Below are 72,089 nucleotides of genomic sequence, written 5' to 3'. Positions count from 1 at the left end.
CAGACAAAAATAGAAAACTCATCACCTTTAAGGAAGGTGACCTTGTCCTTTATCCAACTGTACAGACATATCTCATATCGGCGGTGATACTCTCATTGAAACAACCCGTTGTACACCGTAATTATTAACATTAATTATGATATTAAGCGCAGTTACAATCACAGCAATTCATTTATAAAAATGCGAGTAAATTTTTTCCGTTTATTACGCGAGCATTTAAAACAATAATAAAGCGTAATAAATAAAAGTTGTGATCGTACTGCAAACTCTTCGCGAAATAATATTATAAACTACTTAAATATCATACAACACTTCTCTCAAGACACTGAAGGGTTCCCATAAACCCACTTAGCTAAAATCTCACTTTTACGTTTTCTACTTATCCGGACATGGTCCGGTCTTTTAATTTCTGCGGATAAACCGCATTCTACAAGCCTCTCATCTTTGGATAAGTTATTCTACACTTAAATACCTTTCTAACAAGCTATCACACGAGTCATGAAGTTCTCGTTTGCTTTGGATATCTTCGTTTGAAGTTGGACAAGAAAATCTGCAAGCCAACCTCAAACCGGCTACAAACAGCTTTCACTCAATCAATTATTCTGGAAAATCCACTCAACCAATTGCTCTCAAATTTTTATACAATAAACTAGACACCTCTGGCTTCAATTTAACATATCATACACCTAATTTGACCAAGAAATGAAGCGGTATAAAATTCTCAAAAACTGCCAGAAACAGCCCCTGCACAGGTGCGTTTTGGACAGTCCGAATTCAATGGCTCCTATAAAGCTGCATGCAACCCAGAAAATTCCCAAATTTTAACACCATGTAGAGGAAACCTCCAGATTTAAAGTGGCGTATGGCACGTCCCTAACGGACTTCTGTGGAGAGAGATATGCTCTCCTAAATTCGCCTAAATTCTGCCAATTTCTAGAAAATTCGTCAGAGTTTCATTTGTTTTTCCAATAAATCCCAAATTTGCGAATGTGTTCTCTAACCTCAATTTGTACCTAATAATCATGGGTGGCACACAAGGACCAACAATGCCTTGGTTCTCTTACAACCCTTCACAGTTTATATCCAATTTGCTCAAAATACATAGTCTATGCTTACTTTCTCAAGTTAATCAATTTCAATCAGAATATTCATTTGCATGCTTCTTGAAACCTAAAACATAAATCAATCCTAGAATAGGCCTATTGCCCTTTCATCATATATATATTCTTCCATATTACATCAAGTCTTCATATACAATTTACAACTCCTTCAAATGACATATTACAATTTTCCTTCAATTATACATAATAAATTGCTCCAAAATAAACATGATAATCAAAGACTAAACTTAGACAAATACATCATGAACAAAATGATATCAATAATCCTAATCATATGCATTGTTCATGATCTAAGTCTAACCTAGGCCCAATGGCCAACAAAATGCAAAATAGGAAAAGTCCTCCTGCTCAACCTACGGGCTTCTTGCGCGCTGCCCCGACACCACTGCTACCTCCTGAAATAAAGTCCCCAAAGCGGGGTGAGATATACGAATATATCTCAGTAACTGAGAGTTTCTGGAGAATACTCCGCCCAATGGCTCACTTCGATGCATATAAATAACATAACATCTCAAAACGGGATAAAGCAAGGGATTTAGTGAAATAGGGAAGCATAGGGAACAAAATACGACGAAGCTGAAATGGTCAATGCCAAAACCACGCAACGTCCAGCCTATTGGCTCGGCATATAAGCCTACGGGTTTCAAACCAAGGTGTGTTCCCAGAACATCAACCAAGGAACCCTCCATCCATATCCACCTGAGACTTCCTAGTGTGCTCCTCTCCGGATGACACACCACGACCCCAGGTCAACTGGAACTCCCTCATGGAGATCTATCTAGTGGAAGTTCGTAACGCCCGGAGGCAAACAGTCTACTGGCGAGAGACACGGTACATCCTATATACCACTATACATACAATATGCATGAACATGTTATACTACATTATTCACATACATTTCCTACCACTACCCTCAACTGGCATGGTGGAGCACACACGGGGATCAAACCCCAGTACCAAGGGATTACCTTATAATCCTCTCCCACAGCTCCAACGTAATATATTTTTCGAGCTAGGTACACAAACAGAAATGTCTACACATAGGATATTCCCAATTAATTTTTCATTCACCAATTACATGCCAATTAACAAGCATAAATACGTGGTTCAAAGTAAGCCACAATCCCTTTTGGTCCGGGACTAAGGCAACTCACCGAGCTCACGGTTCAGGGTTCAAATTCGCGGGAGGCAACCTACTTTGATCATACACGGATCATCAATATACGGTAAATCCACCAAAGTTCAAAACATCAAAATTCTCCCCTACACAGTGGTAGGTTCGGCCTTTATAGTGTTAAATCACAAATTATTTTTCTTTATTTTCTTTTCACTTTTCTTTATCATCTTAAGGCTACCACAATGTTATTTTAGGTGCCAGATTACATCCTACATCATCACAACCTATTTTTTCCATTTATTTCCTTCTAGGTTCAATTTTCAATTCCACACAATCCCACCATTTTTTCTTTGATTTCCAAAGCACTCAATCATCACATAACCCTTCTAATTACCATTTAACAACCCAACATATCAATCATACAATTTCACAACATAAAAACCCGATTTTTCCTCTCATGGCCGAATTGTACCTAGCCACACACCAAGGGTTATTCAATTCGATTCAAAAACCCTACACCTCATACAATCCTATTGTTAACTCATACAACCATACAACAACTCAATTACACAATCCTAAAACCAACCAACATCACAAAGTCATGGCATTTCAACACAAAAATCCACTAAGTTATCATACAATTCCTCAATATTTTTTATTGCATTTATCACTCTAAAACATCATTCTAAATCACTTTCATCTAATACACAATTTCCATTTGAGCTCTCTAACTCCATAAATCAAGCATGCAAACCCTAGGTTTCATGAAATTAAATTCAACAAATCAACCAATGAAATGTGTTGAAACTTACTCATAATCAAGTCACAAGACTTCTCCAATTGATCCCCAAGTAATGGCTTGAGCAAACAACTCCAAAATCACAAAAATCCTCCCAAATTTCGTTCCTGATTTTTCCCTATTCCTCCCAATCTAGTGAGTTTCAAGGCTAATGGATGGTATGGTTGAGTCCGGATCGTCGTTTACTTGAAGTTTGATGACAAACTTCGTTGAAATCAGTGGCTAGATCATCAAGAATCAAACCAAGTTTTTCTCCCCCCCTTTTCTTGATGAACTCCACGATTTTTAGAGAGAGAAGAGAGGTTTTAGATGATGATAAATAGTGTTGGTCCATGTGGCTAAGTCCACTTAAGTGAGGTGGGCCCTACCGCCACCTCACGCGATTTTAAACTAATTCAAATCTCCCGCCTATTCCACTAAACGCTTATAATTTCATAACCTATTTAGAAACTCTATTTTTTAAAATTAACCATTGTCCTTTAATTATCCTTGATCAGATGAATCCGGAGTTTTTCGGTCGTTCGGAGAAATTGCAGTTTTAAGCTGTTACGCGCGTCGTAGGCGCATTTCCCCAAACTTACTAATTTTCATCAATTTTCATCAGAATTCATATTTTTTAGTCCTATATACCATTTATAACTTGTATTCAAAACTTAGAGTTCAAAATTCAATCGACACGCTTTACGGTACAACTGTACCGCAGTATTTTTATCTGGTAAAAACATTATTCACTGAATTTTCCGAAACTTGCCTAACCACTCAATTTTTCGTTCTGAATCCTTTTCCAGAGTTATTTTTATCATTGGAGATCTCCTACTCAATTTTACCTTTCTAGGGTTACGTGTTTGGCTAATTACCGTTTTACCCTTCCTTCGCATTTTAATTTAATTTTCAGAATTTTCACTAATCTTACCCTTTAATCGGTATTTACTATATTAATACATGTTTTAGAAATGTGAGGTGTTATACTCATAAACTCACTCCAGTACTATGGGCCTTTTGAGATATTGAAACGTATTAGTCAAGTTGCTTACCGTTTGAAGCTTCCCTCAACCACCAAGATCCATACTATTTTTCATATCTTCGTACTTTGTCCCTCACCAATAGCCAAACAGAACACGAGACCCCTGCACTCTCTATGCACGGTCGCGGACACTAGAATAATATGGCGGCAAGGCTATATGGTGAATCAGGTTCTCATTCAATGAGAACGACTTAGCCTCGAAGATTCAACATGAGAAGATGAGGATGCTATGCAATCTTATCTACGGGCCTCTCACATTATTCAGGGATGGCAAACAGAAGTTATTAATGTAGAAGGGAAAGAGAGCCCAACAACAACTATAGAAACTCAAAAGGTGGGATGGCAAATTCAAATGATCAAAATGTTTTACTAGCTAATAACCACATGACTATTTCAACACTTTCCAAGCACCCACTCTAATTAGTGGAGTTAATACAAATAGGAAGTAGGTCAGTAATACCATTCATGCCATCCTACTACCCAACGATTCTAGGGAGCCAACTCAACAAGCCACTAACGGACAAATCAATGCAAGCCATTAGATTCAAAATGTGTTTTCTCCAACTAATCCAATGCCACACAAGCACCAATATGTGTCCCCTCGCGCCATTGGTTCATAAGGAAGCCACATTAATAACTGTCTATATGAGATAATGTTTTCTCTCCTTGATCATACGGCGTTGGAGTCTTCATTCTCTATTTTGCAAGAGATTGATCCAACAACCACACTTGGCTCAATTCTCGAGGACAAGAATCTTCTGGAAAAGATGGGCAATGTGATTAGCCAAACAATCGGGGGCTTAACTTACATGATGAACAGGCTGCACTTAGCCAAAGAGAAAGACCAAACCACTTGTAAAATGGGCTAATTTTACGATGTAGTAACTGAAGAGAAGAAGCCCATAATTCAAGGATCATATTGCAGATTTATTTATATAATTACTTTGCTGATTGATTTCAATTTGTTAATTTCCATATTTGTTTTTGAATTATTGTTTCCAATTTTGAGCTTCATCGTAGCTCATATAATCCTTACATTGTCAAGGAAAAAGACATATTATTTTGTAGATTCATCTTCTTCATTTCTTCTCTTCTTGCTAATCTTTCTCTCTCTCTCTCCCCTCCCTCATTGCTACATCATGTTTCATATATTCAAAATTCTAGTCATGCGGCTAATGGGTGATTTGTTAACTCTTAGCAGATTAACATATTTTTGTTAGATATTACAAACAATTAATCAATCTTTACTTAATAGCTTAAATTTTAAAGAGAATTGATTATTAACATAACTTTTAAGTTTACATAATCAAATGATTATGAGTTTCATCTTTGTTGTTTCATTCCTCCGATAAAAAACTAAATTTTAGCATAAAGCATGTGTGCTTATGTATCGTCTATATTTTGTGTTCAAATAACTTATACTTAATCAATAACAACTACATAGACGGAAAATTTTGTAAGGGGAGCAAAATTGCATTGCATATTCGCCTTTGTAAGATATAATTACCTATATGACTAAAAACATATATGATAGTTTGTTAGAGTTATGCTCTAAGCAATGGAATAGAATCCTAGAAATGAACGAACAAATTAAATTCTTTTCTACATAATTTACATATAACCATATACCATTTTTTATACATCTTTATTCATACCCTTTAAAAATTCCTTTAGCGGTGAATACAACTAATTTGATTAACCACTGATTAAAACAGTTACAGAATCACCTTAAACCTCCATAACCAGCCTACTTTATGGCAGTGTGACATTCTCACCCTCTTGGAAATGTACCTTGTTCACAAGGTCTGAAGAAGTGAAAACTTTGTAAGAACAAGAGAATGATTATTGGGAAGATGATTATCTGCGTATTCCTATAACAACCCAAAATAATCTACAAAATGTTGAATTCACATGGTTACAAATTGGATGAGTTTCCTAAGTAAATACATCATTATCAGAAAGCTTTACTCTAAGAAAATGAATAAAAACCAAGAATGGAACCCATGAAACGAACAAACAACTGAATTTTTTTCTCCATAACCCTCTTACAAACATATATCACCTTTAATACATGTTAATTTAGACCCTTTAACAATTCATCTACAACTAAATACAACTAACATGACCGACCACTAACTCAGTGGCGAACCTAAAAAAATTTATTTATGTGTGCAACTTTAGTCTGAATATTAAGTGGAGGGGGTTTTGGGCAGTGCCCCCCAAGAAAAAAATTAAAACAAAGTTTTAGTTTTAAATGCATTAAAAAATAAAAGAATATAAACAAAAAGGGATTTATATCCCTCATGTTATATGAACCAATTTTTTTGTGATGTTAAGAAAAAGACAAGACCAATTCATTGAATAATGTATCATTTCACTTTCTTTAATATTATATAACTTGTCTTTTTCTTAACATGACAACAAATTTCATTCATATAATATGAGAGATATAATCCTCAAATAACAAAAGAAAATAAAACTTTGACTTAACATAAAAAAATAGTAATCAACTTAATGATATAAAACCACTAAAACATAAGCAGTAAATAAGACGTGTTTCTTTCTTAGTACCTGTGCTTGTATTCCTGGCAATGCAGCCACTAAAATTACTCCCTAAGTGACATTTCTAATTAATTAAAAAATACATCTCTTTATGACCAAATTTATGTGTGCACTTGCACACATTGGAAACCAAATAGGTCCATCAATGCACTAACTAAAGTAGTTACATAGTCACATCTAATCTCCATAACCTGAAGACTTCTTAAGCATAATGGAATACATATTTTGATGATGACAAAGAGTTTACAAAAAGTCTCAAATTGAAGATGGAGTTTGAAGATACAAGTGGTTAGATATTTTTAGAAATTATGTTACACACTATATTATATCATATAGTATCTTCCTAAGCTCCAATGCATATCATTACATATTATGCATTTCTCATATTAAAATTTGTTTTAATAAAAACCAAAATAAAAACAAAATAAAAGTAATATATAAATAACGAAACAAAACTAAATGCACAGCGTTCTTTTCATTTGATCTCCGTGTTAGGTTGATATATATATATATATATATATATATATATATATATAAAAGTTAGTTAGATTTAATATAATATAATAGGAAAAATAAAAAGTGAAGCCATCAGGTCACTTGGATAGTTGGATGTACAAGTTGCTTTGTATAATAAATATAATAAACAAAAAGCAATAAAGTAGCTTTACCAATTGAAAAGCATCGAAAAGTTACGTGGGCCTTTGGAAGACTACATATGTTATATATAATACTAATAGAATAAAAAGGTGAACGACTTTGAAAAGAATAGCAATCGGAACAAAAAAGAAGAAGAAAGTCTCTCTCTCTCTCGTACGAAAACCACCGTCTCTCAAATCTTGAAGATCGCTCACTGTAGCTGTGCAAATTGCAATCGGTTGAAATGCTTGCTGTATCTTAGCAAATGTGTTCCTTCGGTTCAAACGCTTACTGTATCTTCGCAAATGTGTTACTTCGGTTCTTTCTTGCTACAAACTGAATCAAACTTTGGGATTTTTGGTACATTTCTTCTCAGTGAAATTTTTAGGTTCTTTATGTTGAGATATATAGTCCCACATTGATTGGATGGGCAACTAATATGGCCTTTATAAGGTCTTGGACACTCCCACCCTTTGAGCTAGCTTTTGGGGTGGTGTATCCCAAGGTTCTTAACATGGTATCAGAGCCAACTAATATGGCCTTTATAAGGCTTTGGGCACTTCCACCCCTAGAGCTAGCTTTTGGAGTGGTGACCTCAAGGTTCTTAACATGGTATCAGAGCCTCACCGTCCCCCGCTTTAAAAAGTGGAATTAAAATAAATAAATAAAAGCACAAAAAGGTAAACCAAAAATGGGCCTGTGCAATTTCCACGCTTCTAGCTTAAAGAGCTCTTGCGTGAGGGGGCGTGTTGAGATATATAGTCCCACATTGATTGTGTGGACAACTAATCTGACCTTTATAAGGTCTTGGACACTTTCACCCTTTGAGCTAGCTTTTGGGGTGGTGCATCCAAGGTTCTTAACACTTTAAGGTAGTATTTGGTTGAAGGTTTATTTCGGGATTGATGGGAAAGTGTAAGTGGATATTAGAAAATACCACGTTTGGTTCAGGTTTTTTCAAAAAAATACCAGGCAAATAGGATAGATGAGAAAATGACTTTTGTGTTGATTTTTGGATGAAATTCACTGTTACAGAATACCACTTGAGATGTGGTATTTTGAGATAACTGGGGAAGTGAAAAAACATGTGCAAATTTTCTCCCGAACATAGATTTTGCATATTTAAATAAATTTCCCTGGTAATATTTGGGTCAACCAAACAACTTTTTTTACATTTTCCCACCAAACTCATTTTCCAACCATTTTCGTATCAATTACATTTCTCTAGTAAATTTTTTTTTCTCCTGAACCAAACACTACCTAACTGAAAAATTTGGGGCTTTTTACTGTATACTCAAGAAACTCAAATCCTTTATGAATCTTTGATTTAAAGCATTTAATCTGAAATTTTCAAATCTGTTATTTTATATGCTTTAGGGGTTTTGAGTTGTTTAATCTGAATATTAAATATCTTGAGTTGTTCATTGGTATAAAAATTTACTGTTAAAATTTGGAATCTGATTTTTTGTATTTTCATTGTGATATTTTCTGTTAAATCAGATTTTTTGGTGTCCATTGATTAGAAAATTAATTGTGTAATATACAAGCTCCTTAGTGCATTAATTTTAGAGATTTTGATACATATGTTATTGGATTAATTTTCTGCATATGGCTTAAACGTGTGGAGCTCAGTTTGATATTACCGTGATATATTTGGTGTGATAGGACACTGTATTTCTGGATTATTTCCCTTGTTACAGTTCTGAAAAATTCTGTATTGGTTGCTAAAGTGGAGTAGTTACGTGCTGTAAATCTGTCCTAGGTGTGTGGGTGCAACCGTGTGGGTTGGCGACATTGTGCTTGGCTTGAAAGTGTGTCTCAAGGCCTGGAGCCTCAAGAATTCACTAGGGAGAGTGGAGGTCTTGTGTGAGAGGAGTTGGTGAACTCTGTAGATTCGACTTGAGAGTATTCTCAGAGCTTGGAGCAGTGTAGGCACTAGGAAGATTTTTAATATTTTGTTTGATTGCTTGTGTGACGCATGTTTGTAAAACAGGTACACTTGTGATAAATAAAATATCTGCAGCTACTTCAGTCTGGACGTAGCATCCTACTTAGGCTTAGTGGGTGTGAACCAGGATATATCGTGTGTCTCTTGTCTCTCTGATTTAATTTCTGAATATTTTGTTTAGAGACCGGCAGTTACACTGATTCTAGTTTTAGAGTGCTGTAGCACCTTACTGGTTCTATTATAATTGTTGCATCACTTAAACTGTTTTCTGGTTTTTGGAAATTAATCATTTTCTGTTTTGTTTAAGAAAATTACATTGCTGCGTTTATACTCTATAAATTGCTAAGGTACGCATTCTGTTACTACATTGTTCTTAGCATTGTGAAAAATTATTTTGGGCATATAGGGACTGAAGAAAATTTGTGTAATTGTTTACTGAATTCAAAAAGATTTTTGAAAAAGTTGAGAACACCTATTCACCTCCCTCTAGGTGTTCCGTAAGCGTCATGTGTAAGAAGCCACTTGCCCAACATAACCAACCTGTTTCGTGCCAATGTAACATGCTCACAACTAATGATTTGTATGAGCTTAGGGGAGGGGCAAATTTCCCACCCTAACCTCCCTTGTTCCATCACTAATATATATAGATATATATATATATATATATATGGAAAAAATATTTCTACAGCTATTTTAGATAAGGTTATCTACAACTACTCCAAAAATTACGTCGTTTTACTTAATGAAGAGTGTTTTAGTAATTTTAGGTGAATTAATAAAAAGTGTTTTAGTAAAATGTATATGATAAAAAAGTAAACAAAAATATGGAAATACCCTTCATTAATTCACCTAAAACTACATAAACACCCTCCATTAATCAAAACAACATAGTTTTTGGGGTAGCTGTAGATAACCTTATCTAAAGTGGCTGCAGAAATGATTACCGCTATATATATATATATATATATATATATATTATCATTTATAAGTTTTCTTTTAACATTTTAAACTTTGGTCAATTCATAGATTTGACATGCTTTGAGGATAATTTTGTGTTTATTCCAACTACTCAACCATATGTATATTTGTGAACCTTTTTACATGATATTCATGCATGTTGTATGTCTTTGTTGCATTAAAACTTGATAGATATACATGACTAGTTGCTTTATAAACATGATTGAAGTAATTATTTGTATTTATTATCACAATTTTCTATAAAATTCGTAGCACTTTTAGATTGTATAATATTTTGGTTTTATTTATATTTTCTACACTTATTTGTATGTTTTTCTTTTCAGAAAAAAAAAACTTTATAGTTTTACTCCTTGTTCAGAGAGAAGAATAGTTATCTTCCTTATTCGGCCTTTTGATCCATATAATGCAAAATAGTAAATAATATATCCAATTATTCTTTTGGTAAATATTTTACCATTTTAATGTGAAAAGACACTTATAGATCGACAAATAGAGATGCACACGGGAAAATACCGTGTCTTATACAAAAGGCACTGATAATGTGCATTAAGACGCACTTCAACAAAAATTCTCAGAGTAATGAGACTACCCCTTAAACTAGAAACTCTCGAAAATAGAACTTCAACAAAAATACTCAAAACCCCTTAACACAATCCACTGTATACAAAAAAACAAATAGAATCCTCTAGGACACCCAAAACTACAGCTTTATATGTTTTATATATTCAACTTTGTATATCTGTGATTGCAACTGTGGTGGTCAAGAATAAAGAGAAAGAAAAAAAATAGATAAACCCCACCAAGATATTTCAGAAAAAAATTCTAGGTATGGATTATTTTTGCTGATTTTTGTCATGGAGTCAGTGTAAGAACAAGAGAAAAAGAATGAAAGTAAGCATAAAGCACAATATGGATATCCTTAAAATGATAATCTCTATTTTGGTTGGAAGATATGGTTTTGATTGAAGAACCTATTTAATGTTGGGAAAACTCGGTTCCCTCAAGCTCGGCTCAGGGGCCTTTGTGCGGAAGTCAATCAACAAGATCCTGATCTCGGATCTCGGCAATACCTCAGCCTGAACTTCACCAGGTCAGGCAGCGCAGCGGAAAAATCAAAACGAAAACAGGAGAGAGAGAAGAATAACACAACCAGATTTAACGTGGGAAAACCTTCTTGAATGAAGAAGTAAAAACCCACGGGACCTAGTCCAGATCAGAAATCCACTATGAAAATAATGGTTACAAAGAATCAAATACACCAATGTGGTGGTTAACTCAACCTCTCCAACAATGGTGATAATCAAACTACCCTAGAGATGTTTCACTCAAACTCTCTCTAGAGATCTCTCAAATGCAAAGCATAAAGCTTTTGCTCAAACAATCAAATAATTCTGTCAAATTTGTTCTCTCAAATCTGACCTCTCAAAAATCTGCCCTCTCAGATCTCACCTTGCCTCCACCCACAACAATGAGTATATATAGAGGAGGTGGAAATTAGGGTTAGGGATTTTAGAAAACCCCTCAAATGGGCTTGGGCTTAGCATTGAAGGAGGAAGCCCAACAAATCTCCCTATCCGACTTCAATGCGTCGGCTTCAGCATCAACCCGACTCCTTCACAGCAGTCTTCAAATTTTCTTGTTGGAACCGGCTTCGTCATCATGTCGGACCAATTTTGGTCAGTGTGCACCTTGACGAGTTCGAGCTCTCCACCTTCCACCACATCCCGGATCCAGTGATACCTCACGTCAATATGCTTAGTGCGGGAGTGATAGGTCGAATTCTTCGCAAGATGGATTGCGCTTTGATTGTCACAACCCAACTCATACTTGTCTTGATCATGGCCGAGTTCCATGAGAAACTTCCTCATCCACAACATCTCTTTGCTTGCCTCAGTAGTGGCAATGTACTCAGCCTCAGTTGTAGATAGTGCAACACATTTCTGAAGTCTTGATTGCCAAGAGACAGCTCCTCCGGCAAATTTCATCAAATATCCTGTAGTCGACTTCCTCGAGTCGGCGTCTCCCCCTAAATCAGAATCTGAGTAGCCTTGCAACTCGGCTTTGCCTTCTCCAAATCGGGGACATAAGTCGGTCGTACCTCGAAGGTACTTGAAGATCCACTTCACTGCTTCCCAGTGCTCTTTGCCGGGGTTTGACAAATACCAGCTTACCATTCCAACAGCATACGCCAAGTCGGGTCTAGTGCAAACCATTGCATACATCAAGCTTCCGACGGCGGATTGGTACGGGACCTTCATCATCTCATCTTTGTCTTTATCAGATCTCGGACATTGCTTATGGTTCAGCTTTATGTGTCCGGCAAGGGGGGTGCTCACTGTTTTGGCTTTGTTCATGCTGAATCTCTTCAGAATATTCTCAATATATTTCTCTTGACTCAGCCACAGTAGCTTCTTCTGTCTATCTCGGATAATCTTTATTCTGAGAATCTGCTTTGCAGGGCCGAGGTCCTTCATTGCGAAGGACGAGCTTAATGCCTTTTTCAGGGCGGCTATCCTCGATTTATCTTTCCCTACAATAAGCATGTCGTCAACATATAACAACAAAATCAGAAAATCTCTGGCCTCATACCTCTTCACAAATACGCAGTGGTCGGCTTCAGTCTTCTCAAACTTATGATCAATCATGGATGATTCAAATTTCTTGTACCACTGCCGAGGTGCTTGCTTCAAGCCATAGAGGCTCTTCTTCAATCGACATACCAAGTCTTCTTGGTCTGGAGCTTGGAATCCTTCAGGTTGCTCCATATATATTTCTTCTTCTAAATCACCGTGAAGAAATGCCGTCTTCACGTCCATTTGTTCTACCTCAAGGTCCATTGAAGCCGCCATGGCTAACACGGTTCGGACCGAGGTCATTTTCACAACAGGAGAAAAAATCTCCTCAAAGTCAACTCATTTCTTCTGATTGCAGCCTTTCACTACAATCCGGGCTTTATATCTCGGCTTTTGCCCGTTCTCTTCATTCTTAATCTTGTAAACCCATTTATTTTTCAAAACTCTTCTTCCTTTTGGCAACTCAGTCAGCTTATAAGTCTGATTCTCGTGCAGAGACTTCATCTCGTCTTGCATTGCCTTTTTCCATTCTTCTTTCTCTGAGCTCGTTACAGCCTCATCATAACACTGAGGCTCACCGTCTTCAGCAACAACGGTGTACTCATCAGATGGGTACCTTGTAGAGGGTCTTCTTTCTCGAGTTGGATATCTCGGCTGTTCTTCAGCTTGAGAACCCGGTTCATCAATTTCATCCCGGATCTCATCATCAACTCGGACCTCAATGTCTTGGTCATCTTCAGCTTGTTGCTGGTCATCAATTTCTTGATTTTCTCCCCCTGCTTCAGCTCGAACAGGAGGGATGGGTTCTTCACGTCTGACAGTAACCCGGACTTTGGGCTTCGAGATGTCATGAATGTTCTCATGCTCATGAAAGATCACATCTCGGCTTCTCACGATCTTCTTATTGATTGGATCCCAAAGTCGGAACCCGAACTCACATCTCGGCGAACCAAGATAAATGCATTCTTTAGTCTTTGCATCAAGTTTGGCCCTTTCATCTTTAGGGATATGCACGAAAGCTCGGCATCCAAACACCTTCAGTTGATTGTAGGCCGCTTTCCGACCTGTCCAGACTTCTTCTGGAATTTCTCCTTCAAGTGGCAGTGATGGTGAGAGGTTGATTAAATCAACAGCTGTTTTGACGGCTTCTCCCCAGAATGATTTCGGCAATCCGGCATTGGATAACATGCTTCGGACCTTCTCTTCAATAGTTTTGTTCATCCGCTCAGCCAATCCATTCAGCTGAGGTGTCTTGGGGGGCGTCTTCTCTAGTCGAATCCCGGCCGCTCTGCAGTATGCATCAAATGGGCCGCAATACTCACCACCATTATCAGATCGGACCACCTTCAATTTCTTGCCAGTCTCCCTTTCAACCATAGCATGGAATTCTTTAAATGATTGGAGTACCTGGTCTTTAGTCTTCAACAAATATACCCACACTTTGCGGGAATGGTCATCAATAAATGAAACAAAGTACTGAGCTCCTCCAAGAGATTTCTCCGACATAGAGCAAACATCAGTATGGACGAGGTCAAGAATATACCTGCGTCGTCTTGGTTGATCCGGTCTCACAAAAGAAACCCGGTGCTGCTTTCCAGCTAGGCAGTGCGTGCAACTCTCCAACGCTTGGCCTTTCAACCCAGTCAGTAATCCTTTCTTGTTCAGGATCTGGAGCCCTTTCTCGCTTATGTGGCCGAGGCGCTTGTGCCATAGCTCCAAGCTAGGTTCATCTCGAATAGAATTGGCTTCTCCGCCATTGATCTTTCCTTGCATCACGTACAAGGAGCCTTCCTTCTTACCTCGGGCCACGACCAAGTTTCCCTTGGCCAGCTTCCATCTCACACTACCGAAGTAGTTCACTAACCCGACATCATCAAGTTTGCCTACCGAGATTAGGTTCAAATGCATGTCAGGAACATGCCTCACATCCTTCAACACAAGTCGGCATCCGACATCTGTGGTCAGAGTTACATCACCGACACCAACAATCTTGCTGGTCACCTGATTTCCCATCTTCACGACTCCAAAGTCACCACCTCGATAAGAGGAGAAAAAACCTTTGAGTGGAGTAACGTGGAAGGAGGCACCAGATTCAACAATCCAGGTGCAGTCATCATATGCAACATTCAAATAATTATCTTCACCAAGGAGGAATATCTCAGCATCAGGGTTTGCAGCCACCGCAGTGGTGCTCTTGTCTTCCCTCTTCTTGGGAATAATCTGATCCGGCTTCACAGAGCCGTTCTTCTCATCATTTTGTAGGGTCCAGCAGTCTGGCTTCTTATGGCCTGTCTTTCCACAGTAAAAGCACTTCAACTCATATTTCGGCTTTGACCGACCTCTGGACTTGTCTCGTCTGTCACGACCTCTACCTCGGCTTTTGCTTCTACCGCGGGAGTCGGATTTCCCTTTGTTCTCAGCAACGTTGGCCTCAGACGTACTCGAAGTACCTCGTTCTCTTCTCCTGGATTCTTCGCCAAGGAGGTTGTCTGTCACGACATCCATCTTCAATTTTCCATCTGGGGTCGAGTTATTCAGGGTCACCACCAGAGTATCCCAGCTTTCTGGCAGCGAGCTCAACAGCAGCAATGCCTGCAGTTCTTCATCAATTTTCATATCAGCCTTTGACAGCTGATTCACAATACCTTTGTATGTATTCAGGTGTTCAATCATGCTCATACCGTCCTTGTATTCAAGCTTAACAAGTCGGCGAACCAGGTGTGCTTTGTTCCTGGGAGTCTTCTTCTGAATCATGGACTCTAATTTCGTCCACAACTCATACGCGTTCGTGAATTCGGACACGTGCTCAAAGAGGCTTTTATCAATATATTTCCTGATCGTGGCTACCGCCTTCCGACTCAGGATCTCCCACTCCTTATCTGTCTTGCCTGCTGGTCTCTCATCTAGGATAATGGGCTCAAGCAAATCTTTGCAGTAGAGATGATCTTCCATCATCGGTCTCCAATATGTGAAATTATCTGCGGTCAACTTGAACATATATCCATCATGAGTTATGCCACTGGTCTCCATCTCGTCTCCCTCAGAACCCGTCGAACTCGGGCTCTGATACCACTGTTGGGAAAACTCGGTTCCCTCAAGCTCGGCTCAGGGGCCTTTGTGCGGAAGTCAATCAACAAGATCCTGATCTCGGATCTCGGCAATACCTCAGCCTGAACTTCATCACCAGGTCAGGCAGCGCAGCGGAAAAATCAAAACGAAAACAGGAGAGAGAAGAAGAACACAACCAGATTTAACGTGGGAAAACCTTCTTGAATGAAGAAGTAAAAACCCACGGGACCTAGTCCAGATCAGAAATCCACTATGGAAATAATGGTTACAAAGAATCAAATACACCAATGTTGTGGTTAACTCAACCTCTCCAACAATGGTGATAATCAAACTACCCTAAAGATGTTTCACTCAAACTCTCTCTAGAGATCTCTCAAATGCAAAGCATAAAGCTTTTGCTCAAACAATCAAATAATTCTGTCAAATTTGTTCTCTCAAATCTGACCTCTCAAAAATCTGCCCTCTCAGATCTCACCTTGCCTCCACCCACAACAATGAGTATATATAGAGGAGGTGGAAATTAGGGTTAGGGATTTTAGAAAACCCCTCAAACGGGCTTGGGCTTAGCATTGAAGGAGGAAGCCCAACATTTAAAGGGAGCAGCTGAATGAATGGAAGAGAGAGAAAGTCCATAGAACACACAAATATTAGAAAGGAGGGAAAGAAAAGAAGGAAGTAGAAGCAAGAAAACAAAATGACATTGCATAAAATGCACATACAGTGGTAGTGTTTTTATGCGCCTTCGTGTGTCAATATATGAAGCGCGCTTGGATTCCACGTGCATCTTAACGTGCACCACTATCCTTCTAGCATTATATTGGTAAATTGTTTATCAAAAGAATTAAATTGATATATTGTTTAATATTTTGCTTTATAGGGATGAAAATGTCCCTTTATTCCTTCATAGACACTCATGATTTTAGCATATGAAACTTATATATATGAAAATATAACCAATAACTGTTATAGACACATAACACACTTGTAGAGTTGCATATTTTGATTAATAAATTAAGTGATTACTAAATTAGTCTATAAATAAAAAGTTCTAGTGACAATGCAATGAGCTGTAAATATCATACAATCCTCGCCCTATAAAGAAATGAGATATCAAAGTCTACTTTTGGACTTTTTCATAGTTTTTTTAGATATTTTTTCTCATTTTTCTATAATCTAGCACTTGGGTTGTAACCATTAGCTTAATTTGTAGTTTGAAATCGGTGGTTAATAATTTCATCAACAACTCAAAATACAATTGTATTTGAAGCCATCAAATTCATGTTGATTTCAATACTTACTATACTTCATTGTCCATATTTGTATGTTTACCATTTCACTTGATATAGTTTATGAATTATAAAAGTTTATGCACTATAATTGAGTTATTCTAACAATTATTTATGAAGTCAAATGTCATTGGAAATATTGAGGTTGTTTATGCATGACTATGTGCTTAAGGATCGACAAAAACTATCATAAATATGGAGAGATAGATCTAAATCTCCATTAAAAAAAAATTCTAGAATTTGTAAGGCCATGAATTATTACATGTAATTAATTTTGAAACTTAAAATTTAAACCCAAAACTGATTTTTCTCTTAAAATATCTAGTTACATTTCGAATCGTTGAGAAGGTGGAGGTTAGCATCTCTTTCCATTAAGTTATGAAGTATGATCTATGTAACAGGGGTCCAAATGGAGCAAAAATATTGAGAATTATATCTCTAAAGGAGGATCTAAGTGTGCTAAAGCTCATGAGGTAATTGTGCAAAGGAGGAACAAATGTATTTGGGCAGAGATATAATATCCAATTCAGTGGAGGAGACGAAGGTCCTGTACTCATGGTGATGAGCTAATTTATAGGAAGGAGAACGTTCTCTTGCGGTTAACGGTCTGCTGCCAAACTGTTATGCCCATATAGTTCCACGGGGGAGAATATTTTTAGTGCTATGGATACACCGAGTTTTTGGTACATCTTTTATTCACAATGTGATATATATTTTATTTTTGTCAAATTATTAATAAATAATTTATTTTAAATTCAGGTGAAAGAACAATGTAATAAAAGTAAGATACATATCACGTTATGAATTAAAAATGCACCAAAAATTTAATACATTCATTGCACTAAAGAAATTTTCCTCCTGTGGTGCATGAGTCAGCATACCCTCACGAGAGTGTGAGGCATGTATGCACTGGGGTTAGGTGTAATCGTGTAAAAGAGAATTTTTTTGGTAGTGAAAATATAGAGACTCGTACAGGATGAGAGTGACCCCATGATGAATCTAGTAGATCGGTCCAAAACATTTTCAATAACTAATTTAGTTAATATAGAGTTCGAGATTAATTATATTTTAATTGAATTACACTTCTAAATAGATTATTTTAACAACATTTGAATTTTTTGACTTTCCAAAGAAGCCTCATTCTCAAACTATAATTTGTGAATAAGATTCTGGTTAATTATATTTTTCAACCAATTGAGTTACATTTCATTTTTAATTTTTTTATTATATATATGTTGTTTTATATCTTACTTATTTGACTTTTAGGTTTCACTAAAATATTCAAATGCAACAACTGCATTTAGATGCACAAAAGACTTAAATATTTATATAACTTATCTGTATATGAAAAATAAGGAGTCAAATAATAAAGGAGATTTTTGTAATGCGACCTTTAAAAATAAAATAAAAATTGACTAGAATATTTCACAGAGAACTTCATTTATTTAACATGACAATTTATTAACCTCGAGTGCAATTTATGTGACAAAAGAACAAAATTTCTTTCAAATTTAGAACGATGGATGTGCAAAGTAGGAAATTGATATTTTCTATAAACTCTCTTCAAATTTTACCTCTCTAATATTATTGAATTCCATTGGATGAAAATGCACATTTTTATTGAAAGAAGTGGACCACACCCTTAAATGATCCCAGGGTTCTTTAAACGTTGTTGACCTAATATTGTATTCTTTATATAATGAAATAACTCTAATTTGGACCTCACCAATCTCAAGTATATGGGCCTAGTTACCTTAAACCAAGTACTCTCTGGCCAACCAAATCACAATGTGCATGAGCCAAACCAACCCTAGATTTCACAACATCAAACTCCACCCACATGTTCTGTTGTTGGTAATGACCAATGATGAAGGCTTCAACACCCAGTAGATCCGAGTTCCCAAATGTGAAGCAATAAACCGAATCATTCCCTCGGATCTGACCCGGTACCCGATATAAAAGCTGTTCACCCGAAACTCTCATCTCGGCCCCTTCAAAAACTAAACTAACACTTGGTAACTCGGGTAATTTTGATTGGTTCATGGGTACCCGGTAACAAAGATCTATTGCTATTTGAAACACAAAATTCGGATCATCCAATACCCGTAGGGTATTATTTGTTTGACTCAAAAACTCACCTCTCAATGCACTATAAACCGGGCCAAGTAAGAACGTGAATTGGGTACCTAAATCGAACATGGTCTGACCCGACCCGGTATGATCCGGAACAAATATGGTACCCGATATATTAAGTAACTTATTTGAAACCTTGATTCCCTTGAGCCGAACCGTGTATGCTGCCCGGTCGAAGTAGGGTAAGGGTGTAGAGATTTGAACCAATGGTGTGTAGTTCAATGACCCGACCCATGAGAAATTGGACCCTCCGAGAATTAGAATGCCCGAGAAATCTGAACCCGATATACAGTACGAGAATTTGGGTATCTTTAGCTGGGAAATTAAAGACAGTGACCCGAGATTCATACCCATTAACCCGGTTGTGTTGGTGTCTTCATCGGAGTTGCTGCTATAGCTCGAGTTCATGCACCCGAATACAATTCCCGGGTTATCGGATCCCCCGAACCCGAATGTGTCAGAAGCGAGCTCCCCTTCAGAGGAAGAAGAATCAGCGTACGAGAGAGTGGCATGGCATAGGTTGTTGGAGTCACAGGAAGCGGGAATGGGGAAATCCCGGGTCCGGATCGTGCAGGTGGGTGAGGAGCAAGAGATGGGTGAGAAGGTGGAAGATCGGGTCGGGTTAAAAAACGGGTCGGGTAAGACCCGGCTGATAGGGGCGGTGGTGGAATTGGTGGTGGTGGTGGTGTTGTTGCAGTGAAGCCATGAAAGCTCGCTTCCTGTGTCAATGACCATGGACACGTTCTGTGGAGGTTTGCCAACTGTGATGGAGACAGTGAGGCTTACATTGTGGTGAAACCGAAGCTTATTGGGTGGTCTTGGGAGATACCCAGATGGAATAACTTGTGATTTGAGTGGTAAAGCTAGCATCTTGGCCTCAGAGTAGTAATGATTGATCTGGTTGATGTCAAGGGTAGTTTGTAGAATGAGCAAAATGAGAAGTTTGAGATATGGGTTTGTGGAAATGGTGTGGTTTGTGTACGAGGTTTGAGGTCTCATCATGGTTTTTTGAATGTTGCAAAGTTTATAAAAAACTGTTTTTTATGTTTTTGGTTTGGGAGAGGCTAAATAGAGGGTTATGGGGTTTGCCTTTTTTCACAAGATACATTTTGTGTAATTATGTGGAAAGTATAGTAAATTTTGGGGACAAGGAAAAGTAGGAAATTCCTTGTGTTATAGGTAAGAGACTCTCTCTTCCTCTGCTCAAGTAAAAGATCTGAGAAAGGGTTGAGATGAGATCTACCACAACACTCTGCATGGACCTTGTACCATAGTACTTAACTAACATTTGTTTTCTGTTTGGTAAGTGTATGTCAGGGCGTATCTATGTATATATATATTAGATTTGAATTCATTCTTCTGATATATGTTTTTATTCTTTGTTGGACTCTGTTTCAAGAAGTGATTCGAGTTTGCTTTTTCTCTTTCTTTATAATAATTAGCTGTTGTTGACATGGCTTAAATGGTATACATGTTAGGTTGTCTATAGAAAGGGGAATAGGGAGTTCAGTTCATGTCATATGTGGGAGCAAAATTGTCTACTTATTATGAACTTGTGGAAGGCTATGGAACAAGTTTATTTAGGTGAAATTAATGATGAATCAGATCCGCTAAACACTTCCTTGTAGATGAGATCATGGCCCTATAAATTTAACTACAAGCTTTAAGCCTTTAACCCCACCATATGGTAGTTAAACTGTCAAATAATTGAGATTGGCTTCTTTTCTATTTTGGAAACCTAAAAATTAAGGTTCTTTTCTCTATGTTAATGCTATCACAGAATGTTCCACCTTGCCTAATCAAGCAGCCTAGCTCAAAAGGAATTTTTTCTATCTTTGTTTTTGATGAAGCTGCCTAATCAAGCAGCCTAGCTCAAAAGGAATTTTTTTCTATCTTTGTTTTTGATGAAGCAAGTTAAGCAGAAAAGTTATTAGATGTCTAATTGTATGAAAATAACAAGGGCTAGATAGAGTTTTCTAGCAAATATTGAAGGTAAATCTTGTCAAGAGAATGCTTTGGTCAATTTAAATAAATGGATTGCATGGTTTTATGTAGAAAATTGGTAGAAATAAGTAAAGAAATTAATCAAATCATCCAAAATTCAATTAGAAAATTATATTTAATCAATTGGTCCTAGTTTAAGAGTCCATTGATTTGACAAATAACATCTTATGAAGTTACAATACAGTACTTATATGAACATCATAATGCATAGTGCCCGGTTGCAAAATTTCTGATTTGCTTACTCTATTAGGGAATAATTGCAAAAGAACTTGTGTTGTGTCAAAGGCATGGCTTCATAAGCAGTTTTTCTTGGTTGTTGCAGATGCCAAGAAATTATCTCAAGGCAAAGCACGTGATGCTTTGCTTGATCAGGATATGTATGGATGTTTAAGAAATTGTTCTTCTCGTTTGCTTCTTAAAATAAAATGTATACTCCTGTAAGATATGCTTGAGTTTGAATACAAATGTGTTGTCTATTTCATTTTCAGTACAAGTTCAGCTTATCTCACTTTCAGCTCTATTAAATATTATTCTTATGATGTGGTCCTTTATACACGAAAGTTCTACAATGAGGCTTTGTATTGAACCTACTAATTCTTAGGAAAGAAGCATCCATACAGTATGGATTTTTTTTTTCTTAGATGTTTTACACTAAACTTTTAGATATACTTGTTAAATATTTGTTAATGAATACATTCAGGGAGACATTTCGATTTTAATTATAGTGTTTTCATTATAGTGCTCAATCTCCGAATGCATCAAACAAAACTCTACTTAGCAGACTCTTCATCAAACCGATTCAAACCGCGGTGATCGAATCGAAAAATCGATAATCGAATAAATCGAAAATCGAAAAATTGAAAATTAAAAAAAAAAATCGCAAATTTTAATTGGATTGGATTGATTTTCGGATTGGTTGATGAAAACCGATCCAATCCAAACTGATTTAATATATTAATTCTCTTCTACCTACTTAGGTTTTTCCGTGATCATAGCCTAAAAATTTCTAAACCCAAGATCCATTAACCCATCAACTAAACCCAAGGAAAAATCTAGTCACATTTCATCAACAAAATTTCATCTGTGTAGAGCTTCATATCCCATTGCTCAAAAAACAAAACTGTATTATCTTTTACTAAAGCTTTTGTATTTCAAAAAAAAAATTACAAAGTCAATATATACAAAAGATATTATTTGCACAATAATCATGAAATAAATTTTAAGATTTTCAAAAAATTAAAAATTGATCCAATCCAAAACTGAAAAAAATTGGATCAGATCGAATCGGATTTGAAAAAAATACAAACCAAATAGATGATTTCATGATGAAACCAAAATGAGCGCTAAGATAGGATGTAGCACTAAGCTACAATAAGTCTAAACCCTGAACAAATTTGAGGGACAAGAATGACATACTAGCAACATTGAACTAGGTACGAAGTAGTCAATCAGATGATCACGTGGCCCCTATTGGATTCCTCTTTCCCATTTGTCGGTGATGCCAACTAATGTTTAATGCTGCAGCACATGTTGTGTTGTATTGCTTTAGGACACAGCCTCATGGTTCAGGGACCAATCCATTTTCAAAATAAGTTCCAATTCCATCTTATTATTTGTCTGTCACAGCATTTGGCTTAAGGTCATTTTTTCTTGCCTCATTTCAGAAATGGTAACCAAATTTTACTTCCACATTTCAAGTTGATAAAAATATCTAGTTATTTACAATTATTAAAAGGGAAAAAAAGTATCATTTAAAAGGACATAAGTTGTGTCATTTTAGATGATTTATACAAAGTATAACCGGTCATACTTTGTGTAAATTTGAAAAGTTACTTTTTTTCTCTCTCCTCAGTCACATCGCTGACGTGTAAATTGAAAAAAAAGTAACTTTTCAGAATTACACAGAGTATGACCAGTCATACTCTGTGTAAGTCACTAAAAGAACAAAACTTGTGTCCTTTAAATGACATACACTAAACTCTTATTAAAAAGCCAAAAATTGACCAAAAAATTATAATAATAGAGCATGAAAAAGTAAGTTTCACATTATAAAAAATGGGGTACTTAAGACCTTAAATTTTTTTATGATTTATTATTGAAGTGAGACTTGTTACCATGATCTTACCACAAAACATATTTTGTCTTGGACCTAAGTCCATAGGTAATTTACTATAAATATTGCACCAGCAAGTTTCTTCTTTGTTGGTTCATCTCATGTGATTTTAACAGTTAATATTACGCTGTACATCAGAAATTTAATAAAACTTGTAGAACTAACTTAGACAAAACTGTATACAAAGCAGAGAACTAGATTGGTAGAAGCTTCTGCTATTGATATTAATTTTCATCAGAAATAGAGTACAATTCGTAGACATATTACAAACAAACAGGTATAGTTCATCTCAACTCAGTACAACCAATTACTAAAAACATGGGTCATAATCCTTTTCTTATGCTTACACATCCACTATAGTTGGTTCAAACCAGAAAATATAAACACAACTAAAAATCCAGACTTGTAAATATCTACAGAAGTATAAATATGTAACACAAACCCAGAAAATGAGAGAGTTTTAGATGGAAAAGATCATTGTAACAATCTAGAAAAGTCTAAATATATGACACAAACCAAGAAAATTAGAATTTTAGATGAAAAAGACCATTGTATCAGTCAGTCCCCATCGCCAAATATTCTTGCAACAGCTGAATGTGTTCCAACAAAAGCACATACCGCCCCCACAATAATAATCAAAACGCAACTTGTTATCTGAAAATCAAAATTTAAGTAACATACCATAAAATTAGTCTTAGAATATTAAAATGTTTATGAATGATTTGAAAGGAGAGTTAACTTTCTACCTGCACTTTTGATAATCTGCCACTATGTAGCTTGAGATAACATGCACAAGGATAAATAAGTGCCTATCATTGTATCAAAAAATAAAACAAAAAAATAAGTGCCTATCACGAAACATGACAAATGTCAATGTCAACATTGTGTTTATCCCAAACTAGTTGTGTCGCGAAAACATGACAAACAAATACGTTCAGTCGATGTTCTTTAAAAGGACACAAGTTGTGTCCTTTTAGTGATTTAACAAAATATGACCAGTAAGATTTTCTGTAAATCTGAAAAGCTTTTTTTTTTTACTTTACATGTTAACGATGTGATTGGGGAGAGAGAATTTTTTTTTTTTTTTTCAGATTTACACAGTTTTACTGATCAGACTTTGTGTAAATCACCTAAAAGGACACAAGCTTGTATCCTTTAAAAGGATACTTCTTTTTCCCAAACAAGAGTGAACACGAACAGAGTACTTACAATTAACATTGACATAAAAGAACCAATTAGTGCCATCAAAGAACCTGCAGTAAATTTGAAAGAACAGATCATCAAACAACACAAATTAGTGCTCTATAATGTTACTTGAATGGTTTCATTTTTTACATGAACCTCCCCTTTCCTTAGCCCCCAATATTGTGTATCTTGGAATGAAAGTGTCCCTCCAAAAGCCACAAAAAGAAGAAACAAATACAGAAAAGCCATGCAAAAAGGTAGTAGTAGTAGTAGTATGTAAATACTTACCAAAATATGGAACAAAGAGTGCTACAACTAAACTTGAAATCACTAAAACTGTTCTGACAAGAACAGAAGTAGCATGACTTCTTAGTCTAGGAGAAGGGGCGAGTTCCTCTATGCTCAATGCAATAGGCAATAATGTTAAGGCATATTTTGCCAGTGGAGTCACAACCTATAAAACAAATAAATTTGTTAAAAAAAATGTCATTAAGCAAACATAAATTAATTTTAGAGTGGAACTGAAAGCGTTCTTTTATTGAACCTAGGAACCTAACTACCTTCAATCATTTGCTATTTTCTAAAAGACAACAAAGAAGATTAATTTTTCTTTCTTACAGTTGTCCAGGTAGCGATTTTGGATGCATATAATTCCTTTGGCATGTTTAAGGGAAACTGAGATTCAACTGAGTCACCAAACGTTAAATAGCCAATTGTTCCTACACTCATGTACATAACAAGACAAAAGGCAAAGCTGCAGAAGGGAAAAAAAAAATTAACAATTCTCTCAACCAAAACTACTATAATATTTGATTGTAAATCAAAAACAAAATATACCAATTTGAATAATGGTGGGGTTTCTGCTTACCTGGCATACAGAACTGATGGGAATTTTGATGGTTCCTTCATGGAAGAGTAGACGTTTGGAAAAACTGCATGGCCAGCAAAGCCAAAAGCATAGAGACCAATTGAGACAGATATGTTTTCCATGTCTAAAACTTTTCCTCCTGGCTTAAATCCAACTTGTTGTATCTCCCCAACCCAAAACAAGCAAAATGCAATAAGTATTGTTGCAAATATTCCTCCAGCTGAGCACAAAGGTAACTATTGTTAATTAGCAGCTAAAATTGAAAGATAGAAATTGTAAAATAGGGAAAAAGAAGTATCATTTTAAAGGACATACTTTGTGTCCTTTTAGGTGATTTACACAAAGTATGACCGGTCATACTTTGTGTAAATATGAAAAGTTGCTTTTTTTCTCTCTCTCCCCAGTCACATCGCTGACGTGTAAAGTGAAAAAAAGTAACTTTTCAGATTTATATAAAATATGACCAGTCATACTTTATGTAAGTCGCTAAAAAGACACAACTTGTGTCCTTTTTTAAATGACACACACTAAACCCTTGTAAAATAACATATAATGGTGATCAATAAACCTGAAATATAAGAAAGCAGGCTTAGATTTTTCAGCCAAACTGTTGGTAGAACAAGAACAGCTGCTGTGATTGCAAAAGTTTGATGAGTTCCAAAATCAGTCCCAGCAAATCTCATGTGGGTGTTAGGAAACAATGACGAGAGGTTATCACTGATTAGTATTATATACTCAACACAAGCAGCCTACACATTATAAGAGCTATTCACCTTTCAGTACATATGGGAATCAATAGAACCAAAGAATATAAACAATTTCAAATAGATCAAATTCTTGCACTTACAAACAGTTCCATGTACAAAATGATCTGCATTTGGACACAATGATAGTTGTTAGTTTTCCCTCTATATTCATGCATGCACACACAACAATTATTGTATATGCCTATTGAAATCATTATTTGATACTCACCGCAATCCCTAGGCGACCAGCAAATCCAAAAGCAGCTTGGCCAATATCTGGATAGGTTTTGAGTCCAGGGTGGCTTTCTAAACATCTCTTCAATAAAATTCCAGTATAACAGCAAATGATAGAAAACAGTAGAAGTAATATAAGGCTTAACCACCCTCCTTCTTTTACTGCATATGGAATGGTAACAATTCCTATCCCACATAATATATTGGTTCCTACATAGAAAACAAGATTTATATAAAAAATTTAGCGTGTATTGTGTAAGATATATATTAGTGATTATATGGAGATGAAAATTTGTAGAATGAAGATTATATTCACCATTTAATACTGATTGTGCAAATGAACATTGCTGCTGTGGTGGTGGCAATTCACTAGCAGAAAATTTTGTACAGCTAGATACAAGTGATGGCACGTGTGTTGAGGTTGGTTCCTCTTGTTTGGATGAACTTGTCTCGGAAACAAGAGGTATAATCAATGAAGAATCATCTTGATATTCCTGAGGTCGCTGGAATGCTGTAGAGAGAGAGCTACTTCTCCCTTTTGAACCAATTCTCCTTAGGAAAGTAATTCCGGGTGGTGTTACACTAGTTAACATGTCCATAGATTGCCTGCACATAATGAAAAAAGAAAAAGAAAAAGGATTTAGTATATTGTTGCTTATAAACAATCTGTTTCTTTCAATTTCAATCACATTAATTACTTACTTGTTCTGTTCTGTTTAGAATTTTGTTACAGCACTTTTCCGGAACAGTGAGCAAAATGTCATTGTTCACCAAGTTTTTTACCTAAATGCCATGCGAACAGTGTTATTTCCCAATCTGCCACGGGGCAAGTTCGCTACCCAGTGTAGCGAACTCGGTTTGCTGACGTGTCATGTTTTTAGTGGACACCAAATTCGCTACACGGGGTAACCAAGTTCGCTACCCAATGTAGCGACCTTCATACTTTTTTTTTTTTTTTTTTTAACTTGGTACTTGTTATCCACTAGAAACGTGACACGTCAGCAAACCGAGTTCGCTACACCGGGTAGCGAACTTGCCCCCGTGGCAGATTGGAAAATAACACTGTTCGCGTGGCATTTAGGTAAAAAACTTGGTGAACAGTAGCATTTTGGTTGGTGTTCCCACTTTTCCGGTGTATAGAAACAAAAAAATTTTGTATTTAAATTGTAGCGAATCCATAACCATTTTTTAATGAGTACCAACTTACTCCCCTAACTGTAGTTTTATATTAATACTTACCAAAGTGCATGAAAATTCATGTCATATATATCATTATGAAACAGTGAACTTCTATGTGTGTATGATCATGCATTAAAATCTGTTCAAATGCATACTCATATTCAGATTTATTTTCCTACGAATTCTCAATTGCTGGCGACCATAACCATGCATGAATTACACAAAAAGTAGAAGCTCTAAGACCAACACGTTTTTATGTTAATATGGGCAGTGATTTGTTTCTGAAACTGACAAATAGACCAATGCAAATCAAAGGCCAAAAGTCAAAAAAAAAACAAAAGGCAAATTATAATAGATGAAAAACAGAAAGTGGAAGTGATGACATATATAAGTTCTCCCAAAAAAACAAAACAAAAACTCAAACAACAAAGATTATAAACAAATGAAGGGTGATTTTACCAATAACTTTGTGGCCATGTGGGACTAATGGCAGCCTCGTTGGACAAATTTCGTGAAGGAGGTGAGTTATCTGACTCGGTATCATCATCATCCAAAGTTTCAAACACCCTATCTGCCTGGTTTTCTTCATCATCAGTTTGAAAATCATCCTCCCGATCAGGACCCAGATCCTCATCTAGCTTCATCTTCTCCTCTCTGCATGGCAAAGCCACACACCCTTTTGAGAGGTTGTAGGGTTATATATTTTCCTTTGCTCTTAACGTATATTAAAAGCATAAAGAGAAAAAGAAAACAATAATATTATGATTCTCTTGGAACTGAATTCTAAGAAAAAACACGAATGATGAGGTTGCTTTGTACAACGTTGTTTGCGTTCAGGATTTTTAGTTACATGATGGATGTGACAGCTTGTAATATTAATTATAGGAAACTATATGTGACAGACAGTTGAGGTGTCCAAATTTAACGTTTTTGTTTTTGTAAGAATTATGATTGAATAAATAAACTCATAAAGGAGCAATTAAGAATTTGTTATGCATGAGTTTGGAGCCGCTCTTAATTACTTTCTTGTTAATCAAAGAACAAGGAATACTGACCCATTTGCCACTAAAAAAAAAAAAAAAAAAAAAAAAAAGTAAATATCATTTTTGGTCCTCATCAAATTTCACGATGCTCACTTTAGTCCCTAGCAAATAAAAAGGTCCATCGTGGTCCTTAAGAAATTCAAAATGGACACATTTTAGTCTTTCTAGGGACTAATATGGGTCTTTTTTAAATTTGTGAGGGACCACGATTTCAACTAAATTGGTCCATTTTGAATTTCTTAGGGACCACGATGGGCCTTTTTATTTGCTAGGGACTAAAACAGGCATCGTGAAATTTGCTGAAGACCAAAAAGGGTATTTACTCTAAAAATAAATAAATTGCTTAGCTTCCACGCGAATAATAAAATTTCCTAAAATGTCACGCGTGCAAGTTTGCTATATTAGGTAGCGAACTCCGTTGACGTGTCACGTTTTTTGTGGCAACCTTGTTCGCTCCTGGTACTAGCGAACTAGGTGATAAATAATGCCAGTCTCCTCTGAACAAAAGTAAAACACGTGTCAGCCTCTCCCAAGTTCGTTGTACCTTCTAGCAAACTATGAGTGAAAATGACAGATACAACGTGTTTCTGCTTTTTATCATTAAATTGCTTTTGCTATTCAACATCATCTTCAATTACTTTATGGGAAACGCTTTTGGTACTTTCATATTTTATATTATATTTTTTATTTCACATTAAATACCAAATGCATTTGGCATTCTCTCTCATAGTTCGCTAGAGGGTTGTAACACTCTGTCAGTAGCCGGTTAATTAACATTCATATGATAGTAAGTGCAGCATGCTCAACATAATTAATGTGAAAGCTAACTGAATAAATTTTCTCTTTTTCTTTATGTATTGCAAACTTTTTCACTTCCATTACCAAAATAAAGCAGACAACATTTCATCTATATTTTGAACCACTGGAGATAATTTCCACCATGATAATCTCAACTCGATTGACAGTTTAATATAATCCAGGCATACCACAACATAGATAAAACATATTGCCCAACTATCCATGGCCTAGGCTATCTCATAATCATACTGTCTCAAAATAATGTCAATGATGTTACTTATATAATTACATCAAATAAACAAAAGAGATGCAATTAAATAAGTAACATAGACCTAAGCATGCATCACTAACAGCATGTACAGACTATTGACATGACATTGACACTCTCTATGCTCTCCAAAAAAATAACATAGAATATATACATATCCAAAATAGGACCCTGCCAAGTATATATCAAAACGACAAGTTAATCCTGACTATCAGGTCAGGTGATATCTCTCTTCTGGCTTCTTGTTATGCGATGCCTCAGCATCATCAGCTCATGTACCTGAAATGGTAATTCCCATAATGCGAGGTGAGATAATATAATTACCTCAGTAAACCAAGATCCTAGGAGGGCTCTTCCACCCCTAAGCGCACTTCCGGTATAATCATTGTACATAAAATATCCATGCATGCATCAGAATATGTATGACAATCTAGTGTGCAAATAATAAATCCTACTAGCCAGAGAATATAACAAGTATGTATTACGCAAGGAAACACCGTCTTGCAACATACCGTATGAGGAAACACTGTCTCATACTATGCATAAGGAAACACTGTCTTATGCCTCACACAAAAAAATATCATCTTGTATGGCACACAAACATACATACATATATATGCAACATATAACATTCATATCCACATACTATATAAAAGTACCATCCTCCCTCGGAGCCTAGTGGAACAAACGAGGGATTAACCCCAAGGACCAAAAGCTTACCTGTCAAGCATTGTCCTCTAATGCACTCCTTGTATCCAAGGGGTCATAACCATAATCTCTCACAATATCACAGCCTATTCCAAATATGTGAAGACAATCAGTACATATATACTAGTCTACCACATTCAATTTTGAAGACTACATATACAAGACACCTGCACTTGATTTTTAGTCTAATTTATCAAAGTGTTCTAAATGGCAATTTCATAATTTTTCCTTTTACGAGAACCAATCCCAATCATATTTAACAAAGGAACTCGCATACAAATCACCTTCCAACTACTCATACCATTTAATTTTCGAAATTGACATATAGTAAAAAACCATGATTTTCTATAGTGATCGAAACAGTGATTTCTTTTCTTTTTTTTGTCATTTATCAAGAAGCAATCCTAAGCATTAGGGGTGAAAGTGGGCTGGGCTGGGCCGAGCTTTGCCCCGTAAAGCCCAAGCCTATGTCAAAAACTTTCAATTTGGCCCGGCCCAATAGCATAGTATGAGTCTAACTGTTAGCCTGTCTTGGCCCATTTATAAAAAAAATAAATGGCCTGGCCCGGCCCATTGGCCTGTTAATTTTTAACTTCCAAGCAGACCATGAATCAACTCCACAAAATACTCAAATTCTATTGTTAAAACAAAAATCACAATTTTAACGTCCAAACAGAACCATGAATCACAACAATAACTCATCACAATCTGCATTTAAGTCATTGTCAAAAAGCAAAATGCTCAAACTAAATAACATATATTTCATCAGATCTAACAAGTCAATCCATATTATGTAAATTAAAATAACTTTATGAATGCAACAAACACATCATGATGACTACAAGAGTAGCCAAAAAATTATCTTCATCTTCTCTCCCCTGCAAATACAATTCCAAGGCTACATAAGTTGGCAAATAATTTGTAAATGTAGAAAAAAAACAAGAATAAAGAATAGAAACAAAAAAACCAAGATTAAGAAACAAAAAAACCTTTTAATAGATTCACATAGGCAATCTCACATGTTGAAATGTTAGTTCCTCCTACATAAAAATAAAGTCAAAGTTCAATTAAAATTTAATCGAATATAATTAAGACAAATAATATATGTACTGTTGCAATAAGAGACTTTTCATATGACAAATAACCTTAATTTAACATAGATATGTCATTATACAGCCCATTTTCATTTATCATATTTTGTTCTATATATAAATTGACACAAATCGTAGAATGCTTTAGTCTTTCTTCCTTAGATAACTTCTTTCACTTAGATCAATATCATTAAGCTAGAAATTAATCATGGAAAATTATTTTAAATAAAGCATGGATTCAAGAATATTTTTAAAGAAATTTTAATGTAGAATCATACCATAAGCATATTTAACAGAGTTAATAAGGATGCAGGAAGTGCAAGTTCTCCTACTTATAACATAAATGAGTTTGCTGCTTTTGCCATTTTATCATTACATGATTTACTAATCTCTTTAATACTTTCCTAATAATCTGAACCACTGTTACTTATAGCAGTGGTCCTACTCCAAGTGGAGAACTGACATTTCCATCAAAATGACACTAACTAACATCAGAAACGAAAGCTAAACTGAAGTTCATCTTCTCTTTCCACAATTTTATTTTATTTTTTCTTCAATGACTTTAATTCCTAAAAAAAAGTATTAGATCAATTTTCTGTACAGATGATCAAGCATGCAAGGAATAAATTAAAGCAATAATGGCATATGAATTGCATAAATAAACGATTAAAGAAAGGAAAAACGAAAGAAGCTCACAGGATCTGAACCGAGCAAGTGGCTAGTGGGAAGGCCGGTGTAAGATTCCTCCATGGAATACAATACAATGCAGAGAAAGCAACGCGCAACAAAACCTCGTTAGTTCAAACAACCAGAAATTAATTTTCCCCCCTGCAACTAGAAATTAGCAATGAAACTCCAGAACTCTGACTGCTAATTTAGATTTTTTTCTGAAAAAAATCTAATCTACCATGTAATTACTTGCTCTTCATCTATGTTTATTATTATGCAAAACAGGGAGAAAAGTGATGGAGTTGAAGGTTTGGATCTACAAAAAATTAAGCCAAAGACCCACACACAGTAAAACGTTCAAAGTACAAAGAGGAACCATAATGCGATGAGAGAGGGAGGGGAGAACGCACCTGGAGCTGCACATGCACAAGATTCGAGGTCAGGGAGAAAGGGAGAATGCGTGACTGGAGATTGCGAGAGTGGTGAATCAACTAAGATTAAATTAGGAGGTTGAAATGAAACTCAGATTCTGGAAATGGCATCCCCAATTGGAGTCAGTCTGCAGCTGCAATTCCCACCAATCTAAGATTAGAAAAACGAAACCTAAAAAGGTTTGGTGGAGCAAAGTAGACACCGTGTAAGGACAAACAATTTGAGTAAGAGTCCCTCTTCACTTTAGTCTTCTTGTGGGCTATGATAAAAAACCGAGGGTGAACAATTAGGCCAGCCTGGAGGCTCATGGGCCAGGCTATTACATTAACACTCTGGCCCAATTATGTAATCAAACTTTTACACCAGCCCAAGTCCAACCTGCCAAGTAAAAAGGCCGAGCCAGGCCAGGCCACTAATGGGCCAGGCTCTAGGCCCTTGTGGGCCGGCCTGGCCCAGTTTCACCCATACTAAGCATATTTAACAAAGGAAACTATATCCAATTCACTCTCTAACTATCCATACCATCAAATTTTTGTGCATTATTCATCACAAAACCTAGAATTCTTGAAATTTCATGGAAACAAGAAAAGAGAGGTGATTCTTTAACGTAATGTGCCCAAGAATGAAGAGGAAAGCTTACTTCAAGCTCCCATGGCCTCAAGCTTCATCAAAATTCTTCATTTTTCATGAAATCCAAAATCTTAGGGGAGGAAGAACTCTCTCTCTCTGCAGTGAACTCCACACGAAAATATGGGTACCAATGTGTTCCCCTCGAAATTTCTCACAAGTTTGGCTTTGGAACGAAGTGATTTGAAGGTTCCTAACTCTCTCTATGAATTTTGGAAGATTTTTACGCAAAATCTCTTTTTATCATTTTTTACTCTTTGTCGATCAGTGGAACACGAAGAGGAATAGTAAAGTTATTGAAACTTTTCACTTACATAGGTTAAGTGAAATTTAACTAGGTAAAAACTTATCTATCTAGTCACCTCTATTCATTACCAAGTTTTACCAAATGGACTAGAATATTTTTCTAGTCATGTTTCTATTTTTACTTTTAACTTTTGGGTAATTTTTTCTACTCACATTTTTACTCCTTAACTATCATTTTAACACCTTTTTTTTACCAAATGAGACTTTAATTCTTTTTTTTTCTACTTTTCTTATAATTATTCTTCAATATTATAATTAAAATCATTAACTCATAATTGAATTCACAACCTACATGTGAGGGTTATTATAAGGGTACAACAAACTTGGAAAAGGCCGACATGTGTCCTACTTTTGTTCAGATCACCTAGTTTGCTAGTACCACTAGCGAACTAGGTTGTCATGTCAGCAAACGAAGTTCGTTACTTGTTGCAGCAAACTTGTATGTGTGGTATTTTGGAAAATTTTACTGTTAGCGTGATAGTTAGATAATTTTTTTGTAAAAGTATGGCAAAATGATTACTGTTCCCTTGAACTATGCTATTTGATTTTGTAAGTTTATGCTACACCTTTTTTTTTTACCTCGTGTCATCATTAAACGAAATTAGCAAATATTACCTGTATTGCATATGTGTTTTTTTTTTGTACCCAATAAATTAAAATAAAAATTTCTGAGAGAAAATGTTTGAAATTATAAAGAAATATACATAATTAATTCAAGTAATATAAAAGGTGTACATTGGAAGAGAATGGTAAGCCTCATTCTTTAAAAGAGAATAAACTAAGGGTAAAGTGTGTGTCATTTTAAAGGATGTAAAGTTATATCATTTTAAGAGAGAGAAAGAGATAGATGAAGGAGGAGAGAGAGTTGACAAAAAAAATAAAGGTGTGGACCCTACCTCTTTGTAAGAGTGAAAAGATATAAGTTGTGTCATTTAAAAGGATAAACACTTTTGAGGTAGGATCCTTTGACACTAGTGTCAAATTTGAAATTTGACACCTCATCTGAGAGTCGTTAGATCATAAAAGATCAACGACTCTGATTTGTAAGCATGTGACACCATTGATCTTTTATGATCTAACGGTTCTCAGATGAGGTGTCAAATTTCAAATTTGACACTAGTGTCAAAAGATCCTACCTCAACACTTTTTCCATAAACTAAATATTAAACCACTCTCAATTTAATATATCAAGGTAGAATGATTTAGTAACCATGATCTTTAAAATGAAAAGCTAGTTTTCAGAAATTTTATTAAGCTTGAATATTGATCCACGTGAATAAAATTTGATTAATTAGCCAATAAATATTTTAATTTTCATTGCAATTTCTCGGAAACATGTTTGCTAAAAATGATTTATGAACAAATTAACGTGAAGAGACATTCCTTGTTTCAACTTTCGTTTTGCTTGCAATTTGTTTCCTACCGATTATTGGGGTTCACCAGTGAACCTCCATTTCCTAGCCATTGGATTTGTGAAAATTAAGATGGATGACCTAGTAAAAGTTACTTGCTTAAGAGGTGTGGTTAATTTTGTGTCATTTAATAAAAAAACCTGATGTTATTTTATTTTATTTTATTTATTAGTATTATTTAGTAGAGCAGTCTAGTCCTTCAGTTTTGTTAGTCTCCAACACCACTGCATCAAATGTGAACTTAATTTTTTAGTTGAAATTGGTTGATTTATATGATACTTTCTCATTGCCTCATTTTATTAATAAACAATTAAATGTTGTGAAATTTTTTAACACATAATTGTCCACCCTTCGAGACTCTTATAACAGAACTTGTTAAATATAAATTGTAACCTACACCTAATAGAAATTTTTGGCTTGTAATGACTCTTTAATTCAAACGAATTAAACTCATGATGTAAGACCATTCTTAACTAAGTGTTGTTGGTAGGATAAGCACTAAATGGAGGAACAGATACAAATGCTTGTGATTTCTATACATCAAAAAAAACATCACTTGAATGAAAGCATAGAATTGAACAAGTCATCGTATCATGATGTAGGAGAGAAAAACAAATCAGAAATGTAATCAAACCCTGCACAAGTATGCAATGATAGGTCTCTGAAGAAGGTAATTTGTGTCTCTCTCCTTACATGACATTACTATATGACAAGAGGAGCAAATCCTTTTAGAACAAAGTATACAAAATGAAAAAGAAGGGAGCAACAGCATCATATCTATTTGTCAATTTGGTTAAGTTTTCCCAAACCATTGCAGCGAGCACAAACAATTTGAGCTTGATCTTTCCGTGCTGCATTTGCTCTCAAGGTCACCCCAGCCTTCCGAACAAATCCTGCTCCATCGCATTCAGGGCATCTGCCACATACATATCATTAACAAATCATCCTCAACAACAACCACATAGCATGTACATTCAAATTTGATAAATTTAAATCACCCTAAACATAATTCACTAACGGATGTTTGGTCGAGGAGAATTTTTTTTATCCGAGAATCATGATTTCCTGAAATATGATGAAAAAATGAGTTTTCCGGAAATGTTATCAAAAAATTATTTGATAAGTCAAAATATTCCGAGAATATTGGGTTAATTTTCTTGATGTTATATTTGATTGTGTTAAATTTTTTCTTGCCATGAAAATCCTAAAATACCACCCTTTGAGAGGTATTTTTGGATGGTCTTTTCAGAAAATTTTGCACACAAAATAAAATTTTGGGAAAATCAGATTTATGTGAAACTTTTAGAAATGTCGTACCAAACGAGGATATATAAGATTATCAATCTCAGTTTTCCGAGATCTTAAAAAAAAAATTCTACCAAATACTCCCTAAAAATGTATATTGAAAATAAATAAATAAACTCCACTTCAAATTCTCAAGGATTAAAAGTCAATTTCAAAATAGTTATTAAAAGGGTACCTAATGCTATAAAGCTTAGAATAAGGAGGGCCTATAAGTATAGAACCTTACATAACATTTATAATTAGCTCATTACATTAATCAGACTAAGGAGGGTCACATGGTGACAATCCCAACAACAGTTTAAGATTTCCTTCTAATTTCAATATAATTATACAAGAGTAGAAATTCTTCTCACTCGAATTAATGGTTAAGCAAGTGTAAGATTGTGTCACTATTAGAAATGCACTTAATCTCTAAGGAAATGTAAGATTCTGACAGATAAAAGATGATGTTATTTACGTGTCTTTGCGAGAAAAGAGGATGGGGAAGGCTGTTCCAATGAGGGCCACTCCAATAGCACCAGCAACAAGGTAAGTGGTGCCATCAGCTGATACATCTCCAACTGCTGAAACCACCATTGTTGAAGACTTTTGAATCCTGCCACATGGTACACAAGTTGAGCCTGCAAATGGTACTTTAGTGTTTGAATAAACAGTAGCACGGGTAGATGCTGAAGGTAGGTTAGGTGTATTCTTGGGAATGATAGTATGCAAGGGAGTCATTGATGCCATGTTTCTAGCACAGCACAATCCAAACAAATTATCTTTCACAGTGAAGAAAGAAGATTTGGAAAGTTGAGAACTAAGGACTGAACAATTGTTTTGAGTTATTGGATGTTAACATGACACATAGCATGGTTTTATAATAGAAGATGATTTGGATAAGGACACGTCAGAACTCAAGATTTCTCATGTATTGTGGATAAGACAGGGTGTACAACTTCTGATATTGCTAGCAAAGGATTTCAGCCAAACAGAAAATGAAGCAAGATAGGAGCACTAGTGTCATCCAAGGTTACTCATATGTAACCAAAAGAACAAGTGAGGGTTAAGTTTAGCTAGCTAATTATTTTTGGATTTTCCTGTAAAAAATCAAGACGTTATAATCACAAATAAATTAAATTTATTTACAAAATTCAAATATATAAAGTGTCAAATTAGTAAAATGCATAAATGTAAAACTTATCACATATAACTTGGGAAGGTTATATTTATAAAAATTTTGTTTGCAAACTATACGTACTCCTAGAAATACACTAGATTACACTATGTACTTTTGGAAGTACATAGTATAATTTGTAAAAATTTGTAAACGGATCTTTTCCCATATAACTTACATAATTTAAAGTAAGGAATAATATTTCTCATATTGTAGGAGATAAATTTTATCTCCTACACATATATAAAAATATGTGAGGCTCAAGTGAGACCATATAAAAAGAAAAAAAAAACCTAATATAAAATTATTAGAGAAAAAATAAATCATTTAAAGTATATAAGACTTGTGGTAAACTAAAAAGCAGAAGATGAAATATAAATCAGGCTATTGACGCATTTTTTTTAATGTATTCGCTCTTTTCTTTAATTAATTTTTAAGTTTAATTTTATAAAATACCCTTAGCTAAATTATCGTTTTTTAAGTTGCAAATTTTATTTTTAAGTCTCTTTTCGACACGCATTTTTATTCTTATGTAAAATTTCATTCCGATCCCACAAAATAAACTAAAGTCAGTCTATTAATAGGATCAGCACTTGATTTCACCCAATAATAAAAGAGTGTTAAAGAGTACAATACTAGTATTTTTCAAACGAATATTGGATAATGATTTATATATTTAGTTTTTTAAAATAAAAATATATTCCTATTTTAATTTTATACATAATACAGAGCTATTTTATTTTTTTTGGTAAATCTACAGAGCTATTTTATTGAGACTATTGTAGATTTATTTAAACAAAACTTGTAATTTAAATTCAATAGTGAAGTTGTGAAATGTTCATTGATATAAAAGATCAATAATTTCAAGCTAGAATTTCAAAAGCAAAATGTGATTTTGAACGTTTTCACCACTTAAATTTTCACCTGAGTCATTCTCCCATTTTCAACCTCTTGGATAGTTCAAATGTGATTTTGACCCTGCCAAACTCTGCACGAAACAGGCTATGACTGTCTATATCACTCTTGCATACACAAATGCATCCATACTAAGTGGTTTGACAAATACTTAATCATCACTGCCAACAAAAAGACAATTAGTTAACCTACTAACCACTACTGTCCAAACGGTTCAGTACAAAATTGTTCAATGCAAATATCAGAACTCGCGATTTAATAATTCCCTTCTCAACACATACATATATATCTTGTCATCGTTATAATCTATCTCATGCTAACCACAGAGCAAGCTGGGAAAAAATTAACATCTAGCTTGAAATTTCTTGCTCTTTTTAACCTCTCCACTCGACAGTCTAACAAATCTACTGTCTTAATTTCTGCAACAATAAACTCGTTCCTAAAGCTCATAATAACACACGGTCAACTATATATTTAAAGAGGAACAAAAGGAAGGAAAACAGACCCAAATCAACTAACTTACAAACCCATTATTGAATATCAAGAGGTAAGTAAAAGAGCTTTTATCAATCTTTGCCAAACAGAAACAGTTAAATGTCTTCATGTAAACAACAGTTGATTTTGCATGGCTTCACGAAGATTTCTTTATCTTGTTATACTAGAAAATAGGCTTCCAAGTGTGAAACAATGGTCAAGCAACTTTCAAATTGAAGTCAACAATACTATTGATATGGATTATGAAAATGAAATGTATACATCTTTAGTAAGCAAACTGTTTATATTTCCAGCAATGCTTGTTATACTAACATATGCAGTTCTAAGCTGGTCATCAAGTGATTCAGAAATAAAATAAATGAATAAAAAATCACGGCAATCAAACAAATAAGTACATAAATTACATCAAAAGGGTCATTCATACACTACCAATGCGGGATATGTGGCACTTTCATTGCTTGGAAACTCCAGATATTATATTAATCTGAACAAAATCTAGTCATATAACATATTGATGATTATCAACAAAAAAGAGGATAAAATTGTACCAAAAGCAATATACTAGAATCAACCATCAATAAAAACACCAAATTTCACATTTTATCAACCCATCAAGTGTAAAAACAGATTCTAGTGATTTTAACAAAACAAGGTTGCATTATAAGTTCATAGACAAGAAAATGTTCTCCTAAAATCATGCACAAACTCAATAAAATAGGGGCAATCACATAAGAAAAGATACCAACAGAGGCATTCTGTCATTAATTAAAAGAAAAAAAATAGAAAAACAGAACAAAAAGAGGCATGCAAGTTTGTGGTGTGAGTTTCAGATATCATCAGAGAATTCCTCTTAATAATGCATTGTTAACATCTCAAATCTCTATCCTGGAAAGTAGGTTGCATCAAATGCAACTTAAATTGTCATGTTATTGATAAAAAATGTGAAAAGATTTTGCAGTCAAATATTAGGTATGAGAAAACAGAACTAGAATTAAACAACAAAAGAAAAAAGCAGATGCAATGGTATCTAATGCTGGCATCATTGCAGTTAGTTGTCACTTATTACTTTATTTGATATCTCATTAAAATCAATCAAAGCATCACAATACCCTAAAATTATCAATAGCAGCAGGATACATGAAAAATACCTATGTAAAGTAGATGTGAAGATTATTCAAGTCACCAGCATTTATTTCCTTTCTACTTAGCCAAGATGAAATTTGCAAAAGAAAGTTATCACGCACGAAAAATGTACACCCTAAACCAGATATGCAAGATTGCTTCTTAAATGTAGATTTGACCATTAAAGGCATAGATGAGAATCGATACCTAGATTGACAATTTACTCAGAAGTACCACAATCCTCCATAAATAAGTAACAAACAACACAAAAGGAGGTGGAGCTCTTATTTCAAAGGGTAATCCCTGTTCCTTAACACAGTCCTTTAATGCTACTTGGTATCATTAACAGTAAGTAATGCAATTGCCCCATCCTGAAGGTGAGTCGTGTGACTGAGTGAATTTTTATCTTCGCAAACCAATCACATGGAACAAAAAAGTTTGAAAGTGACAAATGCGATCAAAGTAGACCCACAAATATTAAATGACATCTTATATGAACCTATAAGAAACCAATGTTATGAAGACAAAGAAACAGGTCATGTTAAATCAGCAAAAGAAGTCATAGTTTCAATCACCTAAGAGAACCTCGTTTCCAAATAAATAAGACCCACAACCTATAAGCACTAATCATTCTAACCACCAAAACAAATAAAATTCTTGAAAAAGGAGAGAGATAAAGGAACAGTTAAACAAGATCTACCTCCAATTTCTCATGGCCCGACATAACAACAGCCCGTCTTGCTGTCTTCCATTCTAACGAAACCTTATCACATACAGATATACAAAATCCTCAACTTTCAAAAGTGTCATTCAGCAATTCCAGAGCCGTTTATCAGGTGTAGTTACTTACAGTATGTGAGAAACCTTACATTCTTTTTAAGTGGCTTCCTCACTTGATACAGAAAAGTGCAGAACTATAATCCCAAACGAATACTTAACAAAAATAATAAAAACATGACAAAAATTGCAATTCTCCTAAACCCCCCCACCCAAAAAAATAAAAACAATCAAACTAAAAATTGAAAGTTCAAACTTCACCAGTTGTAATTCCCCACAATTGACCAGGACTACCAGCTCCTCCTTGAGAATCTAGAGAGAACTGTGGTACAACCTAGCACGTGATCTTGCACTCACCCTTGAATTCCTACTTGAAGAACGAGTGAAAGAACTCCTAACCCTCCCAAAATATGACAAAAGATTACGCAATGCACCCCCCAATCCCCTACTCTCCCTTGATCTTCCAACACTAGAATCCCAAGAAATCCTCCTAGGAGCACCACCACCACCACCACCACCAACACCAACACCATTAAACCCACCACCATCCATCTCAGTGTACACAACAGGAAGTTCCCTGCCTCCAATGAACCTCCCCACAGCAAACCCACCCCCAGGTAGCCTCCATATGGTCAACCCCACAGCATCATCCCCTGCACCCCCATCACCCACCTCGGCGGTTGTCGCGGCTGCCGTGGAGGGGAGCTCGTGCCGGCACACCGGGCACGAGTTCCGCACCGACAGCCACGGCACGATGCAATCGGAATGGTACACGTGGCCACACGGCATCTCACGTGCGTCACAGTTCAATTCAAAAGGTTCCATGCAAACGGCACATTGCAATTCAGCATAGACATGACTATGAACGATTTTAATAACCGGCATCGATTCAATTGCGGCTTTTGATGCTGCAGGGGGTGGTGGCCGGTCGAACCGGACCGGGGTTCCTTCTAACTGAGCCAACTGGTCCAGAAGATGGTCGAACCCTGAACCCATTAAAAACTCCGTCACGCTAGCCGGTAATGGTCGAAGACCGGATCCTGAACCGGCGTCGTTGTAGTAGAGCTCAAAGTTACGCCTCTCTGCCGAAACGACATCGTTTCCGCCGCGAAGGACGATTACAGGGTTGAAAGGCGAACGGTCACCGCCGCGAGCAGAACGCCGGCGGAATGTTGGGCTTCTGCTTCCGCCGTGGTCGGAGTGAGAGGCGGCGTCGTCGGTGACGGTATCGAATCGGTGGGAGTTGGAGTGGGTAGGGTTTCTGATTTCTTCGAGGAAACCGGAAGAGCAATCGGGACAGAGAAGTATGGGGTCTTGTTCCGCCACGATCGGAACTCTAACGATGCGGTTGCATCTGTAGCACCAGAACGAAGATCCCAATGACGCCATGATTTTTTTTTTTTTTGGGTCTCTTTCAAATCGCGCAAGAAATAGGGTGATGCTCACTGAGATTGATTCAAGAAGAATTCAAAAATCCGTCTTTGTTTTCTTTGATTTCGGGTGCGATTCGAAATAGAAGACCCCTGGAATTTTCAGGGAAAATTCTCAACTGAGAAAATTGGGTGCGGAAAATAACACACACAGAGAAATGCAAATTTGTAATATGTTGTGTTAAAAAAACATTAATGAAAGAGTCACTTATTTAATAAAAGATTACTTTACTTGTAAAAAAATTAAATTAAAAGGTAAAAAAATACATATATTTAAAACTTTTAATTTTAAAATTATCAAAAATTATTTTAATACATAAGAAATATTTTAGGGAAATAAAAAAATATATTTTACTGGATAAATATATTATTGTATTCAATATTAAAAGAACAGAATGAAATATTGATTGAATAAATTAAAGAAAGTACAAAATTTCCTTAAATAAATAACTAGTTAGAAAAATATTAATTTAATTTAAAATTAACTTAGAAAATATGTATCACAACATGAAAAATAAATGCAAATGTGAGGTGAGAGTGTATATAAAGTTTATGGCAATATGAAGAATAAGGATTTGAGTTTGGTATAAAGTAAATATTACAAGTAAGAATACATTAATAATCTATGCTCTTTATTACTTGAATGAAATTGGATAAGTTGCTTAGTTTATTGAAGAGATAAGTGTATTTTACTATGGTAATAATTTGTCAGGAAAATTTACATAAACTCAATACAAATGTTTCATAATTGTATTTTGAGAGACAAAATATTCCTTGGCATATTCGTTTCTAGTTTTGCTAAACTATGTACATGTTCTTATGTCTCTTCTCCTCTAAGGAGTTATAATAATAAAAATTAAAAAACAACAAATGGGTAGGCTATTTGAGTATTTGTTATTGGAAAATATTAACTTCATGTCACAGAGACAAGAACTTTCTTCTACACACTCAAAAGATATGGGTTCTATTTCAATTTTTTTTCTCTTTTCTCGTGCAATAAAATATGAGACTCACATAAAATTGTGAGTACAACATGAGATGAATGCATAAGAAAATATAATCCTATTTTACACACTTGAAACGCCTTCGAGGATTGGCTCCGGCAAAACTATTTTTATATTTTTTAATTATTTTATTGAGTTTCGCGGATCTTTTGAGGAACACATTAAATTTTTTTTTTTTTTTTCTCTTCATGTTCTCCAAGGATTTCCTAGGAAATTCACTGATCATATCCTATGACGTGATCTCAATTATCCAAAGTCTTTAACCTTAAAATAATATAAATGAGTTCCACAAAAAAAATTGCGAAACTCATTAAAATAATTTAAAAAATATAAAAATAATTACGTGGGAATAATCTGCAAATCTAAATACTTCCTATAAAAAAATAACTTTGGAGGTGTAGCAAATGAGCAAAAATAACATTCTTGCAGCCCAAATGGGTGAAAGAAAAAAATCTTCTCTACAATTTTCTATTCAGTCTTGAAAACGATAAACCCGTGAAAAAATATAATTAAAAGGAATTTCAACATTTTGCGATTGATTCATCTCAAAAAATTTGTCTCTTACTTTCTAAGTACGAAAACTAGTCATTATTTAAAAAAAATAAAAATAAAAAGGACCAACTAGTAATATTCCAAATAACTAAAAAATTGCTAAATCTTTCCTCTTTTTATCTTAAATTATTGATAGTCATTATTTAAAAGTAATATTAATATGACAAATTTTTTTACGAATCTCATCAAAACAAACATGGCATGAATTTATTCTTAGAAACTTTTTCATTATGTGTATCATCTTATATCTCTATCTCATTAATTGTTCAGCTCTTCATAATATTTTCATGAAAGATAGCATTACTTTATTTAAAATGAATGGCATCAAATTCCAAAGACAAAAGGAAATATGCTAACATATAATATACAATTTGACAGTGTTTTTTTTTAGCATTACCTTCAACTATAATCTATTGAGTTTATTAAGGATTTTGGAATGAAGTCATAAGTGGCTCTAAAACTAGAGGTGTCAATTATTTACTAAGACCATAATTTCTGTTCTACATTAGGAGATTAGGCCTAATTTGTAGCTCAATTCTAACTCTTTACTACAAGAAAAAATGTCAATATTCCCGTTCTTTTTCCTCTAACAATCCATCATTGTAACAACCTCACCCCACAATTGACGCCACTCTCTACATTAATTAGAAGAAGACCATTTGCCAATTTGGTCATCTTCATGCCAGTCATCCTCTCCCTTGATGCCTGTGACATAGGTGAGTTCAACGAAAGTTGCAATATAGGTGATCTAAAGAGACAGGTGAAGGAGATCGACTCCAATGGTTAGCCGAGAGCTAAAGAGGATTCATATAGAACTTAATTACACTTGGCAATGATAGTAATGTACCAAACCCTAACAAATCAAGATAAGTACCAAATTTCTTTTTGTTTTGGAGAAAATAAAGGTGTGTGTTATGGAGCTGACATAAAGGTCCATATTCTAGAAGACTCAATAAGGGCAAATAGTTAAAAGAGAAAATAAAGAAAGATTCTCAAAAGATATCAATCCTATTATATCTTCAGCAGATTATGCATAGGACCCCAAAATACACCGAAAGTCCAAAATTCTACTACTCACAAGTAAATTCTATAAAAAGAAGGTAAAGCCAACAGACATGACAGTTAGTCTCTTTCTCTTATTAGATATCACTTTCCATACACTCCATGTCTTGGCTACGTTGTTTTCTTATTGTGCACAGTGATCCGCTAGTCTCTAAGGTATCTCTCATATAGATACCTAACATATGTCATACAGATCCTATAGAAACTCACCAATCGTCAGATTGGACATTATGATCCACTTAGGATCAAATATTGGCATTGTATGTAAGAAAGGTAAACTTTTACCCCCACTTCATCATAGTGAACACAAGGAACACTTCCATTAGTAACCAGCAACAGTCATCGCTGCCGTCACCTCACCACCACCGCCGAGCGGAGCAACCACTCAACAGACCCGGACCTCAACCTGAGCTCGGATCCAAGCCAGAAGATAATTTCATCCATGTTAGCCACGCAATGTCGGACTCGGCATCCACCCCAGGACAAACCAACCCTAACTTGTTCAGTCAACCCCAACTGCAGATGTTGGCAACCACATAGCTTAGACTTCCCTCTATGCCATCTTGCGCCAAATGGAGGAGATGGAAAGTAGGTATCTGATTCAAAGTCGTCTAGATGCATAGAGAATAAGTGAGTTGGAAAGTCAACTTCTCCAACCCAACGACCCAGAACATGGCATAGATTAGGTCTGAGGTGAAGGGAATGAGCAAAGACAGAGAGGTCGGGATCGTGAGAACAAAAGAAATGAAGTGTAACACCTCGTAGTACTCCGGTTGTTAACATACATGATATTTAACATTCACAGCGGAAGATTTTATTTGAAAAGGAATAAAACATCTTATAAAAATACGAGTAAACTTTTTCCAAAACATTTTATAAAAATATTTCAAAAAACGTTCACGTGAGATACTGCGAAAGCGTAAATCTAAACATACATCTAGTAATTAATCCCATGAGCCAATATTAGTGGCCATTGACCATCAAGATATGACATCAAGTGTCATTCTTGACGGAGTCTCACGAACAGCATAACAACTGTATTTTGGATAATTGGGAACTTGGTCCCACACATACAGTTAACCTGATAAATATAATAATTTAAACAGACAGCTTGCAAGTCCCACACGGACTGCAATCCCCTCAATGGGTCAATACAAACAAGAAGGCTCCATGCCCAAATTAACTGAATGCATACATCAAGTCTATATTATTTCAAATTATAAAAACATCAGTAATTAATCCATAGCTCTAAGGATACAATCATGAGCCTAAATAAACACATACAATAATCTCCATAAAATAATTCAGCATGTTAACAAGTCTACATGCTAACATCAAATCTAAACATAATATAAAATCATCAACTGCATCATCATCTACTCCAATGCGGAGGCTTTGTCCCTAGAAGCATCACCACTACTCTGTGTACCTGAAATGATGTCCCCAAACGGGGTGAGATAACATCTCAGTAAGCTCAAGGTTCATAGAGGATCCTCTAATCCCCTGAGCCCACTTCCTGCATGACAAGTCAGATATAAAGCATATAATACAAACATACAGCAAAAACATAGCATCATCATATCATCCTTGTGTAACCCCAGGGTCAAAGCCATAGACAGTTACACATGTGTGACTTCCAGGGTCAAGCCATAGACAGTCAACACAACCTCAGTATGAAATAGCTCCCACAGTTAAGTCATAGGCAGCCTACATACCATGATCACTGGCCAGGATCCTCATAACATATATCATCAGTGCATCATCATAACATCAAGATAATATAACAACTATATGAATGTGAATGAATGCACATATACATCATACCATATACTTTCATACAATATAACCATAATGACCACCATCATGGTGGGGCCACAAGAGAGAGGAGTCAACTAGAACTAAGAGCTTACCTCAGGGAGCTTAGCACAAGCCCACACTCCAATAGTATACGTATGTTCCAACAAAATCCTCAAGTGTACGATTCTCTAGGCACACCTAGAGTAGGAACCATTCACATCATTAATTACATATTAATTAATCAAGTCATATCCACGAATTAATCATTTAATGATTTCACTTTTCATACTCATATGCCAATAATATGCCCATTACAAGTCTAGACCAATTATTACATAATTACGTATTTTAGTGCATTATTACAAGCTACCTAAATCTTCAATTAATTACATAACTTAGAATCACATGCAAGGCTCACTTAGGTAACTTAGATTATTTTCAACTTTTCAACTCATCCAAGCCATGTTTATGATTATTATAAGTTACTAAGGGTTCCCCTAAGCCTACTTAGCTTAAATATTACTTTTACGATTTTTCCATAACTGTACATGCTTCTATTTTCTAGTCACTGAGCGTAACTCACTTGTTATAAAATTCTCATCTTTTAGTATGTTAATATAGACTCAATTACCTTTCCAAAAAGGTATCACATGTCTCATTTAGAGTTTCCTAACTCCGGTTATCACCATTTGAAGTTGGACAAGCAAAGCTGTTTGCCAACTCCGAACAGAGCCCTAAACATCCTTTACCATTTCTGCGATTCTGAAAAAATATCCTAAACCAATTGCTCTCAAATTTTTATGTAGACAACTAGACACCTTTATCTTTATTAGACATATTATTAGCCTAATTTGAGTAAGTACAGAGGGAGAAACAATTCGTGAAAGTTGCAGCCATGTACAGCGCCCCTGCACATGGCCTCCCTGTGCAGTCCTCACTCAAATGAACATACAGAATGGAATACATCTTCAATTGATACCAAATTTTGACACCACATAGCTAACATCTCAAGCTTAAATTTGATATAAGGCACAACCCTATATGACTTCTGTGGAGGGAGATATGCTCTCCCCAATTTTTCCTAAAAACTGGTTACTTAGCCTTAAATGTGTTTAAGATTTAATTAATCAATTATGCTTAATCCACCTCACTTGGTCCCTCCATTGGTGTCCTAATTAAGTCTTAGAACCATTTTAAGACATCAAACCCTAATATATATCCATATGGCTGAATTGCATAGTCAGAAGATTAAGGTTTTTACTTGTCTTTTTAACACACTTTCATGGTTTAATTAAGTCCTTTATGTCTTTAGTCCCCAAAGGTGTCACCTTTATTAATTTTAACCCTAAACCCTAGTATTAATGAAGAGGGCAGAATCAAAGCATGGAATTTTTAGGGTTCTTAGTTCATCCACATCAAAAACAACTCACACACAAGCCAAATGTGACACTTTTTCTTACAAGTCTTCATCTTTCTTGAGTTTTAAACCTTTACCACACATTTAACCATCAAGACCCCATTTTTAATAATTTACAACATTATTATCAACATATAATTATTATGGACGAAATGGAAAGTGGGAGGAAGAAGGGTTTGGATTCATCTTTTCCATGGATTCAAGCCTTACCTCTCCAACATGGCTCCTTTAGATCAAGATCCAATCTTTACTTACCAAGAATGCTTCTTTTTTTTACCAAGAACCCACCTTCATGAAATATTCAAGGGTTTAGAACCAAGAACATGAATTTAAAAGAGAAAAGGTAGGGTTTTTCAAGAAGAAAATGTAAGAAATTTACACTAGACTCAAGAAAACAAGCACCAAGGAGTGTTCTTCCAAGAGAACTCAAAATAACATCTCCATGGCATGAAAAAGCTCCAAAATTGCTGCTGTATGGGAAGGTTTCCACCATGAAAATTTGGCTTTTCAAAATGAAAATAGGATATTATTGAAGAGGAGGATGAGGGGAACAACTTTGGTGAATAGTGTTTTGGATTTTAATGAAGTTTAGGTGGTGGGATCTTAGAGAGAAGGTGGAGAAAATTTGAAAACCTCCAAGGTAGAGAGAGAGTGAAGTGGGCTGCTGATGGGAAGGGAAGGGGAAGAGTCTTATTATATTTTTAGGGTTTTCGCCATGTCATTAAGTGACTTTACACCCAAGACTCCAACTTTAACATTTTTGGTCTAATTATGACTTGTTAGGCATATATTGGTCTTTATTTCCATTTTCTCATCTTTTTCCCATTCCAGAATTCTACCGGCTGCTGCTACAGCTGTAATGCCTGGCCACTTCAAGAATCAACGACTATCCCCACATACTAACACGAGACTTTTCAGTGTGCTTTTTCCTCACTCGCACACTTCCTAGGAAAACTTCCCAGGAGGTCACCCTTCACAGAATTGCTCCAAGTCAAGCACGCTTAACTGTGGAGTTCTTCCGATCCGGGCTACCGAAAAGCAGATGCATCTTATTAGTATAGGTAGTACCAATTAATTCTTATAAGTTATCCTAAACTGTACAGTCTTATACCTGCACAGTCTTTGGAATCCCTCTCTTTCGGGTGTCGATTCGATTCATTCATGCATGTAACCCCACGCTGGAAGCCTGTCAGGAGACGCTCCTTGTCTGTGCCTCTTTGCACCGGCGATCACTCCCCGCCCTCGTCAGCGCTCGGGATGTTACATGCCCACCAGCTTCCGCCTGGTTCGTCCTCGAACCACACCGTACTGGATGAGAGGCCCTGCTCTGATACCACTTGTAATGTCTGGCCGCTTCAAGAATCAACGACTATCCCCACATACTAACACGAGACTTTTCAGTGTGCTTTTTCCTCACTCGCACACTTCCTGGGAAAACATCCCAAGAGGTCACCCATCCCAGAATTGCTCCAAGTCAAGCACGCTTAACTGTGGAGTTCTTCCGATCCGGACTACCGAAAAGCAGATGCATCTTATTAGTATAGGTAGTACCAATTAATTCTTATAAGCTATCACAAACTGTACAGTCTTATACTTGCACAGTCTTTGGAATCCCTCTCTTTCGGGTGTCGATTCGATTCATTCATGCATGTAACCCCACGCTGGAAGCCTGTCAGGAGCCGCTCCTTGTCCGTGCCTCTTTGCACCGGCGATCACTCCCCGCCCTCGTCAGCGCTCGGGATGTTACAACATCAGTACAAAATATCCGGCAAAAGTGACTTTTGAAAAATACCCCAATATGGGTATCAATCTTCATCAAATTATATCCTAACCTCATTCATGATGTTCATATCATTATATTATCTCTCTAACTATAATTTTCTAATTTGGAACTATTCTACTGACTGTTATTACGTTAGCAGTCAAAATTAACAGATTAAAATTGATCTGTGCATAATACCCTCAATATGGGTATCAAAATTCTTAGAATTTCATTCTCATTCTATTTATGACCATAAGGTACTCATCATTACCCTCAAATTTAAGATAACAAAATTAGGGTCATTATATGAAGAAGGAGGAGGAGAAGGCCGAAGTTGTAACACCCCGTTGGCTGTCGGTGTACTAACAAACATATGGTATTAGGCACAACATGTTAAATTAAATAAATGCAGAAACTAACTATTAGATTCACAATTAGTCTTGTTTGAAAACGTGAATAAACTTTTTCTTTTCCTTGTATTGCAATTCACATAATTAATTTCGTATTTGCCCATTATCATATCTACCATTAATCATTCACTTTATAACGTCCATTATATTGTAATTAGTTGCATCAACTGTCCTAATAATCCTTAAGACATTTTTCAAGGAATCAGAACTCTATAGAAGTGGATTTAAGCCTTCCATACATGCATCATTCTTATTCTATAAAGTTTGCAATCATTTCTTTGAAAAACATTCATTTTTGCTTTTGTTCGCCCAAAATTTTCGGATATTCCTTAGGGGCATATCTGGATATCTGATATTCGGATATTAAATTTCCAATATCAGGATATTTCATTACATGGACGAAATTAAATGTCCCTCTTTAGGTTAGGGTTCAAAAAGCAACCTCTTGCCTTATAAACTCTCAATATTGGACCTTATTGACATTTCATATAACATATGTGTATGTCAACTTTTGCGAAATCGACAAGTATACCGTTCGTTTCAAGTAATAAAATAATAAGTAGAGTATCGTTCCCACGAGGATTAATGCACCAAGTACTAGTTTAACTATTCCCCTTAAGTTGGAAAATAAAATTGTTTTGGGTTGTGAAAGTAATTGAGAGTTTATAATTTAAAAACATAATTTAAAATAAAATAATATTTAAAACAGAAAATTAAAAACAATTAATTTCTAACGCATGCAAGAAAAGATTAAGAACGTGAGAAAATATTGATAGAAATTTGTAAAAGGATGTAGCCATGATGCACTTCACCTCTGATCCTCCCTTATATTCCTATATTGTATTTTATAATTAATCAATTGGTTTGCTCAGACAATTCATTATTTTCCTATAAAATAGTTGAACCCTAATGTCTTAGTGATTTCAACCCTTTAACCCAATTAGAATTCTAATGTCTTAGTAATTCCTCTTGAATCAAGCATTAAGCAAATGAATTATGAGTCTGCAATCTATGAAAGCCTATGTCTAGGTCATGCACAAATTGTTATTCTACCTTTGTCCAGACTAAAACCCCAATATGTCTATTGTGAGTCCTAACCCTCAAAGCCCTATAATTTAGAGTGATCAGTTCTAAACAGGATATGGAAAAATTAACACTGGTAGAATAAAACAAACTAACTTATAAAATATCAACACAGGTAATATAAAGGATTCACATTGGGTCCGTGATCAACTACAAAATAAATTAGCCAGACATATTCATGTCTGACTTAAACAAATTAAAATAATAAAAAGAATTCATAAAGCAATAAAGAAAAAGAAAGAGAAGAAGAAGAAGGATCAATGATCTTCAGTCTTCAACTCCGTCGAAATCCTGATATCCAGCGTGAGCCTCCAAGAATTCTCTCCAGCCAAAGATTATTTTTCTCTGAGGTCTGAGTCTCTGTTTATAGACTTTATGTTGTGCTTAGAAATCTTGATTAAATCTTCATCTTGTATCTTGGTCCAATCTTCCTCTGATTCAGCCTGAGATAGAATAAAGATTTTCTCGTACCTCCCGCGCTACTAGCGTGAGTTTCACGCTAATAGCATGGGAGTTTTATTCAGCATACTGAAAGTTCACGTAACTAGTGTGGTTCCCGCGTTGTGAGCGTGGGTTGCAAGAAAGTCTGGCGCAACTAGCATGAGTTTCACGCTATGAACGTGGATGTCTCGGGATGAAATTTAATTCTGGCGCTACTAGCGTGAGTTTCACGCTAATAGCGTGGGACTTCAGCCTGGTACTTCCAAATGGGCTTCTTTTTGTCCTGTTTCCCTACAAAATCAACAAAAAATCAGTAACAAGGTATCTGATTGAGATTTATCAAATTAATAACAATTCTAGCTTTTATTATTCAAGATTGACTAAGATTATTTATCTTTTTGGCTTAAAATCATATCTATGCTGGAGGCATATCATCAACCATTTAAAGGCTTGAATCAACTACTTCATGCATTTCTTGATGTCCAAGTAATCATAATTCATAAAATTGATACAAGTCATACTTTGCATAAATCATATTGCCTAGGAATCCGTTGCTTAGGCTATTCATTATACCTCATCCATCTCAAACAGAACATTAGCATCTACATCATTACATCAATGCACTATGGCCTCAAAATGTTAATGATGCATAAACCTATACATATTCCTCTAAACAAATATTCATAGGTTTATACAAAATATGAATGGCTACTCTCTATGCTCTCCAAAATACCTCATCCTCATATAAGCCTGACTACATGTCATGTGTAACAAAATAGTAATCATAAATATCATGCTATGTAATGAAACTCTATCCTGGCCTACCGTCATGTGATACTCCCACACTATCAGTATTAGTGCCTAAAATATGGTCTCCACATGGGGTGAGATAACAATCTTAATAAACTAGGGATCCTTAAAGGATTCCTTCGCCCTTAAGTTCACTTCAGGTGTAAAAGCAGTAAAATAGAGACAATACAATATATATATATATATATATATATATATATATATATATATATATATTCATGCAGTGTATATCAGTCTAAATCAAGTCATTCCTCTGGCCAACATGCCATCATCAGAATACTCATATCAATCTCAATTCTACTAACAAGAAACACATAAAGTATACATTACATAAGGAATGGGTCCTCTCATGCAACATACACATGCTACAAATAATGCACAAGGAATTGATCCTTTTATACAACATACAATGCACAAGGAATTGGTTTTCTCATGCAATACACAAAGCAAATACATTATTCCATATTTCAATGTAATTACATACACCACACATAAACCACTACTCCCACAGAAGGTAGTGCAATAAGTTTCAAGTGAAGCAAGAAGGCTAAATCAACATGCAAAAGTGAAGAAATAATTTCAAAGTTCAAAGTCAACTCCAAAGTCAAAGATTCAAGTCAAACAAGGAACAACAAGACTCAAGACATGAAGACTAATGAAGAGACATGAAAACTCAGTGCTAAATAGTTTATTATGTTATTATAGAGTCTAGAGAGTTTAGAGGTTTGAGTATATAGAGCTTATTCTCAAGCATGCATTATAGAAGCCATAAACTCATGCATAAAATGAACCGAACATATATGATACACTCATACACGACTCACACACAAGGAACACTATTAGTCAATGCTAGAAGCATTCATACATGTGTGAGAAGTGAGTAGAAAATCACTTAAAATGCATTAAGATAAAAAATCTAGTTACTGTCTGAAAATATCTAGATATGGATATTTGAATATCCGGAATTGAACCCAGAATATTCGGTTATCAGCCTGATAAATGTTGCACTGGTCATACAAGTAATAAAATGATAGAGTAAAGTTGTCGATCCCACGAGGATTGATGACCAATCACTAATTTATCTACTCAATTAAAGTTGGATTGATCGTGAAAGGCTTCCTTGACAATATTTCAATTTAATTAAAATAGAATTTTTAAACAACTTATTTTTAGTTTTCAATATTTAAGAAATTAAATTCAGAATTAATAATGCGAGAAAATTTGTTTTAAGTTTTACTAAAAGATGTAGCTAGGACTCGACTTCCCCAATGTTTTCCTAATAAGTCTACCTATTCTTATAATTAACATTTAAGATCCAGTTATTAACAATTCTTTCTATATTTGATTAGATCTCAATCCCTTAGTAATCTGATCCTTTACTTCATTCAAAAGCCTAATCCCTTAGTACTTTTTCCTAAAGCAAGCATTAACGTAAGAACCATATAGTTATAGAATTCGTAAGTCTATCCCTAGATCATACAAACTCCAGCAATCAACCAATCAAAATCAACACACCAACATCCCTATTGTCATGCATGATTCATATGTTTATCTATGAGTGATCAATTCATAAATAATGCTAGTCATAAAGAAACAGATTGATTGCATAACTTTAAATCATGAATATAAATTATAAGAAAAGATAAACAGAGTTTAAGAACCCATTGGTTCCGTCTCGCCCTAACTACTTAAATAAATTTAGCCTAACATATAATACCTCGCATTTCTAAGTTTAAACATTAATATATTAAATGAGAATTAAAAGGAAGGATTAGTGAAAATCTTGAGAATTAGGCCAAAATACTAAGAAAGGGCAAAACAGTAAACTGTCATGCACACAACCCAAGGAAGGAAATTGAGTGGAAGGTCTCAGATGATAAAAAATAACCCTAGAAATGGATTCAGAACGAAAAATTGAGTGTTTAGGCAAGTTTCAGAAAATTCAGTGAATAGTGTTTTTACCGGGTAAAAATACCGCGACACGATTGCACCGTAAAATGTGTCGATTGTTTGAGCTCTAGGTTTGAAAATAAGTTAAATGATTTATAGAGCTAGGAAACATAATTTTTGATGAAATTTTATGGAAATAAGTTAGTTTGGGGAAGCGTGCCAACGGGGCGTACAACAGCTTAAAACAGCATTTTCTCCGAACGATCGGAAAAACTCTGGATTCATCTGATCAAATATAATTAAAGGACAATGGTTAATGTTAAAAATTAGAGTTGCTAAATAGGTTTTGAATTTATGGACGTTTAGTGGAATCGGAGAGAAATTCAAATGAGTTTGAAATCGCGTGAGGTGGCGGTGGGACCCACCCCACTTAAACCACTTAAGCCACATCATCCTAGGATACTATTCATCATCACTTCCCTCCTCTCCTCCAAGCAAACCTGCAGCCTTCCTCCTCCCTTGGCCATTTCCACTTTAAATTTTTATTTCATCATAACTTAGTCATTTTGGCACCCAAGTGATTCTTGTCTTGAAACTTGATGAAAAACACCTTCCAAACCCATTGGTACTAGTTTCAAGCCTTGAATCCAGCTATATTTTGAGAAATTTCCTCCTCAAGGCCACAGCTCACAGTTGGAGATTTTTGTTCATGGAGCTTCTAAGTGCTCCAATGGTGGAGTATATTTATAAGGAGCCTTGTGCCTTGCATTTGGGTGAGTTTCCTTGTATTTAAACGGTTGATTCATGTGATTTGAATTATGAACCCTAAAGAGGGCTTAGTTGATTGATGTGTTTAGAGAGCTCAATTAGAAAAAGTTTGTACATGAATGTGTCTTAGAATAATGTGTATTAGCTATAAATGCAATAAAAATTATTGAGGAAAAATATGGATTTTTAACTTAGAGAAATTTTAGGTTGTCATGACTTTGGATTTTGGAAATGTGTTAGGATTGGATTGGTGAGTTGTTGCATGATTGGATGTTGATATAATGAGATTGTATGAGGTGTAGAGTGGTTAAAATGGAATGAAGATCCTTTGGAATTGTTTACGCCACAATTCAGCCATTTAGGGAATTGTATGGATTTGATGTTGTTTGCATTGCTTGGATGATGTATCATGTATTAAATGGTATTTAGATGGGTTGTGTGGTGGTTGGAAAGTGGAAGAATCAATGAAAAATAATTGAGGGTGTTAAATGCCATAAAGGATCCTAGAGTAAAATATTAGGCAAAACGTTGTTTAAAAGACGTAAAGTGAAAAATGGCACTTGGTATGGCCTTTTGGCAACCTAAGGAAGTATAATAAAATGAGAAAGAAAATTTAGAAAAATAAATTGTGAAATAAGCCTAAGAAGGCCGAACTTACAAGGGTGTAGGGGGGATTTTGACGTTTTTCGTATTGTGATAGAATTGCCGTGTACTGACGGTTCATACATGGCTATTGTAGGTTGTCGTACGTCGATTTGAACCCCGAACCGTGAGTCGGTGGATTGCCCTTGGTCCTGGACCAAGTGGGATTGAGGTAAGTGGTTGAATCAAGCTTGTATAATTGTTAACTGGCATGTGTTCGTATTAGTTTTGAGTAATTGGGAATGTCCTCTGTGTAGGCATTCTGTTGAGTAACAAGCTTGGAACATAAACTGCTTGGAGCTAAGTGGAGAAACATATTGAGGTAACCTCTTGGTACTGGGGCTTGTTCCCCTTGTGTGTTCCACCATACCTGTTGAGGGTGATGGTAGGAAATGTATATGAGTAGTATAGAATAACATGAGCATGCATGTAGTATTTATGAGGGTACTTATGTACCGAGTCTCTGGCCAGTAGACAGTGTAGCCTTTGGGCAGTTCAGACTTCCACTGGATAGGTCTACGAGAGGGAGTTCTAGTTGACCTAGGGTCGTGGTGTGTGATCCGGATAGGAGCACACTAGGAAGTCTCGGGTGTATGCGGATGGGAGGGGTACCTTGGTTGATGTTCTAGGAACACGCCTTGGATGAGACCCATAGGCTTATATGCCGAGGACGTTGCGTGGTATTGGTAGCTACCATTCCCGCTTCGTCGTATTTTGTATTCTTATATTCCCCAGTTTCTCTAAATCCCTTGCTTTATCCCGTTTTGAAAAGTGGTTATTTTATATTATTTATATGCATCGAAGTGAGCCATTGGGTGGAGTTTTCTCCAGAACCTCTGGGTTACTGAGATATATTCGTATATCTCACCCCGTCTTGGAGGCTTTATTGCAGGAGGTAGTAGTGGCACAGGAGCGGTGGGTAAGAAGCCCTTAGGATGAGTCATTGGAGGACCTGCACTTTTTGCATTTTGATGGCCATTTGGCCTAGGCTAGACTTAGGGAATGAACATTCCATATGTATGTAGGATGAGTTTCATAGTCATATTTGTTCATGTCATTTTGCCTAAGTCTAGTTAGTTGTATATGTTATTTAGAGTTTATGTTTCAAGTTGTAAATTAAAGTTCATGTTTCAAATTGTAATTTAAAGTCATGGGATTGTAAGTTGTAATATGTTGTAATTGCACTCGGATACTTGAGGTAATATGATGGAAGAGCTTTAGGCTTATTTTAGGTTATGATTATTGTATGTTGAGAAATTGCATGTAAATGGACATTGGTGATTGAAACAAGTTAAGGATTTATAAAGTGAGCCATATGATATAAATTGTGTAATAACTATAAACTGAGTTGGGTTGTAAGTGCCCCAAGGTATTATTGGTCCTTGTGTGTGCCACCCATTGGTTATTAGGTACATTTGAGGTATTAGAGAGCAATTGCAATTTGGGGATTTTAGGAAAAACAAAGGAAACTCTGGCGAATTTTCTGTAGAATTGGCAGAATTTAGGCGAACTTCGAGAGAGCATATCTCCCTCGACGGAGGTCTGATAGGGAAGTTCCATATGCCATTTTGAATCTTGAGATGTCCCCTACATTGTGTTAAAATATGAGGAATTTATGGGTTGCACGCAGCTCTGTAGAAACCTGTGAACACGGACTGTCCAGAACGCACCTATGCAGGGGCTGTTTCTAGCAGTTTTTGAGAATTTTATTCCCGCTTCTTTTATCGGTCAAATTAAGTGTATGATATGTCAAATTGAAGCTTGAGGTGTCTAGTATATGGTATTAAAATTTGAGAGCATTTGAGTGAGTCATTTTCCTGCAGTTATTCGTGGAGTGAAGGATGTTTGGAGCTGTTTTGGGGTTGGTTGGCAGTTTTGCTTGTCCAACTTCAAACGGTGATATCCAGAGCAAACGAGATCGAAATGACTCGTGTGATGGTTCATTGGAAATTTATTTAAGTAAGAAAAAAATATAGCTAAAGAGGAAGGACTGGTTTTGTGCGGTGTGTCCGCAGAAAAATAATAACCGAACCATGTTCGGATGAGTGGAAAACGTAAAATCGAGAAATTAGCTAAGTGGATTTATGGGAATCCCTTAGTGACTTGTAGTAACTAAAATAAGTTATAAAAGGTAGTCTAAATAAGTATTCCGCAAAGATTTTATAGTTACAGTCACAATTTTTAATTATTACGCTTTTTATTGTTTTAAATGCGCCCGTAATAAACAGAAAAGTTTACTCGCATTTTTATAAATGAATTGTTGTGATTGTAACTGCGCTTAATATCATAATTAATGTTAACAATACCGGTGTACAACAGGATATTACAAACATGTTCATAAAATCAGAATAAAAAATAAAAAGAAACTATAAAGATTCATAAAACTTAGCGGGGAAACTCCACGATGATTTCTTGATTTTCTTTTCTTCTTTTCTTCTGCAGTCGTCTCCAGAAGTGCTCCTCTTCCGAATGAATGGAATGAGCCCTAACATGTGTTTTTATAAAAATAAAAATGGACCTTTTAATTTGGACTAGGCTCGTTGAGGATTAATTTTGATTAATTCTTTATTTTTCTTGATTTTTATCCTTTGCAAGATCTCATCTGCCTTTTCCATCAGATTAGTGATTTGTTACATTGAACCTGAAACAATATGAAAAAGGATTAGAATCTTATCCAGTTGTTGATATTTTAATATCTTTTAGATTTATAAATTAACAATATATTAATAATCATATTAATCATTATTTAAAGTAATTTTAATATTAAAAACATAGTGTTTTTGACACTTATCAATAAATATCCGGATATTAGCATTGTCACGTGAGTTAATTAAAATCAGAGGGTGTAATAGCTATATTTAGGTATCTTATCTTTTCTAAACCTATACAAATGATCAAGGAAGGTTTACAATTAACATTTAACATAGAAACTCGTCAGAATTCAAAATTGAGAGATCATTCACCAAACTGGCTATATTTTGACATCTTAGAGAGAAAGCTCTATATCTCGTTCGTTTCTTAATCTTTTTTTGAGATTCTTTTTTACGTTGAACAATGAGAGATTGCTCCATTTCTATTTGAACGAATTGGACTACTGTGAACATTTCTTGATATTTTTGAGAGAGCCTATAGGTGAGAGTTTGAGTGTTATCAAAGGTGTTGATAATAGACTTGTAAAAAATCTTTGTAAAATGATTTTCCTGGCACCAATTAGAAGCTAGAACATAGTAGAATAGACGACATCAGTCTGGACATAGCTCTCAAGTGGTTAAAGAGTGAACCATGATAAATCTTGGTTTGATTCTTCCTTTCCCTTCATCTTTTTCAATACCGCTGCATAATCTCTATTATTAGAAGATATTTGGTATATTTTAATTCAGTTTTTACATAAAGGAAGATTTGATTTATGTTTTATTTTGTTTTGGTTTATTTTCTTGATAAAAGGGTTGATTTTCATTAATTTCTTGTAAAAGAAGTTACTGCACAGTTCAACCCCTATTGTGCTTCTGCATTAGCTATTTTTTCTTTACGTTTTTCCAAAACCATAAGTAATGGTTACTTAAGTTGTGACTTAAACCCATAGTACAAGTGTAACAGCCCGTTACGTACCGGTGTTGTTAACATTCATTATAATATTAAACACAGTTACAATCACAGCAGTTCATTTAAAAATGCGAGTAAATTTTTTCCTTTTCATTACGTAAGCTTTTAAAAACAACAATAAAAACGTAATGATAAAAATTGTGATCGTAACTAAAATCTAAATGCGGAATAATTAAGATAGATGCCTAACTATCATACAATGCTTATCTTAAGTCCCTAAGGGATTCCCATAAACCCACTTAGCATAAATCTCACTTTTACGGTTTTTACATAATTGAACATGATTTAGTCTTTTGGACACTGAGTGTAATTTAGTTGTTACAAGCCTCTTATATTCTAGTATGTTATTCTAGACTCAATTACCTTTCCAACAAGGTATCACATACCCCATAAAATTTTCATTTGCTCCGGTTATCACTGTTTGAAGTTGGACAAGCAAAGCTGTCAGCCAACCCCAAACAGGACACCAAACGTACCCTACTCTTTCTACTATTCTGAACAAATCATTCACCCAATTGCTCTCAAAGTTTTATACAATAAATTAGACACCTTCATCTTTAATTTGACATATCATAAGGCTAATTTGACCAAGAATTGAGGGAAAATAATTTTTCCAAAACTGCCACCCGACAACCCCCGTGTGCAGGGCATTCTGGATATTCCCCACTCAAATGCGTCTGTAGGTCCACAAATAGCTCCAATTTCTACCCAATTTTGACACAATATAGTTTACATCTCAATCTTCAAAATGGTGTATAGCACGTCTCTATTGGACATCTATGGAGGGAGATATGCTCTCCCAAAGTTAACCTCAAATCTGCCATTTTAATAGAAATTTCGACGCATATTCTTTGTTTATTCAACATATCCCACTTTATCAAAAGTGTGTTATTATGCCTCAAGGGTACCTAATAGACAAGGGTCGCACTCAAGGACCAACAATGCCTTGGTACTCTTACAACCCACAACAATTTAATATATTCTTATCCATTTATGATTCATTGCTTACTTTATCAAAACTTAGATATATTACAATCACATTGTCCCATTTTCATGCATTCTTACAATAAACATATAGTCATAACCTAAAATAGGCATATTTCCCTTTCATCACATACATGCTTCAAATATTACACAAGGTTCATAATTTACAATTTACAATTCCCCCAAATGGTAAGCATAATACAATTCAATACTCAAAATACAACATAATAAATCATCAACTATACTTAGGCAAAATATGGCATGAACAAAGATGACAAGATGCATAATCCTAAAGAAATATACAATGTTTATGCCCTAAGTCTAGTCTATGCCAAAAGTGGCCTCAAAATGTAAAAAGTCCTCTAACTCCAAGTGCTCATCATGTGGGCCTCTTGTCCATGGATTCAGCCTCGCCACAACTACCTGAAATAATACCCTAAACACGAGGTGAGATATACGAATATATCTCAGTATCCCAGAGGTTCTGGAGATTATTTCGCCCAATGGCTCACTCAGATGTAATATCAGCAATACATCATAACAACCAAAGAGGGATAAAGCAAGGGATCTAATGAAGTACGGATGCATAGGGAGTAAACATACAATGAAGCTGGAATGATCAAGCCAAAATCACACAACATCCGGTCTATTGGCCTCGGCATATAGCCTACGAGCTTTCATCCAAGGATGTGTTCCCAGAACATCAACCAAGGCATCCACCACCAATACACCCGAGACATTCCTAGAGTGCTCCTCAACGGATAACAGCTCCATGACCCCAGGTCAACTGTAACTCCCTCACGGAGACCTATCCAGTGGAAGTCCTTAACACCCGAAGGCAATTATCTACTGGCCAAAGATACGATACATCCTATGTACCCAATATATATACTTATGCATGAGCATGTTATAAGTACATCATTAACATACAACCTCCGACCACTACCCCAATGGGCATAGTGGAGCACACATGGGGATTAACCCCAGCACCAAGGGATTACCTTATTGAAGCTACCTCTCTAGGTAGCTCCAATGCAAGATACAACTGAGCTTGGTCCAACCAGAAAATGCCTACACACTGGTCATTCCCATTTCATTAGAACCACATAAAAAAACCATACACTTGGTTATTCAAGCATTCATGTAATTTGACATAAACACTTACCACAATCCTTTTGGTCAAGAACCAAAGGCAATTCACCAAGCTCACTATTCAAAGATCACGTCCATGGGAGGAAACCTACAATGATCACACAAGGATCATCAATCCAATTATAATTCAAGTTGAAATGCAAAATCATTAAACTTCGCAATCCCACACACATAGGTTCGGTCATTAGGCCAAGAATACCAAACTATGTTGTTAATTTTATGGGCTTATCATTTCTCAAGCTACTTGAGATAATTTTATCTCCGGCTATTAAATCATAACCGCACAAAGATGGATCAATGGTGATAAAGGAAGAGAGAGAAAAAGGAAATCATAACCATTCAAAGGTGAATCAATTAATATAAGGAAATAAATAAATAAAACGACGTAGTTTTGGATAGCCGGAGATAAACTTATCTCAAGCTGCTTGAGAAATGTTTTTCCCTAATTTTATTACAATATTCCAATACCTTCCTAAGTTCACCACAACACCAATTAAAGTCATTAATTTCATTCAATCACAACTCAACACCATTTTCCCCAAAATTCCTTATTATGTTCGAAATTCATATCCTTCCACATCCAATGGTTTTGCTTCCAATTCTCATGCATCACACTAGCGCACAACTTATTTAAACTTAGCTCACAATCACACAACATCAATTACATGATTTTTGAATCATCCATCCTTATTTCTCCTCACTTGACCGAATCGTACCTATGTACATGCCCAAGGGTTTTCAATTCAATTCAACACTTCCACACATCATACAATCCTATAATTAACTCATATAATTACTCCACAACTCAATTATACAATCACACAACATCATCCATACACAAAGTCATGCATACCCACCATCAAAATTTGCCTAAGTTATGATACTTTTCCTCAATAAATTTTATGAGTTCAATCATAATAAAATATCATTCTAAGACACTTTTATCTAATACACATTTTTAATTTGAGGTACCCAACCACATCAATCACATAACACATGCTCTAGGGTACATGAAATAAATCAACCAAATCACCAAATGAAATGTGTTGAAACTTACTAAGAATTAAGGCCTAAGACTCCTCCACACAATATCCAAGCAATGATGGATCAATAAACACCAAGAACACCCATTTTCCTTCACAATACTGGGCATGGGTCAAGGTTTTCTCTCAAATTAGTGAGTTTCAGCCTTGAGAATAACATGGTTTGGTTTGGATGATGTTTTACTTGAAGTTTGGCGTGGAACTTTGTTGGTTTTGATGAAGTTTTGATAAAGGAAAATTAAAGAGAAAAATGCACACCAAAGGGGGCGGGTTGTGGAGAGAGACAAGGTGAGGAAGACGGAGAGTAGTGCATATGCACATGTGTCTTAAGCCCACTTAAGTGGGGTGGGTCCCACTGCCACCTCGTGCGTTTCAAATTAATTCAAATCTCCCGCTTAAACCACTAAACGTCCATTAATTCCTATATTATTTAGAAACTTCAAATTTTAACATTCACTAATGTCCTTTAATTTCCCTTGATCAGACGAATCCAGAGTTTTCCGGTCGTTCGGTGAAATCACAGTTTTACGCTGTTATGTTCATCGTGGGCACGCTTCCCCAAAAACCTTAATTTCAATCAATTTTCATCAGAAATAATAATTCCTAGTCCTATATACCATTTATAACTTATTTTCAAATCTAGAGCTCAAAATTCATTCGACACGTTTTACGGTGCTACTGTACCGTTGTATTTTTACCTGATAAAAATATTATTTATCAAATTTCCATAAACTTGTCTAACCACTCAATTTTTTGTTCTAAATCTATTTCTAGGGTTAGTTTTCTCATTTGAGACCTTCTACTCATATTTCATTTCCTAGGGTTATGTGTTTGGCAATTTATCATTTTACCTTTTTTACGTATTTTGGTTCTGAATTCAAGATTTTCACTAATCCTACCCTTTAATCCCTATTTTAACTATAATTATATGATTTAGAATTATGAGGTGTTATAACAAGGGTTCAAACTCGTCTCTCAGGGCAATATTAGGATATCCATATCCGGATATGTAAAATAATGTTCACAACCGCAGTAAGGTCCAAGGATTCGCCCTCTTCACCATCACCTTCCTCCTCGTCGCCTTCGTCCTTGATACGAGCCACTTCAACAGGTGGAGGAATGATGACCCCATTCTCCACATAGCTCCAAAGATACATCATGTCAGTCTTTAAGTCCATGTTAAGGACCTTCGCTTAATCAATCGTGTTGTTAAATGAACCCTTAACCATCATGGTAAACTCAGAAAGGGGGTAGCATACCCAGACTGTCGATTCTCCAGATTGGTTTCTTTTAATCTGAGGGTGTTAGACCCCTTTAAAGATTGTTCAGATGTTTTTGCTCTATCAAAAAGGGACTTTAAGTCCTCCTTTGCCTTCTTCAGATCATTCTTCACTTTTTCATAAGCTTCAGTGAAGGCCTCCTTCTCCTGCTTTAGCACGTCCGCCTCAATACGAAAAAAAGCGGCATCAGAAGAAGCAGATTCATAATTTCCATGGAGAAAGGCAAAGGTCTTAATCAAGGAGGCAATCTTCAATGTTTTTCCCTCCATTTGATGAAGCTCCCTGATAATGGCTTCTATGAAGGGCTTAGGTTTTGAAAGAACCTCAGGAGGGTGAATAACGCGACAAAGGTTATTTGAGACTCCCGAATCCCGAAGCTCCCGCTTCTTGAAGGTCATATGGCATCGGCTTAGAGAAGAAGGGTTTGCTGAGGTGAAAGGCATGGCCATGGCAACTAGGATGGAAGGGGTGCCCTAAGCAGTCTGAGCGCCTTGAGAACTCTCCCATTTTTTGACTTTGAATCTGAAGAAGTCACCGTCTTCCCTTTGTTTAATAAGGAAAGAAAACTGGGCTTGGCATACCAAACTGGGACCAGGACCAAATCACTAAGGCATACCAAACTGCATTTCAAGTTCGACCACAAACTTTTAACGAAGGAGGTCGCACCTAGGACCCCAGGATCCTTAACGTATTTCAACAATGTCTGGGATGTGCCACCTCTTCTGTAGTCAGCACAGACTCACCAATTCGATATTGATGAGGTCGCATCTTATAATGGTCATTAGTCTAATACAAGGGAAACTTCCCTTCTACGCCTTCCTCGTGGGACAGGAACTAGGGCTGACGCCCCATGTGGGATAGAAACCTTGAAAAAGTGATCCTTAAATTTTTTAAGAAAGTCATTGAAGACATGAAAAAGCTGTTTCGAAGTAGATCCATGAAGGTTGGTCCAACCCTTCCAATTTGTTTGCTCGACGCCCATCCGAGAAGCATAGACATGAAAGAAATAGATGAACAACTTCATATGTAGCGTTAAGCCAGGTAAGCACAAAGTTGTTCAAAAAGCCAGACAAAATCCTAGACATTTAGGTGAAGTTAGGTGGGACCAGTTCAAAGGTGGGACAACATACTGATCTGGAACTTGGTCAAGGAAAACAAAGATAGACCTTTGATAGCAGATCCGGTAAAAGAAGAAAATGGAAGGTTCATCTGAATCCCTCCTATAATAACTCTAATTATATTATTTTTAAATTTGAGGGTTATGATGAAGACCTTATTCTCATAAATGAAATGAGAATAAAATTTTAAGAATTTTGATACCCATATTGAGGGTATTCTACACAGGTGAAATTTTATCTGTTAATTTTGACTGCTGACGCAGTAACAGTCAGTAGAATAACTTCAAGTGAGAAAATTATATTTAGAGAGCTAATAAAATGATATAAACATCATGAATGAGGTTAGGATATGATTTGAAGAAGATTGATACTCATATTGGGGTATTTTTGAAAAGTCACCTCTTCTGGATATTTTATACTGCTGTAGCAGCAGCCGGTAGAATCCCGGAACGGAAAAAAGATGAGAAAATGGAAATAAAGACCAATATATGCCTAAAAAGTTATAATTAGACCAATAATGTTAAAGTTAAGAAGATTATGAAATCCGGATACAGTTAAGAACACCGGTAAAGACTATAGTGCAATTAAACAACTGTTTATGGATCTGTGATCTACTAATAAATTTTTTAAGTTATGAACATGATAATTAGACAAAATTATTGTTAAGTACTTAAAGTTAGAGTCTTGGGTGTTTTCGGATAAAAATTTGATAACGGTTCAGATAAAAATTACACCGGGTTTCACTAAAGGACAAGGTGCCACTTAAGTGATATGGCAACCCTAATTAAGGCACCTTCCCCTCCATTTTCTGATCACATTTAGCAGCCCCCTTCTCACTTTTCTCTCTAAAATTCAAACTTCAAACTTTGCTCTCACTTCTCTCTAAGATTCCACCTCCAAAACCTTTCCAAATCACCAAATCTCTTTCACCAAACTTGTTCCCTCACTCTCCTCTTCACAACCATACCATTTTCATGGTGTGAAGCAAAATTTCATGGTCAATATCCTCATGAACAGCCACGGTTTTGAAGGTTCAAGGAGCTATGGAGTTGTGTTCTTGAGTTCTCTTGAAGAACATCACTTGTGTGTTTGATTCTCTTGAGTTTTTGTGTAAGTTTCCTAAACTTTTCTTGAAAAATCTCTTCTTTATCTCTTGTGTTTGTGAGCTCTAACTCTTGAGCATATTTTTGAAGGTGTTTTCTTGTTTAAAAGAGCATCCTTGTTGGTAAAAAGTGGAGCTTGGAGCTAAAGGTGTGAGCTTGAAGATGTAAGCTTTCCTTTGGGAAAAGATGACCCAAAAATCCTTTCCTCCTCCCTTTTAATCCTCAGTTTTGTCTTGTGTTTGGGGAAAATGTTGTTTAAAATTTTTAAAGAAAGAGTTTTGATGATTTTTCTTGAGGGTGTGTGAGTTTTGAACCAAGAAATGGTTGATTTGATGTGTAAAGGTACAACCTTTGGATCCTTGTATGGATTTCATGGAAAAGGATGAACTTGGACCCTAAAAGAGACACATGATGATTCTGACCTCTTGAGTATAAGGTGGATTAGTTGTGTTAAAAATAAGATAATCATGGATTAGTAGATTAATTAAGTGTTGAGACTAATTAACTAAAGAAAAGACAAAGAAACAAGCTTAAAAATCTTAATTTACAACCTAAATTTGGAGGGTGATATCTCCCTCATACCTTGGTCAAATTAGGCTCATGATACCTCATTTAAAAGCTGAAGATGTCATCTATATTTTCATAAATTATTAGAGGATTATGTGTTGTGATTTGTCCAGAAAGTGAATTTGAGTTCAGACTGCCCATACTCGCGTCGTGTAGGGACAATTCCAAAGGTCCAACTTCTAAAATTTATATCTCTCTCATTATTTACTAAAATTAAGCTTATGATACCTTGAATTAAATAACTAGATGTGCACTACAACATATTAATATTTGAAAGAAATCAGACTTTTAGAACTCTCACAGGGATGAAAACCGTGAGAGATGTTGGGATCCCCTACACTGCCTAAAAACAAATTTGTGAGTTGAACTTCCACAAATTGTTTCTCCCTCCATTCTTACTCAAATTAGGCTCATAATATATCAAATTAAATATAAAGGTGTCTAGTTGTCTGCATAAAAAGTTTAGAGCAATTGGTTGAGTAGATTATCCAGAATCTCAGAAATGGTAAATGATGTTTAGGGCTATGTTCGGAGTTGGCAAACAGCTTTGCTTGTCCAACTTCAAATGGTGATAACCGGAGATAGAAAACTCCAAATGAGGCATGTGATACCTTGTTGGAAAGGTAATTGAGTTTAGATTAACATACTAAAAGATGAGAATTTTGTAACAAGTGAGTTGCGCTCAGTGACTAGAAAACAGAAGCATGTACAGTTTTGGGAAAACCGTAAGAATGTAATGTGGAATCATTAAGTGATTGAGTATTAATAATGTAAATGATTCATGCTCTAGGTTTTCCTAGAGAGCTTGGCACTTGAGAGTGTACGGGAGCATACGTATTGACTGTTGGAGTTGGGCTGTTGATAAGCTCAGTGAGGTAAGCTCCTAGTTCTAGTTGACTCCTCTCTCTTGTGGCTCCACCATGATGGGGGCATTATGGTTGTAGTGTATGAAAGTATATGGTATGATGTATATGTGCATTGATTCACATTCATATAGGTGTTATATGAGCTTGATGTTATGATGATGCACTGATGATATATGTTATGAGGATCCTGGCCAGTGATCATGGTATGTTGGCTGGCTATGACTTGACTCTGGGAGCTATTTCATACCAAGGTTGTGTTGACTGTCTATGGCTTGACCCTGAAAGTCACACATGTGTAACCGTCTATGACTTTGACCCAGGGGTTACACAAGGATGATATAATGATGCTATGTTTATGCTGTATATCTGTATTATATGCTTTATATCTGACTTGTCATGCAGGAAGTGGGCTCAGGGTTTTAGAGGATCTCTATGAACCTTGAGCTTACTGAGATGTTGTTATCTCACCCCGTTTGAGGACATCATTTCAGGTACCCAGAGTAGTGGTGAGGCTTCTAGGGGAAAGGCCCTCGCGTTGGAGTAGTTGATGATGCAGCTGACGATTTTATATTATGTTTAGATTTGATGTTGGCATGTAGACTTGTTAACATGCTTAATTATTTTATGGAGATTATTGTATGTATTTATTTAGGCTCATGATTGTATTCTTAGAGCCATGGATTATTTACTGATGCTTTTATACTTTGAATTAATATAGACTTGATACATGTATTCAGTTAATTTGGGCATGAGCCTTATTATTTTTATTGACCCATTGAGGGGATTGCAGTTCGTGTGGGACTTGCAAGCTATCTGTTTAAATTATTGTATCAATTAGGTGATCTGTATGTGTGGGACCATGTTCCTAGTTATATGAAATACAACCGTTATGCTGTCCGTGAGACTCCGTCAGGAATGACACTTGATGTCATATCTTGATGGTCAATGGCCACTAATACTGGCTCATGGGATTAATTAGTAGATGTATGTTTAGATTTACGCTTTCGCAGTATCTCACGTGAACGTCTTTAGAAATGTTTTCAGAAAAGATTTTGGAAAAAGTTTACTCGTATTTTTGTAAAAGGCTTTATTATTCTTTTAAAATAAAGTCTTCCGCTATGTAGGCCAATTATCATGTATGTTAACAACCGGAGTACTACGAGATGTTACACCTCCCAGAGCAAACAGGTTCATCATCATCAGGGGGAAGGAGATTAACTCCATTTGTGTTGTCGACTACAAGCTCGACTATATCCTCTGCATCCATGATGGAGGTAATACTCAGCACCTCTTAAGTCAGCCAAGGATACTGAATTGCTAACTCTCCTGGGGGAAGATCCATCGATGACCTAGAACAAGAAGAGCCGGGATCAGACAAAGAGATAGAAAAATCTGAATCAAAAGAATTGCTACTGGACAACTGTTGGGTGGTTTGCTGATGGTGGAAAAATGTAAGTTCTGATAGGGGACGTTCCTCTGTTCTTGCAGAACACAGATTCGTTCCCTTAGTTCCAACCCAAGTGCGCAATTGCACGCATCAAGTAATAAAGGGAGTATTAGTGCCCAAATTATCGTTCCCACAAGGATAAAGTCCTAATTATTGTCTTATATTGTTTTATAAAGAATGAAAATGAGAAGAAAAGTTAGTAAATGAACTGTCTGGTCAAACGTTCCCTACTGTCTTGACAACGTTCTTCAGGAACAGTAGGTTCAATCTGGTGACACACAATTGCTCGCTGCGTTATGTATGTGATCCTTCCTATTTAGAAGAAGGTGAGATAATAATCATTGGGGTTTTATAAGTGCAAGATTAAATAAAGTAAAAACTACTAAAACAGAAATAACTATAATCAAGAGACAGGGTGGCGGCTAAAACAGTTTAACATAAGGAACGGATTTACTGCTCTACTCTTAAAGGGGCTGTTTTCTCTGCTCAAGACTTAGCACTTTTTGGCTTTGTCCCAGTTTCTTGTCTGCCAACTCTGATTCCTCAGCTCATGGACTAGATGGCTCACAAGTTTCCATATTCCTATGGCTCCCTTGATTCCAACAGGTACTTAGAACAGAACCTTAAAATGGACGAGTTGGCCCCTTATTCCTAAGGTGACCAGTAGTGTTTTTGCCTTAACACTACCTTCCCCCAATGGCTAAGCTGTCTGAAATCCCTTCCTTATGGAAGTTTCTTTCTCAGTATGTGCCCAATTTCCATTGGTACACAATGAATATAGCTTACTTAGCCAAAGAAATACAAAAAGCTTCAGTCAAGAGTTTTGAAAACAGTTCTTTAAGAGTTTCACAGTTCACCCGCTCCACAGATAGTTCAGCTTATGGCTAATAGTTTAAACAAAATTATTCCCATCTGAAATCCCATAGCCCGAGATTCAATTAAGAGATAACGAATGGAACGAAGAGAAAAGCACTTATATTAATTGAAAAGACAGTTTACAAAAGAAACAGAAAATGGAGAAAGATGAGTTGATGCTCGTGAGGAGTCTTAAGGGTTGATACAAAGAACAGAGATGGGTTGTCACTTAACTATAGTTACAACTTAAAATAAAACTAAATTACTAACTACTACTACTAGGTGATCTCTTCCTTTCGGACTTCAAACCCTCCAGGATTCGATGGTGTTTTTGTGTGGGGGTGGTCCTATTTATAGATGGAAGATGAGTGGAGATGTTGTAAATCCTTTGGAGCTAGTTGCTTGACTGAGGGGACAGGATGGTGGCAGCAGAGCGTGAAGATTGCGCAAATTGCTGGATGGAACAGGATTTGGTGATGATTAGCTGTTGTTTGCAGTCCTTCCCATGCTTTGCTTTCCTTTTCAGCCAATGAGAACTCTTGATTCTCTGCTCTTCACGTTTCCAGCTGCTCAGTTGGTGCACCGCCTTTGCTTTTAGAAGACTTTAACCTTACGTCACCTGCAAAGTGTACAGAGGCATTAAATGAGTGGAGCAGGTGCATTAAATGCGTCTCAGTCCGTTCCCCTTTTAATATATTTTAAAGGAATACGTTACCATCCGTTCTTCCACTGTGTTTTTGTCACAAATGTGTAAAACAAGTGATTTTTATGCCGAAGTTGCTCATCAGATGAGGGAACGTGTGGTATTTTGCCATCAAAATGGGCTTAGATGGGAACGAATTTACGTCCCATCAAACACCCCAAAACTAAACTGTTGGTTGTCCTCAAACAACTCAGAAATATTATATTGGGATGCCCAATTTCAAAGAATAGATCAACAGAAAGAAACTTGAGCCAGTGAGCAATCATGAACCTTTCAAAAATGAGTTACTCCCCATAGTTAAACAGTAAGAGGATTCTGTCCCCAGATAAGAGAAGGTTGCTGATATTTTGTGTCGCTGTCACTCATGGGTTGGTGTTTGCTCTGTCCATTCCTGGATGTGATTCTTCAGAACTTGCCTTTCTGCTGTTTTTCCTACGAAGTACAACAGTCTTCCCTCCCAAGGATCTTTGGTGGATGAGTGTATGGAAGTGTGGAAGAATGGTGGTCTGACTTGTGGGGTCAAGGAACGTTTGCTTTTGTGCCTTTGAACTTGGACTTTTTCTGTTTGGGGAACACCTTTGCTTGTACCTTTTTCCACCTTTGGAGGAAGGTTTTCTGGTATTTCTTGAATTCTTTTGAATGGTTGTTCCCCTTTTCTTTGTTTTTCTTTCTTCTTTCCTTTTGTTGTTCATTTTTGGAGTACATTCCTTGTCCTTTTTGGTTTGACTAGATGGTGTATGATGAAGGTGAGGTGAGTGTGTGATTCTGTTTGATCCTTGACATAGAGTCCATTTGTCTTTCAGCACTACTTACAGCATCAAGGCAAGTTGAGAAGTTTCATTGTGGTTACACCTCAGGAACGTTCTCAGAAGTGGGTGTTTGGTCTTTTTCCGTTCCTCACCAGTTTGAGTTCGCACAGATAAGCTTCTTTCAAAAATCTGAGGATTAAATTCCCTGCACTGTTTCTATTTCAAGTACTCAGAGAAAGAACAAGCATGATTAGTCAGTGACTTTGTGTTTCATGTATGTTGGTTAATCAAAAAAATTGGGCAATCTGAATACTATAACTGAAATGTATGTATGTACCAAACAGTTTGATCAAAAAGTCTTTTTCATTTGCAAAAAGATTAATTACAAGGGAACGGAAAGAATAAAAAAGAACTTAAAATAAATAGTACAGAAAATAAACTAAGCTAAGATAAATAGGAGGGTTTTCCCCCTTTTCATTGGGGAGGTCTCCTGTCTCAAGGGTTCCTTTTTGCAGCTTCAGCTTCCTTGGCTTCATCAACCTTCTCCTGTGTTAATGGTCTCCTTCTAAGAAGATCTTTTAATCTGAGGACTTCATTTGCAGGGAGCCATTTCTCAGCATCCTTCAATATATCGCTGATGATTGCAACCAGGGAGTTGATGGTGGACCTCATCATGGTTCTGCCAGTGCGAAAATGGATGACTTGTTTTTCAACATCCAGCAGCCTCATTTTCAACTCATAAATTCTCCTCTCCAGGTACGTTCCAAAGGCCCGGATGGCTTCTTTGGTTTCCTTACGTTCCTCAATTTGTTCTGAGATGAGCCTGTTGAGTAGGAGCTCTGCTGTGTGATT

General features: G+C 35.8%; 4 protein-coding genes and 1 long non-coding RNA gene across 6 annotated transcripts; all 5 read right to left on the bottom strand.

The window, feature by feature from the left end:
- Window positions 1–18,862: 18,862 nt before the first annotated feature.
- Window positions 18,863–20,245, bottom strand: LOC133298121 (aspartic proteinase PCS1-like). Its single transcript, XM_061497358.1, has one exon. The coding sequence runs from the start codon at window positions 20,243–20,245 to the stop codon at window positions 18,863–18,865; it is 1,383 nt and encodes a 460-aa protein (XP_061353342.1).
- A 3,676-nt stretch (window positions 20,246–23,921) lies between these two features.
- LOC133298113 (amino acid transporter AVT1D) lies at window positions 23,922–28,219 on the bottom strand. Its single transcript, XM_061497347.1, has 11 exons — window positions 28,035–28,219; window positions 26,713–27,002; window positions 26,392–26,606; window positions 26,264–26,287; window positions 25,985–26,165; window positions 25,417–25,636; window positions 25,167–25,302; window positions 24,837–25,002; window positions 24,573–24,616; window positions 24,110–24,172; window positions 23,922–24,017 (listed from the first exon to the last, which is right to left on the bottom strand). The coding sequence occupies exons 1-11, from the start codon at window positions 28,217–28,219 to the stop codon at window positions 23,922–23,924; spliced, it is 1,620 nt and encodes a 539-aa protein (XP_061353331.1).
- A 1,380-nt stretch (window positions 28,220–29,599) lies between these two features.
- On the bottom strand, window positions 29,600–32,776 carry LOC133298119 (uncharacterized). Of its 2 annotated transcripts, none has more exons than XR_009749738.1 (5): window positions 32,563–32,776; window positions 32,180–32,311; window positions 31,382–31,432; window positions 30,405–31,270; window positions 29,600–29,963 (listed from the first exon to the last, which is right to left on the bottom strand). It is a non-coding gene; the product is annotated as an uncharacterized LOC133298119 (long non-coding RNA). The 2 variants fall into 2 exon arrangements; XR_009749739.1 differs by having other exon boundaries at window positions 30,405–30,478.
- A 2,662-nt stretch (window positions 32,777–35,438) lies between these two features.
- On the bottom strand, window positions 35,439–37,048 carry LOC133298117 (uncharacterized). Its single transcript, XM_061497350.1, has 2 exons — window positions 36,692–37,048; window positions 35,439–35,845 (listed from the first exon to the last, which is right to left on the bottom strand). Exons 1-2 carry the CDS (start codon window positions 36,961–36,963, stop codon window positions 35,707–35,709), a joined length of 411 nt encoding a protein of 136 aa, XP_061353334.1. The 5' UTR covers window positions 36,964–37,048; the 3' UTR covers window positions 35,439–35,706.
- Window positions 37,049–40,665: 3,617 nt separating this feature from the next.
- Window positions 40,666–42,247, bottom strand: LOC133298118 (E3 ubiquitin-protein ligase RDUF1-like). Its single transcript, XM_061497351.1, has one exon. It carries the CDS (start codon window positions 42,086–42,088, stop codon window positions 41,012–41,014), a length of 1,077 nt encoding a protein of 358 aa, XP_061353335.1. The 5' UTR covers window positions 42,089–42,247; the 3' UTR covers window positions 40,666–41,011.
- Between the last annotated feature and the right edge of the window lie 29,842 nt (window positions 42,248–72,089).

This window comes from Gastrolobium bilobum, unplaced genomic scaffold (genome assembly GCF_033153095.1).
Source record: "Gastrolobium bilobum isolate Gb01-03AN ecotype WA unplaced genomic scaffold, APGP_CSIRO_Gbil_v1 utg45536, whole genome shotgun sequence".
Taxonomy (NCBI): Eukaryota; Viridiplantae; Streptophyta; class Magnoliopsida; order Fabales; family Fabaceae; genus Gastrolobium; species Gastrolobium bilobum.
Note: the sequence above shows the minus strand (reverse complement) of the source record. Positions and strands in the feature narration are given on the sequence as shown.

Bases quoted from the DNA above. Each gene is read 5' to 3' on its own strand.
- LOC133298113 (XM_061497347.1), bottom strand. From the start codon at position 28,219: ATGAAGCTAGATGAGGATCTGGGTCCTGATCGGGAGGATGATTTTCAA. The intron at 26,288-26,391 runs GTGAGTATCAAA...GTCCAAATGCAG, and splicing joins CTGGTCGCCTAGGGATTGCG to ATCATTTTGTACATGGAACT. The intron at 24,173-24,572 runs GTAAGTACTCTG...ATACAATGATAG, and splicing joins CTTTTATGTCAATGTTAATT to GCACTTATTTATCCTTGTGC.
- LOC133298117 (XM_061497350.1), bottom strand. From the start codon at position 36,963: ATGGCATCAATGACTCCCTTGCATACTATCATTCCCAAGAATACACCT. The intron at 35,846-36,691 runs GTAAATAACATC...TGTATGTGGCAG, and splicing joins CTCTTTTCTCGCAAAGACAC to ATGCCCTGAATGCGATGGAG.
- LOC133298118 (XM_061497351.1), bottom strand. From the start codon at position 42,088: ATGGCGTCATTGGGATCTTCGTTCTGGTGCTACAGATGCAACCGCATC.
- LOC133298121 (XM_061497358.1), bottom strand. From the start codon at position 20,245: ATGAGACCTCAAACCTCGTACACAAACCACACCATTTCCACAAACCCA.